The sequence below is a fragment of the Lycium barbarum genome, chromosome 8, assembly GCF_019175385.1.
Source record: "Lycium barbarum isolate Lr01 chromosome 8, ASM1917538v2, whole genome shotgun sequence".
Taxonomy (NCBI): Eukaryota; Viridiplantae; Streptophyta; class Magnoliopsida; order Solanales; family Solanaceae; genus Lycium; species Lycium barbarum.
This window is the reverse complement of record NC_083344.1, coordinates 93,913,106-93,977,878: the sequence shown is the minus strand read 5'-3', so window position 1 is coordinate 93,977,878 and position 64,773 is coordinate 93,913,106. Positions and strand designations below refer to the sequence as shown.

The 64,773-nt window shown below is 37.7% G+C and overlaps 1 protein-coding gene across 2 annotated transcripts; it reads right to left on the bottom strand.

Moving 5' to 3' along the window:
• Positions 1-12,064: 12,064 nt before the first annotated feature.
• LOC132606319 (probable inactive ATP-dependent zinc metalloprotease FTSHI 5, chloroplastic) lies at positions 12,065-43,390 on the bottom strand. Of its 2 annotated transcripts, XM_060319758.1 has the most exons (19): positions 42,372-43,387; positions 41,347-41,818; positions 40,296-40,496; positions 39,920-40,213; positions 39,553-39,822; positions 39,141-39,230; positions 38,928-39,059; positions 37,702-37,875; positions 37,069-37,190; positions 35,753-35,954; positions 35,094-35,222; positions 31,590-31,772; positions 24,129-24,248; positions 18,735-18,920; positions 18,564-18,638; positions 17,992-18,051; positions 15,281-15,388; positions 13,842-13,919; positions 12,065-12,570 (listed from the first exon to the last, which is right to left on the bottom strand). In XM_060319758.1, exons 1-19 carry the CDS (start codon positions 43,238-43,240, stop codon positions 12,499-12,501), a joined length of 3,837 nt encoding a protein of 1,278 aa, XP_060175741.1. In that variant the 5' UTR covers positions 43,241-43,387; the 3' UTR covers positions 12,065-12,498. The 2 variants fall into 2 exon arrangements, with proteins under 2 accessions (XP_060175741.1, XP_060175742.1); XM_060319759.1 differs by lacking the exons at positions 12,065-12,570; positions 13,842-13,919; positions 15,281-15,388; ... (2 more) ...; positions 18,735-18,920; positions 24,129-24,248 and adding an exon at positions 33,660-33,805 and having other exon boundaries at positions 31,641-31,772; positions 42,372-43,390.
• Between the last annotated feature and the right edge of the window lie 21,383 nt (positions 43,391-64,773).

The window sequence follows — 64,773 nt, the reverse complement described above, 5'->3', positions numbered from 1 at the left end:
TATCGCTTAATGTTTTAGTCAACGTCATTGTGAATTCTATGTTGGAAATGAATGTCTAATGACTCAAATTGATGTTGTAGTTGTTGTGAACTGATTTGGAGATCATTGTACATTTAATGTATTTTGTATATTGATGAAAATAGCATTGTTAGAATGTGAATTGTGGGTACAAATCATGATTCGAAAATGAAGGAAAGGTTATAGGGGTGTCTCGGGTTTAGGGGCTGAATTCGGCCAAGTTGGAGAAAAATTTGGATTGTTGGGAATGTTGTATGAATTGCTTAGAACGTCCTTAAATATTGTTGGTATGGGTTCGGGTTAGTATGTGAATGTATAAGCGTCGACGTTGGCTTGAATGCAAGTCATCAAAGTGAATTTATGTAAGTTGTTGAATGATGGAAAAGAAAGCTATTATTGTTGATGTTGCTAGGTTGGTTATTGTTGTTGTTGTTGATTATTTTGGCCGAGTTAAATTCTCGGGGTGGCCTATTTACAGGGGAAATGCTGTCCAAATTTCTGTAGAATTAAGGGCAAATTTGGAATTTAATGCCCAAAAAGTCTTTAGCTAATGTTTGGCATTTTATGGCTTGTTTGTAGACCTTGGGCAGCCCGAATCATAGGTTGGATTTAGCTTGAGTTTGGATCGTATTGGAGAGCGTTTGAGGTATGTAAAGTAATCCTCCTTCTTCGGCATGCCTTAGTTAAAATAGGCTATGATATAAGCCTCGAGGAAACTCTATTCTCACAATCCGAGCATGTTTATGAATCGCATTTGTTCTTGGGCATCCTTTCCTTGTCATGGCAAAACATTGATCCTTATGTTCTTGGAATCCATAATTTGTAAAGATTACATGAAAGCTGATTTTTGTTTTAAAGTTCATTCTTTAGCGATTTCAAAACTTCAAACGCCCATAATTTCCTCAGAAAAGCTCGGATTGCTTTGAAATTTTCGTAGGAGTTTGTATGATATAAAATGAGTATGTTTTTCATAGGCGGGCTCAGTTCGGGTCTATTCTCGTCCGTGGGTCCCGCGACGCCCTTTATGTAAATTCGACAACTTTGAATCAAAAAGCGATAATTATCATTCCGATTTCGAATATGACTATTTTACTTATCCTTCGGATTTATAATAATGATTTTATGCATATGATTCCTCACTACTCCGCTCGTGCCTACTATGATATCGTTCGCCGGTTCCCGGGCCGGTTCTGTTGTCGTGCGCTTTTTGATACATTCCGGTGTTATGCTGTGTTTATGGTTCACCGTGCTCCTCGCTCGAGGGCCGGGTTCCACTTATGTTTGGCGTTATGCTGTGTTTGGCGTTATGCTGTGTTGTGATGTGTGACGGGGATTCGGAGATTTGAAACTTTCTGGTGTTATGCTGTGTTGTGGCGCCATCGACAGGCGGGCGACCACATTTTCCAGTGCCCTATGCATAATTTATACTTTGGAAATAAACATTTTGATATGTATTATTTTCTATATATCTGATTCGATTATTATTCAGATTTATTTCTGTACCTTCTGCTTTGCATACTCAGTACATATTTCGTACTGACCCCCTTCTCCGGGGGCTGCGTTTCATGCCCGCAGGTACAGACGCACAGCCTGGTGATCCACCTGTTTAGGACACCCTTTCTGCTATTCGGAGTGCTCCTCTCTTTCCGGAGCTTATACTTTTGGTATATATATTTATTAGTGCATTTGTAGATATTCGTTCATGGGTACGGCGGGGCCCTGTCCCGTCATATGATTCTGTCGGTCTGTTTAGAGGTCTGTGGACATGTTTGTGGGTTAGGGTCTTTCTGTATGAATGTATGTACATGTCGTTTGGGCGATCCCATACGCCGAGGCGGCCGGTCCGCATATGTTGTTTGGGCGACCCTATACGCCGAGGCGGCCGGTCCGCATATGTTTATATATTGCTTGGTTAGCCCTGTGTGGCTTTCGTTGGTATTTTCTGCGTGCAGGGTATATTGGATAGTCCGTAAAACAAAGGAAACTCTGCCGAAATTTTTCTGGAAATTACCTAAATTTGAAATAAAGCCTTGTCGGCTTCCGCCATATACTAGAATGAGTTGATAGAATTTGAGATAATATTTAATAGATGGGTTCGGGTGCCCAGATCGGGCACTAGTCACGGCCTACGGGGTTGGGTCGTGACAACTAATTTATTTATGTGTGTTCTTTGTGTTCTAAAATTATATTCTAAAAGAAGTACATTATCTTCAACGAAATAGGTGAATGAGATAATAATAAGAGTTATATATTTTTGTATTTTAATTCTAAAAAGTAAATAAAAAAATATTTTTATTCAAAAATGAAAACTCTCACCGGAAAATATTGTATATAAGGGGGTTATCGTTCTCATTCAATATGTGGAGGGGTTATTGTTTCCCAACCCTTAAATATTAGGGGGTAAAGTGGGATTGACTCCTTTTTTTAGGTTGATTCATATCAAGAAAGTACTTTGTTTTTTTAATCATTTATCTGCCCTCTACTTTATCCGATGAGTGTGTATTCTTGTAATATTAAATATTTGTGTCAAAAGCAATAACTAAAATAAATAGAAATTCTTTGTCCCTAGAACTTGAACAATAGCGAATATCTCCCTTATGAATCAACTGTCAATCTTCAGAAAATGTTTAGCAGAAAGAAACAAAAGAAGCATAAACGATTCTCTGATTCTTATGCCAAAATCAAGATTTAATGCATAAATGATAAAATTCATATTAAAGAAGATAATTTGAGAGAGGGAGCTATTGAGTACATAGATACATTTCTGCATATGTGTATCCCTTTGTATATTCGCATATGTATTATACACGATCCCATCGCATACATGATCAGTTTGGGAGTTAGTTAAGCTCATGATTAGTTGTAGATTAGTTGTCAGCTATTAGTTAGTTAGCAGAGCTAGGATCCAGCTGTCAAGGTAGTTAGCATAGTCGGTTAGCACTGTATATATATATAACAGCATACTTGTATACGCAGAACACTTCTTCATTCTAATGAAATGAGATATTTTCTCTCTCAGTTTTCTTCTCTCTTGTTGTTTGCTTGCTCGTGAAGCTTAAGTTCACCATGAATGGTAAAGCTACACTGATTGACATTACAATTTAATCTCTCATTTTGACATGGTATCAGAGCAGGTATACAACTGATATACCATATCGATAGACACTTCTCTTATCTGCGTTTCTTTCAATTTTCTTTCAATTCCGCTGCTTATCAGAATTGTCTGTTCTTCTCATAATTTGAAGTTTTGTTGATAATTCTTCAATATATACTGTCAATTGGCTTATACGAACTTGCTTAAACCAATTTGTAATCAAAATTCAATAGAAAACACAATTTTGTTCAGTTGATATACGAGTTTACAAAAAGCAAATGGTGGAGATTGCGAATCAAAATGGAGAAGAAACATCTACTGGTGCTACCATAATCGATGCAACCAGTCCATTGTATATTCATCCATCTGATAGTCCAGGTATCTCCTTAGTTCTAACTCAATTGGAAGGAATGGGATATTGCTCATGGAGAAGAGCAATACTTGGATCACTCTCAGTTAAGAACAAAAACTAAGCCTCATAAATGGAGAATGTAAGAAACCTGATTCAAATTCCCTAAGTTATCGACAATGGGAGAGATGTGATGATATGGTGACTCAATGGATCCTAAACTCTCTAGTAAGGACATTGCAAACAGTGTAGAATATGTCTGTGATGTAATGGAACTGTAGAGGGAACTAGAGGACAGATATGATCAAACTAATGGGGGAAAATTGTTCCAAATTCAAAAGGAGATAAATGACTTGAATCAAGGAGTTTTGGAAATCACCACATACTATACAAAGATGAAGAAACTTTGGGAAGAGCTGAGTAACCTGAACTCCAAGGCTCAGTGTAGTTGTGCATATAGTTGTGGTGCTAAGGATAACATGCACAAGGCTGAGCAGGATAAGAGGTTAATCCAGTTCCTTATGGGACTAAATGAGGTTTATACCATGATTTGGGGAATCATATTGATGATGAATCCCTTGCCATCTATGGCACAGACCTTTGCTATACTAATTCAAGATATGAAGCAACGAGAGTTTAAACTTAGTAATCAGCTGTTTATGGAATCTAGCTCCTTGAATGTTAGTGTGGGTTCTTCAGGTGCAAGTTCCTCAGGAGAAAGCTCAAGCTCAGGTGGAAGGAATTTTAGAACCCACTATAGTGCTGCAAGTTCCTCATCAAACAACAGACCTAGGGTGTTTTGTGAACATTGTCGGAAACCAGGTCACACCAAAGACAGATGCTATAAGTTGCATGGATATCCACAGAATCCAAGCTATAATGCTCAGCACATGCACAAAAATTCTAAGGGTCCAAATCAATTCAACAATTATCAGTAAAGACATCAGAACATACTCAGTCAGAGGTTCATAAAGGGAAAGGGGATAGCAGCTAATGCAGTTGGTGACTTTGGTGCAAATGAAGGTGCAGAGTCTGAAAACCAGGTGCAGATGAACCAAGCACCAAGCATAACCAAGGAACAGTATGGCCAACTCATCAATATGATGCAGCAGTTTCACATCACTAATGCTAACAGTAAGTTGAAGTGCAGATGAACAATGCAGCAGTTAACTTTGTAGGTATTATGGCATTTACTTCTTTTATTGATTTTAGTAAACCATCATGTGGATGTTTCAAGAATAGATCTGACTTGTGGATACTAGATTCAGAAGCCACTCACCACATGACATTCAACAAGAATCAGATGACAAACCTTATTACCTTACCTTACCCTTTACTACTTAGACTTCCAAATTGTTATAGAGTAAAAGTCACAAAAATTGGAAGTGTCATAATTAGTACTCAGATCACACTATATAAAGTATTGTTTGTTCCTACCTTCAAGTACAATCTGATCTCCATTCATTCCTTATTGATGCATCTTAAATGTATTGCTTCATTCTCTGACAGTTCTTGTGTTTTGCAGTTCTCTGATAGTTCTTGTGTTTTGCAGGGCCTTTAAATAAAGAGCCCTCTGGAAATTGGTAAAGTCTTTGATGGTCTATACTTTCTTTTTTCAGACTGCATACAAAGGAATACTCCTGAAGATCACAATAAGACTCAGGTTTCTTTTTCGGTTTCTAGTCATTTATGTTGTAATAGCAAACTACAATGTCAAATTCATCCAACTCTTGTTCCTAGTCTTTCATCTCATGTTAGCAGGGTGCATTATCAAAGTCATTCCCACTCCTATCAACCCCAGTCATTTGTAATAAACTCCATTCACAATAATAAAGACAATGTTGTTGATAGTTTCTCTTCAGTTTCTCATAAGTTTGATGATAACTTGCTATGGCACAACAGACTTGGTCATGTTCCATTTACGAAAATGAGAAACATATCCTAAATACCAGTGGAGTTCTCTTCTAGACAGCCTTTCTTTTGTCCTATTTGCCCCATGGCAAGATAGACCAGATTTCCATTTCCTCTTAAAACACACAACACCACTAAATTTTTTGAAATCCTCCATGTTGACCTCTGGGGTCCGTATCAGACACCAACTCATGACAACTTTAAATACTTCGTCACCCTTGTAGATGACTTCAGTAGAACCATTTGGATACATTTACTTAGCTGTAAAACAATGCCCTACATGTCATTAAAGCTTTTATGAATATGGTTGAGAACCAATTCAAAACAACAATACAAACTCTCAGGTCTGATAATGGTCTAGAATTTAACAACAATCAGTCCACATTATTTTTTCAATCTAAAGGCATCATACATTAGAAATCCTGTCGCTACTGTCACGACCCGACTAGGGGGCCGCGACGAGCACCCGGTGCTAGCCCACTCGGGCACCACTTAGCTTACGCTTAGACTTGCATCTAGGTGAGCCACATCATTAATCATACATTTCTAAGCATCGACCATGCTAGTCCCATTGGACGACAACATCTTCAATCATCATAGGCATATATGCCACAACAATGTACATGGGCCGACGAGGCCAACAAAATGACATACAAAATATAGGCCGGCAAGGCCAGACATATCTAACCATATACACGTGACTACGAGCCTCTAAGAAGAGTAAAACATATCACATGAGCGGGACAGGACCCCGCTATGCCCATAATTATATACACAAAAGAATAAGTACCCAAAAGCTATGGCTCCGAAGGAAATGGAGCTCCGCTATGTAATCTCTGAATAAGCAGCTATGGATCAAGTCTGTCTCCCTCTGCACCTGCGGGCATGACGCAGCGTCCACAAACAAAAGGACGTCAGTACGAAGAATGTACTGAGTATGTAAGGCATGATCAACATCAATATAGAAGCATCATAGACAATATATGAAGTGGCATAGGAGGGAAGACAATAATATCATCATCATGACACTTACCTGTCTTTCATAGGAACTTCCCATTTCTCATGCGTATTTCATAATAGTGCTCGTATTCGTATACATGCCCCTATTCGCATTCATATAAATAGTCTTTTCACATTCATATTCATATTATATACATAGCCATACACTTATATACATACATAGCGTACCCGACCATAAGGTTCGGTGTTTCATACATACTTGGCCAACCAAGGCTCAATGTTATTTCTACCTGGCCCTACCAAGGCTTCAGGGTTATCCGTACCATCTGCAGATGTGTGCGCGCGTTACGTAATCATATACATACATATATATATAAATCCATATACATATATTCTACCCGGCATTATAAGCTCGAGGTTCATTACAGCCCTGTATAGGCACACATACGTATAATAGCCCATAGGCACCTTTAGCATCATTATTATTATCGTCATCATTACTATCCTCTTCATTATCGTTACATCTAGATCATGGGCCTACTCGTCATACGAGGAGCGTAGTGCAATCGTAGTATGTATCAAGGATCGTGAGCTTACAAGCTCGGAAAATTTATCAATTGAAGGCAACATACGCGTATAGAGGATTTAGAGAATTGGCCAAAGAACCATGCCTTATGAAAGAAGGGTTAGCCTTACATACCTTTTCGTCGGACTATTCTACACTTGCACGTCCCCTTCCAATGTTATCGTTTCTACCTTCATTAATATCATAACAATGGCCATTAGTCATTCACATTATCCACATTATCTAGATTTCTCAATTTGTTTCTAATTCACCCATGTTCAAGGTCATAATACCCAAATTCGTCCATTCGCCTAAAGTTTCTAGTTCATGATCTTAATACCATTTATAACATGCTCATATCACAACACAACTACATTCATGATTCAATTCAAACTATTCCTCAAAATGTCACTATTCATCATTCATAACCCATCTTACCATATTTTCTACAATCCATGTTTAATTCTCCAATACCTTAAACATCATGTAATAATCATGAATCTTACCTTAGAAGTTGTAGGAACAAGCTTTAGTTGATAATACCCCACTTTGAGCAAAACCCTAGTTTTTCTCCATGTGGATTTCTTGACTTGGATGACCTTTGATGATGTTCTTACTCTTGATTCACTTTGTTTTATGTTGTTGATGACTTATGATCCTTGAAAACTTGGATAATAAATGTAGAGAGAGGTTTTAGAGAGAAGGTGTGTAATGTGGAAATGAAATAAAACAAGTGTTGGTCCCTTTATTTAATGAATTGCAAAATATGTGTTGCGGTGAACAGTGGTCGTCCATGGAGGTTTACGGTCCGTATTCCAGTTTACGGACCGTCCCTCGTGGTCGTCTTCAACCCTAAGCAGAACCAGAAACTTTGGCTGCATGCATGGTGATTTACGACCATGGTTTACGGGCCGTAAATCACTTTACGGTCCGTCCACCAGGTCGTTTTTAACCATTTACTCGACTGGCAGAAAGTTGAAGTTTTTGCATGCCACTTTACGACTGCCAGTTTACGGACCGTATTCCATTATACGGTCCGTATTTTGCACTTTACGACCACTGGGCAGTTTTGCCAACTTTCAACTTTTCACATTTCTCGACTTTTCATTCTAATCATTCTCGTCCATATACGCACATTGCTCATGAAACATTATACACTCGCACTCCTCGCACACATCACTAGTTCGTTTACTTGCGTACCAATGAAAAATTTTTCGAGGTGTAACAGCTACACACCACAACAAAATGGCATTGTAGAAAGAAAACACAAGCACTTACTTGAGATAGCAAGGGCACTCATCTTCTAATCTAAACTCCCAGTTAAATGCTAGGTGAGTGCATCTTAATTGCAACCTACATTGTGAACAGACTTCCATCTGCACCCCTCAAGTCCAAATGCCCATTTGAGATCCTATAGAGCCAAAAACCTTTCTACTCACACCTTAGAAGCTTTGATTGCTTATGTTATCCAACTACTCCAAAGCCACACAGAACAAAATTTGATCCAAGAGCAACTCCACATGTGTTTGTAGGATATCCCTTTGGAACAAAAGGTTATAAAGTGTTTAGTCTGATAACCAAGAAAATGCAGATTTCAAGAGATGTAGTGTTTCATGAGAATATATTTCCTTTCTGTTTATCCACTCCATCTTCTTCCATTCATGCATCTCCCTCTCCTTTTGAGCATGATCTTTCTTCTACTCAGAGTCCTACTCATGGTCAATCCACTTATGACCAGTCTCCAGCTAGTCCTCATCCTACTACTCCCATTATGTCACCTATACATTCAGATACTCAACCTCATTCACCCATACAACCTCCCATCTCACCTCCTAGTTCAGTTACACATACACCTAACTCATCTTACCTTAATGATACCTTACTTGCACCCACTCTTAATCACTCTTTCTCCTACTCCACCAACTAGGCCATCCAACAGGACTCACAACTTACCAGCTCATCTTAAGGATTATGTTTACGCTCTGCCTAAACTCAAACCCACCTCCTGGTCATTCTCTACAAGCTTCAATTTTACACAAACATCATATTTCTCCTGATACTCTAGATTCCACAAGTCAGTATCAAAAGCTTTTCATATATTTTTGTGTGTGAAGAATAAAAAAATTATCCTGAAAATTCAATAAAAAAGGTTAGGAATATACAAAATCATGTTTATCGAAGCTTCTTTCACTAAATCAATAACACAGGTTACCTTTTCAGTGATAAATTCTTCTTTTCATGCTCCGCATTTATGCTCCATGATAATTTTGTCATGCAAAATATCAAAATCATAGTTCACACTTTATAGAGAAACATATTTTTCACTCAATTTCTGGAGGGTGTATATAAAAGTAATACCAATTGAAGATTTCTTGTGATATCCGGGTTCAAAAGCTTAACGGCGGTGATCGAAGTACACCTAAATGTTGTTCTTCATTGTCTAGAATAATGTGGCATGGGACGGGCTACTGCTGCTCTTTCTATTTTCCTCTTCTTTATATTTCTTTTTCTTTAGCAGATCGCTAGTAGTTACCGTATCAAAGAGTAACTGTTAGGGAAACTATAAGCCAGCAACTGATCACATTCTTTCTTCTTTCATTTCCTTGAATGTTTTGTATACTAATTGAGTAATGAATGCAGCAACTCACGTCCTTTGTTTTCATTTCCTTGAATGTTTTTTGCATTAACTGAGAAATGAATATAGCAATTCTCAAACTCTTTAAAATAAGATAAGTAGGAAAAATAAGAAGAAAATATCAAAAAAAAAAAAAAAAAAAAGAGGTCAAAGATAAATAGGAATGCTAGTCATAGAGGGTGTCACATCACCTTGTCTATGTATAACTTTATATTGTATATAGATTTCAACAAAAGCCAAAATGCGAAGATGAATTTGTTACTCTAGAAGTCTCCATAAGTGCATATATGTAACAAAATCTGTGGAAAGCCAGACTCTTATAATTATTTTGGTCAACCAAAATCATCCCAGTGTAAATTGTAACACAATTTGACTATACCAGCGCAGGATCTGGTGGGATAATTTGCATCGAGCCTTGGAAATGAAGAAATTTCCTACAAAAAGAGATTTACAACTTACCGGGTAGTTGAGTTAGCAACACCTTCTACGTTCAAGTAAACAAAATATATCATCAAAAGAAAGGTACAGTAAGTATTCTGCTACAGACCATTCTTGTAATAAACCGAAATTTGTAAACTAGTCTAAAGGTGATTTTTCAGTTTAATGACATTTTAACTTCGGATTGAATCACCTTTACTAGCTGAGCTAAGAAATTAACACAGCGAGCAACTAACCTGGAGGAAGCATTTACAGATGGAATATTAATATGGAGAAAGTACTAATTATTTTTTTTTTTTTTTTGGGAATATTGTTATAGTTTTATTGGTTTGTATGAGAAATAGGATTATTTGTATTTGGCGTAACTTGAACCACGAAATCTTGAGTTTTTATAGTCTAAATTGGGTAATTTAGATTTAAGATTATGGAACTAGCAAACTAATTCAAAATTTAATTTTGAACATAGGGTTAGAATAAATAATAGTAATAAAGATAACAAAAGTTAAATATAAGTACACCTAATTAATTGTGGAGTGTGGTCCCTCGGCTTTTAATTGTTACAAATTTTACTTGAGCAAATTGCTTGCTTAGTTTTAAAACACAAATATTGTCGACGAATGCCTAAAATTTAGTGGTGACCTCGAAAGTAACTCTTTGTGACGACTCCATAATAAGTTTTAGTGATGGGACTGTTTTTAGCGCCCATCAGGTCACCATGAAAGATCTCTTGTGACAATTTTTCGACTTTAATGCCCTAAAGTCTCATTTCCTGTAGTGTACTTCTAAATGGCAAAGCCTTCAATATTTGCTATGAGGAAATTTCTTCTTAACATCCTTGATTAATTGGCACATCAGGAATTAGTCACTATAGTTTTTCTATAAACAAAAAATCTCCTCTCCTTTGATCCCCTTTGTTGGAGCTATTGCTCCTTTGGTGACTCGATTCCATGACCCCGAGATTGTAGGTGAAGGGTGCTGACCATCTAAGCAACCCTTAATTCAAGTTTTTCCAGCTATTCCATTCCTTCTTAGGCCATGCTTCCACGACTTTGATTTTGTTGTAAGAATCACTGATTGAGACCACCATTAATTACAACATTCATTCCCGACAATTCCCTATAAATACCACTTATATTCTCAATCTACTTTCAAATGAAGCTAGTGAAACTTAATATTACGAAACCTGGCCTTTAACTAAACATGAATTCATTGAAGTGCTTATTTGTTATCTTACAATCAATTGCTTATTGCTCTCTTTCCTTCATTGTCTAGTCAAGAATTACTTCTTGAAGGCTTAGGTGCAACTTATTCGAGAGGGGAGAGCTCTTTTCTTGCCCCAAAACCACGATATGTTGCAACGTGTGATAAATATCCTAGGGTTTGTGCTGCTAAGGGCAGTCAAGGGCCAGATTGTTGCAAAAAGCCAATGTGTAAACGTCCTCAATGATAGATTGAATTGTGGGAAATGTGGTAACAAGTGAAAATACTCTGAGGTGCTGCCAAGGTTTGTGTGTGAACATATATGTTAACAAGAAGCACTGTGGCAAGTGCAATAATGCATGCAAAAAAGGAAGTTCATGCTCTTATTGAATGTGCAACTATGATTAGGTTATTAAACTTTCAGCGCATAGAAGTTAAATTTAATTAATTACATTTTGCCTTCATAGTAGGCTAGTAAAATGTGTTGGTTTCATGTAAGCGATTTTATTATTTGTCGTAAAGGAATGAGGTTATTTTAAGAATGCCATGTTAAAAATAATACATTTCACATATATTTAGGAACCCAACTTTCTTTCTGGATCGTTCTAAAACAATGTCAATTTTCTTGAAGGAATGGTTAAATACATTATACTCTCTCTATTTCAATTTATGTGGAGTCCGCAATCTAAGGTGCACTTTATTTAAGCCAACAGACGAAAGGGGCAATAGAAAATACAGAAAAAGGTCATATTTGCCCTTTGCCCCTGTACTCTTCAAAAAAAGTTATATTTACCCTTCGTTATATTTTTTTATATATATTTGCCTTACCCGATCATCACTGCAAGAGTTGCATCTCAAGTTTGTCAAACCGACATACAGGTTAAAAGATTGAAGTGAGGCAATTGCAGATCTCATTAGAAAATCAATGGGAATTTATCAGCTCAAGTAATTGTGTACAAACCATGGCAAAAAAATTATGACTACTAAAATACAAATTTCCTAGAACAAATTAGCAAAAGACATAATAAGCAAATATACAATCTCATCCCAGATGAGAAGGAAAAATGGATGCAACCACTTCTCAACCTGAACCTACAAACTGCCCATACCCCTCTTTACTCCAACTCCTTTTCTTACCCCTCATGAAGCAAAGCAAAAAGATAAATAAAATACAATAAAAAGAAAGAGAAAATAAATGATTAAAGAAAAAACAGAAGAGAACTACATCTTGACATCAATAAATATGCATGTGCTAAAATATCCAATCAGATTGGGGAACTGCAAGCATGAACTGATAGCCGGAAGGTGATACGTGTCGTTCCTCCAATTTAATTCGCAGCTGTTAAAAATTCCACCGAAGAAGCTTTTCCATTTTCTTGTAGGAAATTTTCTAGCACAGGCTGCACAGGTAAAAGTTGTATGTAAATTTGGCATACTCAAAAAAAGGGGATGGATTATAAGCATGCACATAGATGAAGGAAGTTCCAAGCTAAGTTTCTGAGACATCTAGATTTTATGCATACCAATCATATAAAAGCTCTTTAGGTTTGGTTTCTCACTGGGTGCAAGCTGAATTCATGATCAGCTCACAGGTATTAGAGAAATTGTGCGAACATATCCATCCATTAACAGACCAAACAATCACAAAAGCTTCAGCATGTTTCAGCGCTCAATTGATGTGTCAACTCTCAACCTTCAGCTCATCATTTGGCCTCGAAATTTGTAAATGAATTGTTTACCAATATTTTCTCATGCCTCAACTCTAAAGGCTCAGAGCTTATCATCGAGCACCAAGTAATGCTTTGTTGGTACCCAATATATCTCAAACTTATATTCTCCCAGCTCCCCCACTTTGGGAAGAAACAATGTACATGACTGTAAGTTTACACTGCAGTTTTCATATAAGCTGAAGATAAATGATATACAGAAAAGGGAAGCACAAATGCCGGCTGTCAGGTTAAAGAAGGAATGATTTTCTAGCATGGTAATCCAAATTGCAGAAAGAACAAAATTTCAGTTAGGATTAAAAGCCCTGGAGGAATCAGCTAAAGATACTTACCAGACTCTGAAAGTCTTGCACAATAATTATCAAGAATAATTTTGGCATTATTGGCAGTAACTTAGGCTTACTAAGTAGAAGATTTGTCTTTTCTCTTTGAATAAATTTCCCCCTAGGACTCGTGGAAATCCAGCAATATTTGTTGTATGCAGATCAGGAATGTCTTTAAGCTATTGTGTGTCACTATCTTTTATTTTATTAGGTTAACCTATGACTTAAGATCTTAAACTAGCTAGTTTGCCTTTATTACAATTGTGTTTCTGTCTCCTCTAGGTGTTATTTCACAGCAAAGTAAGCATCTGGATTGCTCTACGTACACTATACGATAATTCTTCCTTGAACTACTTCTCGGGTTTATTTAGTCCTTAATAGACATTGATTAGAAGCTTAGCAGAAAACCTAGCATCATTTAACTGTTTCTTCAAGCACATCTGATGGCAATTTCTTCCGTATTCATTTAGGAAATCTAGCCAAGTCCAAGGTTCTCTTTCTGTTAGTGGTTAGGTCAGCCCAAGGTAAACTCTGTGGAACTGTTATCATCTAAGAAATTGAAGAGTAGATGGTAGAATAAACTTATACATCACTTGTTCCCCGAGGATTGAGAATCAGTACCTCATTATCCGTTTTCGAAAGGAAGAATGGTTCTTGTTCACGCATCCCAGCATTATCTGCAATAATTCGCTCCAGATCCTGTAAGTTAAAGAAGAATAAAGACCATTAAGAAACATCATATAGAGAAAATCAGTAAGCAGAAAATGAACACTAAATTATGAGTCATGTAACAAGGTATGTTGAGGGTTGGTACTTGGGTACAGAAACACTCAGAATATCATTTTGAAAGACCAACGGGGTAATCCTATCCTAGTGGATACTAAAAAAATTAGTTAACAGGGAGAGAACACAAAATTATGAATAATGTATGAAGATATGTTGAAGACTTGAAGGTTAGTACAGCATCACTCAGAATGTCATAGTGAAAGGACAATGTAGTAATCCTACTCTCGCATAGCCAATGAAAATGAATGAGAGCTAGAACTCCTGTTAAACAATTGAGGAAGTAGTTTAGCAGGTAAATGTCTCCTCAATCTTGTAATATAGATAATTCCCAAGAATTTTTACACAGCTGCTGAATTTCAAATTTTCAATGCAGAAGAAAATTGTTTGGGGAAGTTACAATTTTCAATGTACTGCATTCTTGCTTTACCAGAGACTTATCATTCATCTTATACTTTAATATTATTGCCTCTTTCTGGAAACACTCCTTTTTCCGGTGATTGATCAGACATTCCAGTGGCTTTGTCCTATTGCGTTATACTTCTGACAATTTTTCCAGCAACTTTTTGGGTAATGCTCCGGAAACCTTTCCTTTACGCTATTCACCAATTCAAACTACACTAATTACATTACTATACTACTTTTTGGTGACTCGCATTAATTCCCTTATGAGCGTGCTACAAGAAGCATTTTCTTTAACTATGCAATCACTAGCAAAATTTTGGGTTAAAAATCCAGCGGCCCTTTATCTTTCCATGATTGTTCACTATTTCGTGACACTATTTGGCCGACTTGTCAACAATTTGGAGGGGCATAATTAAAGTTGACAGAATTACTGAAATATGTATATTTGTATAGAAACATTTTAGTGATTATATCATAGTAATTTGGAATTCCAAATCAAAGCTCCTAGCTAAGGAGTCCCTTGTATGTTGTTAACTACCAATTTCAATAAGAGATTTATCTTCTCTTCTTCCATTTCTACAGCCATTTATCCAGGAATTGTATGTTTAGGAATTATTAGCTAATGAATCAGGTCTGGCTTTACTTAATCACTGGGGACTCGCTTAGGTGCTGCCATTTGCTAAGGGCAAAGCAAAGATCACAAGAATTACATGAAAACCTTGTTCATGCAAAATAGAATGCCAAAGAAGTGCTATCCCAACAAAAAATCTTAAACTATTAAGACCCAGGGGAACCACGAAGAACTTCAGTTTATAAAGGACGAACTTTCAGAATGCAGAATTATTTTTGCAATTTCAAACGCACAAGCTTACCTTTCTTGTCAAGACTTCGTACTTGAGCAGCTCCTCCACAATCTTCTCTAGCACTTGTCGATTTGTCTGAAGCATGTCTTTTGCTTTATCATAAGCCATATAGTACATCTGTACCAAAAAATCAAGGCAGGATGATTATCGGGTTAAGGAAATTGCTGCTCTATGATTATACAAGCAACATCACTTTTAAGTAACTCTATCAGTAGGTTCTTTCCGAGTTTCATCAGTATAGGCATATTCACCTTCACAAACAAAAGGTTTCAAAATTCCAAATATCTTATTCAAGAACAATCAACTTTCAGGATGCTGGTAGCAGAAGTTTTTCTTTATTTCTGGCTGTTACACCAGCAAGGCTTTGTTCTATGTTGCAACCTGATAAGATCAATTCATTCACATGTAAGTCGTGTGCCTTCAATTCTGTTAGAATCTTGTAAATATTCTAGATTTCGTAAATATAGTATATACATCCGTTGGGATCAATTAGCTTGATTTACTTCCTGTAATTATGTATTTTGATTCTCTTTCCTTTCTTAGAACATGTAAAATTTAGCTTTTAAACCCCAATAGCTTGAGGGAATAATCTAGCCGTGTTTTTCTCTCAGTAACTCTTCCTTGTTCCATTTTCACATGGTATCACAGCCCTTGTGAGGTATTAGTCACTGTGTATCTTACTGGTGATGCCAGGAAGAAGGAAAAACATCATCACCATGTCATATACTCCAGCTACTGTCACTGCATCACTTTCCCTGAGGGTTGTACATCAACCAACACCACTAACGAGCTTGGAATCCTTCAGCGATGAGATCCCATAAAGCCCAGCCCCATCGGAGCTTCCACGCGCCTGCACGCACCGGGAAGTCTTTTAATATTCCCGTCGAGGTTACCTCATGCACAGGCACGTGAGAGATCTTTCGACTACTTTCTGACGAGATACTTTCACCTGTGGGTTTCACCTCTTCAATTTACCACCAGCTCTATTTCGAGAAGGCCAGAAACACTGTTCTGGCGAGAAATTTTCTGGTTTTTGGTTAATTTACCCATTGTTTCTGGCACTTGAGGTCATAACTTGGGAACATTATTCCCCTGATTTGATATTTTGGTGTTGAAACTCCTCTGATTTGTCGAAAATGTCGCCTGGCTCAGATGCTTTTGTTTCTAAAACTAAAGTTTCCAGTAACTCAAACCAAGTGATTACCACAAAACCATTGGTAGATAGTGCAACTTACTTATCTTGATCCTCTTCTGTTCAATTAAAATGCAGAAGACAAAGTGTTCAAGATCACTTAAACAAGCTAAGGGTATTGAAGAGAAGGTTCGAGGAGAATGAGAAAAAATTGATGCACAATTGTGTAGTCTAGAAGTCAAATGAGAAAAGATTGATGCTCAATTGTGTAGCCTCTTATTGAAGTCTGTTGATTCTAAATTGATGCCCTTGTTTTGTCCATTCTAGTTCTGCTTTTAAGTTTGAGAACAGGGTCGTGCTCTGTACACCAATGACATCTCTCGCTTTTATAATGTGATTTCTCAGTTGACGAAACCACCAAAACCGATCCTTCTTTCTAATATAAATAGCACAAACTATATGTAAATACATAATCATAGTAATTAATAAATAAACACAAATACATTTAGGCTATATTTTTACTCTTGCCTCTACGGTTGTAGACCTTAGTAGCTTGAGCAGGTCTAACATAGCCATAAACCTAGTAATACGCAGATAGATTCAAACATTTGGAAGAGTTGTGATCCACGATATATCATGACAGTTCTTAGCGGTAATCAAGCTGCACACCACGTCGCGATGAATGCAATATAAAGATGTTTTGAGAGAACCAAACATATCAAAATCAACTATCATTTTGTTAGAGAAGAAAAACATTGGCCGTAGATTTGTAAAACAAAGTGACCAACAACAACTCAGCCTACCCAAACAAGTTAGGGTCGGCTATATGAATCCTCAATGATCATGTTTCTCCATTTAAATTCATCTTAGGCCAAGTGGCCAACATTGTACAACATTCTACCTCTCAAGGTAGGGGTAAGGCCTGGGAACACTCTACCCTCCCCAAACCCCACTTTGTGGGGTTACACTGGGTATGTTGTTCTTGTTGCTAGGCCAACATTGTACAAGACAATTGTAAAACCAAATAAACAACTGGCGAAACCAAACGATCAACTGATAAAAATATTCTTCAAGTCACCTATAAGTTACCAGACTAGCTACATAAGCAACAAGCTAGATACATTCAACAGGCATGCAACCAAGGGAGAGTGTTGTGAGTGTTGTACTCGGTTAAACTTCTACCTAGATAAATGTGCAAACACAATAGTGTGAGTGTCTTACATAGACATTTATCCAAATACCTGAACTTAAACCTTTGTTTTCACGCATCCTCCACATCTTTTCTCTTATTTCTTATCAAAGATGTTAAGTAACCCTCCTGATAACAGGCCCAAGCACACTACGACTACTACATGTACAGTTTAGATAAAGTCAAGCCAGATGGTGGGAGCTATAAGAAGAGGCCAAAAAGACAGTTGTTCAACCACCTGCCTCTGGATATTTGGACTTGTTACAATGATTAGGTACTATTTGTGGCCCACAGTTCCATTGAAGCAAGAAAAATTTGTACATAGAATTCTCATATAACACGAAAATAATGTTTCATATCATATCAATTAAAAGGACTACTCAATAGGCAACTTCATACCTTTTCCACTTTTGCAGCCATCTCATATTCAAAATGGTTTCCCATACTCAAAGCCGTGACCTATTCAGAGCAGCAACGGGGAAAAGAAGACGATAAGACAAAAATATATAAACCGGGGGGGGGGGGGGGGGGGGGGGGGGGGGGAAAGCAAATTAGTCACGCACAAAGATATACAATGGCAGTCAGTTACTTTATGTTCGACAAATGTTTGTACAAGCACACATATCTATAAGAACTAAGTGTGAAACAACACCATTTGAGTTTCCATTTCCATATGCAAAGCATTTAGGCAAGATACTTCCATGGCAGAGATGTGGTTCACTCATTAACGTCGAGGTGAAATTATTTTCTGGTTTGGTTACCCCTAACTGTTTGCAGCCAAGGTTATCATAGCAAACAACTTGGTGTTGTTGGCAAGGTGACTTGTAAGATTTCATTAATATATTTAGGAAAGAGAAATGATTCATGAAAACTATGAAATATCTATAGTGAAGACACAAAGAGCAAATATATTTGAATAAAATAAAAGATCATGCGGTCAAGTATAAGATTGGGAAAATAAAGGTAAATACCGAATTGCCATGATGGTAAATTGTAGGACTATCATCAGGGCCCCAACCATATTGAATCACCATCCTAGTAGCTATCTGTCACAAAATACTATGAATTATTAGGTCCTAGTATCCACAGCAGCATACATGAGAGAATTACAGTTCAAGAGGGCCAGAAGAGTCTTGTACAACCTCTTGAGCCTGCTGCAGCTCTGAAGAAGATAGAATGTTTTCTTCCCCAAATGGAAGCAATAGCTGGGCCGCAACATAAGAACCAAAGCAAAAAACTAGTCTCTTTTCAAGATATGATCTTGATTCAACATTCCCACTGATAGAACCTTCATTTTTAGCCTTTGTGATCTTTGTACACCCAATTCCCTGAAATGAGCAGGCCAAAACTTTGTAAAAGTCAACATCTTCCAGAACAGACCAAGCACACAATCCAATGAGGCAATCTTACATGGATTGAAGTATGAATGTTAATTGTATGCACACCTATGAGAAATCACCAAAAAACATAGGGTAAAATCCATAAGGAGTTGGGGGGAGTGTCAGCGTACAACTCACCAAACCTTATGGCAGACGGATCAAACCACAGGGGCAGAAAAGGATTATTCCTTGAAAAGCTGCAGGGGTATTACGCGGATAGATCAACCCCCAGAAGAGGGTTTCAGTACTGAATATGCTCTCTCACAATACAACAACAACAACAACAACAACAACCCAGTGAAATCCCACAATGTGGGGTCTGGGGAGGGTAGAGTGTACGCAGACCTTACTCCTACCAAGGTAGGACGGTTGTTTCCGAAAGACACTCGGCTCAATAAAAAACATAAAAAGAGGTCAGATAAGGCTAAGAGATTCCAAGCGATTTGAAAATGAAGTAACGCAAGCGACACAGATATCATAGAATAATCAAAGCACAGGAAATAACAGATAATAGCATAAATCAGAGCACAAGAAATTATACTACGATAATGCGACTACTAATAAGACAGGATAATGAGACTATCTACTAGCCTTCTACCCTAATGTGGGTCCTCCAAACCCTCCTATCTAAGGTCATGTCCTCGGTAAGCTGTAACTGCGCCATGTCATGTCTAATTACCTCTCCCCAATACTTCTTTGGCCTACCCCTACCTCGTCTGAAACCATCCATGGCCAACCTCTCACACCTCCGCACTGGGGCATCTGTGTCTCTCCTCTTCACATGCCCAAACCATCTCAATCTCGCTTCTCGCATCTTGTCTTCCACCGAGGCCACTCCCACCTTGTCCCGAATATCCTCATTCCTAATCCTGTCACTCCTAGTGTGGCCACACATCCATCTCAACATTCTCATCTCAGCAACTTTCATCTTTTGAACGTGAGAAATCTTAACTGGCCAACACTCCGCCCCATACAACATAGTCGGTCTAACCACCACTTTGTAGAACTTGCCCTTAAGTTGTGATGGCACCTTCTTGTCACATAGCACTCCGGAAGCAAGCCTTCATTTCATCCACCCTGCCCCAATACGATGTGTGACATCATCGTCAATCTCCCCGTTGCCTTGCATAATAGACCCAAGATACTTGAAACTACTTTTCTTCTGGATGGCTTGGGTACCAAGCCTCACTTCCAAGCCAGCCTCTTGAGGTGCTTCACTAAACTTACACTCTAAGTACTCTGTGTTGGTCCTACTCAGCTTAAACCCTTTAGACTCCAGAGTTTGTCTCCAATCCTCCAGCTTAGCGTTAACTCCGCCACAAGTCTCGTCGATCAGGACTATGTCATCCGCGAAAAGCATACACCATGGCACCTCACCTTGAATTTGCCGCGTCAATCCATCCATCACCAAGGCAAATAAAAAAGGACTAAGAGCTGATCCTTGATGCAACCCCATCACAACTGGAAAGTGCTCTGAGTCTCCTCCTACTGTCCTTACCCTGGTTTTGGCTCCCTCATACATGTCCTTGATCACCCTAATGTACGCCACAGGTACACCTTTAGCCTCCAAGCATCTCCATAGGATCTCTCTTGGAACTTTGTCGTAAGCCTTTTCTAGGTCGATGAATACCATGTGTAAGTCCCTCTTCCTCTCCCTATACTGCTCCACCAGTCTCCTCACAAGATGGATGGCCTCTGTAGTTGAGCGTCCCGGCATGAATCCGTACTGATTCTCTGAAATAGACACGCCTTTCCTCACCCTCATCTCCACCACCCTTTCCCATACTTTCATAGTATGGCTTAGCAGCTTGATACCTCTATAGTTGTTGCAACTCTGGATATCTCCCTTGTTCTTGTATAGAGGGACCATTACACTCGACCTCCATTCTTCAAGCATCATTGCCGTCTTAAAAATGACATTAAACAACCTAGTCAGCCACTCCAAACCTGCCGGGCCCGCACTCTTCCAAAATTCCCCAGGAATCTCGTCAGGTCCGGTCGCTCTTCCCCTGCGCATCGTACGAACAGCACCCTTAACCTCCTCAACCTTAATACTCCTGCAATACCCAAAATCGTGACGCCTTCCTGTATGTTCTAAATCTCCCAACACAATGTCTCTGTCCCCTTCTTCATTTAAGAGTTTGGAGAAGTATGACTGTCATCGCCATCTAATGAGAGTCTCCTCTACCAATACTTTGCCATGCTCGTCATTGATGCACTTCACTTGAACCACATCACGTGCCTTTCTCTCCCTCGCCTTGGCTAGCCTGAACAATTTCTGATCCCCTCCTTTCTCTTCTAGTTCAGCATACAGGCGTTCAAAAGCTGCCGTTTTTGTCGTCGAAATGATAAAAAGAAAGTACATAAACGTTACGTTCCCATAATTTTTACATTCATCCTTTTTAGTTCATTAATCTATCACAACTCTCACTCTATATTCATCCAAACTAGTAAACCAATTATTGAAACTCACATGTATGGAAAACGTTGGATTAACAGGTGATTCCAAGACCAAGTACGAAAACCTCAAGTTATACTCCTTCCGCCCCGTTGATGTTGACAGTGTTTTGACTGTGCATGTAATTCAAGAATTAAAGAAAGACTTTTGAAATTTATGTTCTACGTAGTTCATAGACATTTATGTGGCTATAAATAATCTCATCAAGAGTAAAACGGAAAGTTTAAAGTTAAATTGTTCTCAATATAGAAAGGTGTCATTCTTTTTAGGACATACTCCCCCCGTTTCAATTTATGTGATGTAGCTTGATTGGCAAAGAGTTTTAAGGCGAAAAAAGACTTTTGAAACTTGTGGTCTTAAACAAGCCACAATATTTGTGTGGCTATAAGACATTTGAAACTTGTGATCTTAAACATTCCATAACATTTGTGTCAATATAAAAGCTTCTCATTACGGGTAGAATGGGTAAATGAAAAGTTTAAAGTTAAATTGTTTCCAAATATAGAAATGTGTCATTTTTTTAAAACAAACTTATAAGGAAAGTGCGTCACATATATTTAACCAGAGGGAGTAATAAAAAGGAGTGTGTGTGACATAAAATGGGCAGAGGGAGTATTATGTACCTTAAAGAAAAGCACAACATAAGAACATATTCACCCAACTAAAAGGCTCAAGGATTGCTTCTTGACGCAAAGGAGAAAATAAAAATAAAATAAAAAAATAAGAGAAATGTACAGAAGACTAGAAATCTCTATTCCCTTTTCCTTCTGTTTTTGGAGGCAGAAGTTAAGAGAATAAAATTCTCTGGAAGTGATACGGCAGCTAGGGGTGTAGGTATTAAGTAGTAAACAAATGAACGTACCATTTTTTTTCTTTTTTTGACAAAGTAAATAATTGTATTAAAGTTGGGAGAAGAAAACGCATGTATACAAGAAGTACACAAAAAAGCAGAGAACATACTCTTTGTAAGAGCTTAGCACTACTTCTAATGCACTATTCTGATGAAAGAAACCATCTTCAGGTAATGAAGAAATATTGCAGTAATTATTACATGTGTCAATGATATTTTTCTTATCACTAGAATCACCAGGTATTGATAATAGATACTCTCTCCATCCCATTCATGTGAAGGTGTTACTATTTGGGAATCAAAACACTTTTTCTTTGACTATAATTTTCTCAAACTATTTTGAATCATTAGGTGTGTTGACTTGTAGTACTTGTCGTGTAGTTTTCAAATATGTAATTTATTTTAAAATGTTCCAAAAGAAACAATTTGTAGAACAAACAATAAAAAGGTTGGCCACAATAACAGAAACTGAAAATCCTTATATTTGCCTTTAACAGTAATGAGTGCTGAACTGCTGATTGATAACTTACTTTCTTTTTGTGACACATAGGCCCCATTTGTCTACATTTAATGGAGGTCTTAATCTAAATCGTTCAGACCTCAGACATTAAGTGCTTTTTTTAATTTTAATTTAACCACTTAATGGGTCAAAATAAATCTAAATCATTCAGATCTTGAACATGGTCTTAATAATATTAAGAGGCTATTCAATTAAAGAGTTCTCCAAAAATGACTTTTCACCACCATTGTGTCCATAATCTCCACGGACTACCACTACACACTCACCACTGTCAGCCACCACCATTACCACCACCACCAACTTTCACCATCACAGATACCACTACTGCCTACCACTACCATCGCCGCCAGCCAATGGCTTCGACTTGGGTGCAGTGTCCGCTACGGGTGTGGATCCAGAGTTCGGATCCTTCATGATCCAGAGTTCGGGTCCTTCATGATCCAAAGTTTGAGATTTGGGGGGTACAGATCTAGGTACGTATACGGGTGTGGGTATTAGGCTAAAAATAATTCAAATATCTAAAAATAGAGTTATAAGTCTAATTATGAGACATTATGTGGAAAACTAACAATGTATCCCGAGGAGAAAATATTGATTAAGAGGAGAATCCCAGGAGATAAAAGGAAAATAACTTACACAGAAATTTCCATATAAAAGGTATTTCATTGTCTTCAATCTCACCTTACTTTTGTTTTGATTACAGAAATTATTGTATCTGTCCCGAATTTGTCCGTCGATTTTGGTCAAAGTACCCAAAATTGGTTGACCAAATCCGGTACGGATCCACACCCACACCCATGTCGTGTCGACACGGGTGCAGCACCGAAGGTGAAGAGTCCAAGCAACTTAGCTACCAGCAACCACCTCTAACAGCACAAACACCTCCAACCACCACACTAGCAGTCTTGCCGGACAATTACTACCACCAACAACCACCGCCATAAAACGTAATATTTTGTGGATATACTATCTAAATTATTTTATTTGAAATTTGTATTTATTAACTTTTTAATAAAGATAAATTGTAAACATTTAATATTGAGAAGACAGTCTTAATTATTCAGTATTCAAATTTAAAAAACATCTAAATGTTTAGATGTGCTCTTAATAAAAACAAACGCCACCTTAGTGTGACACTTACTCTGTAGAACCATTACTTCTCTCATAGGTTAATAACATCGGCTTAATAAGTTTCTCTTGCTTTCTCTTTTAATTTAAGGAAAAAAAATAAAGATATGCTTCATCAAAAAAAGGAAAAAAAATAAAGATATAACTACAATCACACTTATCATAACAAGCAGCTTCTAAAGAAGAAACAGAATAAAGTACCTCCCAAGAGAAAGGCTCAAGCCACAGATTATCCACAACATCGAAGTTTGGTAGAAGAAGAGCAATTAAACTTCGACCTGCAGCCCAAACAGCATGAGGAAACTTTGTTTCCATTGTCCACTACAAAAAAATTAAATGTACAGTCAATTCATGTTGTGTCATACATGAAGAGATAATAAAAATGTTTCCAGTATAGGCAGTTCTCGTTGACTATTGGCTAAAGATAACTCCGCTCTAGAAGTTCTAGAGTTGGTTAATCTTTTTCTCCAGTAGTTTAACAAAGTTGCTGAACTACTAACAGCAAGACTGAAGAATCCACTTGAACTCCCTGGCGAAAACTAGTCTGTTTCCAATTAAGGAGGTGCCAAACTTACAGACTCTTGCTCACATTTTAGGGTGTAAAGTGGAGAACTTGCCTACAGCTTATCTTGGCATGCCTCTAGGCAGCAACCACAAAGCAGAAGGAATTTGGGATGGGATAGTGGAGAAAACAGAAAAGAAACTTGCTAGGTGGAAGGCTCAATACTTATCTTTGGGAGGAAGGGTTACCCTGATCAATTCTGTTCTGGATTCTTTGCCTACTTATGTTATGTCTCTGTTTCCCTTACCAGCAAACATCCAGAAAAAATTAGACAGACTCAGAAGGGAATTTTTGTGGCAAGGGAATAAAGAGGGCAAAGGTTACAAATTAGTGAAATGGCAGGTTGCAATGCAGGGGAAAAAATGGGGTGGGCTGGGTATACGAAACTTGAGGTCTCAAAATAACAGCTTATTGATGAAATGGCTATGGAGATACAACACTGAGGAAAATGCATTGTGGAAGGAGGTTATCAAATGCAAGTTTGGTGAACTCAATCACTGGTGTACAAATGTATGCAATGGCACTTATGGAGTTGGAGTTTGGAAGACTATAAGAGCACTTTGGCCAAAGCTGGAAAGAAACATGAAGATGAAAGTAGGTGATGGGAATAGGTGATGGGAAAAAAACAAGGTTCTGGAAGGATGCTTGGAATGAGCAAGTCCCACTTATGGATACTTATCCAGACTTGTTCATTTTATGCAATAATCCAGAGGTGACAATAAATGAAATATGGAGTGTACAGGGATGGGACTTAACTTTCAGAAGATTTTTGAATGATTGGGAGATAGATAGGGTGGCTGATCTGTTGAGCAGGATTGGTAACTTCCAGGGTACCAACACTGATGCAGACACTTTGAGATGGAGACACAATAGTGATGGACAATTCTCAGTAAACAGACCTTACAGAAAGGAGGACATAGGGCAGAATGAGGAGCACCAAAGATTTTGGATAAAAATTTGGAAGTGTCCAGCACCAACCAAGGTGAAATGTTTCACTTGGTTGGTGGCAAAGAGGGCTTGTTTGACTCATGAAGTGTTGAAGAAAAAAGGAAACATCATAGTCTCCAGATGTTTTCTATGCAATGAAACTGATGAAACCAACAACCACCTCTTTCTTCACTGCAAATTCACAGCAGAACTATGGTCCCTATTATTCAACCCTATTATTCAACCTGACAGAGACAACATGGACTATGCCAGAGCACACTGCAGATCTACTAAGTTGTTGGATGAGAAGAGGAGGCAGCAAGAGTCAAAAGAAGTGGTGGAGGATGATCCCACATTGTATCTGCTGGACCATCTGGAAAGAAAGGAATGGGAGGTGTTTTAAAGATAGATCCAATTCCACTCAGAAAGTAAAATGGAATTGTATAGTATCTTTCTACTTTTGGTGTAAAGAAATAGGATTAGAGGAGATAGATCATTTTGTAGACTTATTAAAATCCCTGTAAGTATCTCTTTTCTATTTCTGTTTTTAGACTAACACTTTTGAAGGTCTCCAGCATATCCTTAGGAATACAAATTTACCAGTTTCTGAAAAAAAAAAAAAAAAACTCCCTGGTGCTTGAAATGCTTTTATTGATGAGAAGCAGATTCTTGATGCAGTTTTAAACTTTTAATTGCTAATGAGCTTAACTGCTTTGAGAGAATTGAAGGGAAGTGCTGGTACTACTATGCTGGCTAGACTTGGAAAAGGGTATGATCACACCCATGGAGAACATTAATTGGAAAATGGGTTCCACAAAAAATGGAGAAGCCGGATTAGTACTGCATATCTATTGTCAGATTCTCAATCCTCTTAAATAATCTACTAGATATCTTTGGAAGCTCTAGGGGTTTTGATAGTGATGATCCACTATCATTTCTGCCTTCCTCTTTATGATGGGAGGCAGACCGCTAGATAAAGCAGCACAGAGTGGATATCTAAAGGGGCTCCAACCAGAATATGTACAGGCTAGCAATAGCTCACCTCCTCAAATATGAAACCTTACTTTTTGTGTGATGCTGTTGAAAATGAACAGATAAAGAGTATATTGCTGGTAGCAAGCAGTCTTGAGGCTGGTTAACCTAAGAAGACTGACATCATCCAAGTGCGAAAGTGCAGTTTATCAATTGGTTAGCAAATCCAACAGGTTTAAGCTGAGTTGAGCCCCACCTATCTATTTTGATCTTCCTGTTGGGGCTGCCTCAAAGATGTTTAGGCTTGAAATCCATTGCTTCATAAGCTTAAGAATAAATGGACTTTCGGCAGAAAAAAGTATTAGTCTAAAGGAGATAAAACAGTTACTATTTTACAAGCACCTTATCTTGTTTTACCTACCTACTACATGTCCCTTTCTGTATTCTTGCTTCACTGGCAAAAGAATTAATCAGCTCTAGAGTTTCAGAAAGATGGAACCTAGAGGTTCAACAAGGAAAAATTTGGTTGCTTTAAAGGTGATCGACTAAGAAGGTTAAGATCATTTCTCAAATCTTTCTAAGTTTTGTATTCAGTATATACCCTGCAAAGTGCCTATGGAATTCATCAACAGGTGATTCAAGCAGTGTTCAACAACCTTTTCTTGATACTCATAATTCTATTGATGTAATGGAGAAACCCCAGTGCACAAAACAATAGAGGACCTAGAGAAAATCTGATTATATTCTATAGAGATGGAGGAGAAATGGGAATTAAAACGCATAGTGTTTGGTCTCTCATGTTGTTACAATGTCCATTATGACCGACCAAATCGAGGGAAAAAGACTTAATTGGTGTTTGAAGGAAAAGAGAATTCTGCATTTCTTTTCCTTTTTCTTTTTTTGATGACAAGAATTCTGCATTTCTTACTGAGATGACTAATTTTTTTTTTTTATAAGGAAACGAGATGACTAATGTTTTGTACATATTTTGGAGCGCAGACGATATTCCATCAAGTAGAGAGATTCACTAGCTCTTTTAGAGCTTCAATTAAATCACCTGTGAAAAACAGCGTCTGTTGATGTTCACAGATCAATAAGACAAGATCATGTGCATCGTAAAGAGCAGAAAATTGACAATCTTGCAATATAGAGGTGGAGAGTTCTCAAAGTCACATGTACCAGCACAGGAATCTCAGTTCTGTGTACCGTTAAAACTCTTTTTGGATACTGCTGGCTGCAGCAAACAGCTGCTCGTACTGGAAAGTGAAGGGATTGGCGACCAAGAGGGTAGCACTGGAGAAAATGAAATAGCCCCACATGTACTCATGCATGGGAATTATGGAGCGAGTGGAAGACTTCTCCTTCACCTTCCGAAAATTATCTCTTCCTTTACTTGTATTTCTAATTTTCATCAATTTCCCGTGATACTGCGTCCTTGTACAGACGATTCATTACAATTTACATATATGCTCGTTTTTAAGAGGCTTCTCTACTTGTTACATTCTAATCATCAGCTTACTTGATTAGAAGGAAACTGAGAATCCTACAAAAATAATTCCAGGAGAAATGCACTAATGATCTAGAAAGGACGAAAAGATAATGATGGAAAAAGTTGTCCTATTATGATCAAGGGAAAGGTTTCATTTTTGTTTCATTTCCTATTACATCAAGAGGAACAATCATCAATAACAAAAAATTTATGATCTAAAACTGCTATTACATATAAACCAAAAGGCAATAAATAGGAAGCGTAAGTATAACTTTACTACTAGATGGGGTCAAGAAAATACAGTAGGTGTATGCTCCAAATTGTGACATTGAAAGAGAAGAGGTTTGGTGGGAAATAGGTGCTGTCAGGGGTCTGATGGAAGGCCCATGGGCAATTTGTGGGGACTTCAATATTGTTAGATTCCCGACAGAGAAAAGAAATTGTAGGAGAAGGTCCATAGCTATGGTGGAATTCTCAGACTTCATAGAGGATATGAGTCTTATTGATCTTCAGCTAGAAGGAGGTCCTTATACTTGGTACAGAGGGGACAATCACACTAGTGCTTCAAGAATTGACAGAATCCTAATCTCTGAAGAGTGGGATGACAGTTTTAGCAATATTAAACAATCTCTCCTTCAGAGAGTGACATCTGATCATGTCCCTATTGTTCTGCAATGTGGAGATTGGGACCAACCAAAGTCATATTTCAAATTTGACAATTGGTGGTTGAATACTGATGGCTTTGAAAGGTAAACTAAGAGAGTGGAGCAAAAGCAGCCAAGGCAACCTGAAAGTACAAAAATCAGACCTGCTCAATCAATTCGCAGTACTGGACAGAGTACTAGAAGTAAGAATTCTAACTGAAGGGGAAATGGTGGAGAAGGCATCACTATTGCTGAAGTATGAAGATCTTCTAAAGAATGAAGAAGTGGCCTAGAGACAAAGGTCCAGGGCCATCTGGCTCAAAGAAGGAGACAAGAATATAAAGTTCTTTCACAAGACTGCCAATGCTCACAAAAGGTGCAACAACATTGATCACTTAATGATCCAGGAAGAATTAATCACAGAACCACAGAGAATCAAGAATGAGATAGTAGATTTCTACAAAACACTCTACACGGAGACTGAAGAATGGAGACCTGCAAGCAATTTTGGGAATTGTCCAACAATAACTGAGCAAGATAAGAATTTGCTACAAAGCAGATTCGATGAACAAGAAGTTTTAGGGTGTTTGAAAATGTGTGCTACGGACAAGGCACCAGGACCTGATGGCTTTACAATGGGATTCTTTATTAAATGTTGGGAGGTACTTAAACAAGACATCATGGGGATGTTTCACAACTTCCATTCCCATGGCCTATTTGAAAGGAGTTTCAATGCGACCTACATTGCCTTGATCCCTAAGAAGAATGATGCAAAGGAGCTGAGGGACTTCAGACCTATAAGCCTAATAGGCAGCATTTACAAGATTATTGCAAAAGTCTTGACTGAGAGGCTGAAAAAGGTGATGGAAAAACTGGTAGATTCTCAACAAATGGCATTCATAAAAGGAAGGCAAATAATGGATGCCATACTAATAGCCAATGAAGCAGTAGACTCAAGACAGAAACAGAAGAAGCCTGGCATCCTCTGCAAGCTAGACATTGAGAAAGCATTTGACCATGTGAATTGGAACTTCTTACTAAGCATGTTACAACAAATGGGATTTGGAGTACAATGGGTTAAATGGATGAAATTTTGCATATCGACTGTCAGATTCTCAGTCATCATCAATGGTTCTCCAGAAGGATTCTTCTCTGCTCAGAGAGGTCTCAGGCAGGGTGATCCCTTGTCACCTTTTCTTTTCATAATTGCCATGGAAGGTTTAAACAACATGGTCAAAACAGCCAAACTTAATGGGTGGATTAAAGGCTTTGAGGTAGCTATGAATGGACACAACATTCAGGAGATTACGCATCTTCAATATGCTGATGACACCTTAATTTTTTGTGATACAGAAGTGCAACAACTGAGAATTTTGAGAATTATACTGGTCCTTTTTGAAGGCATTTCTGGGCTGCATATTAATTGGAGAAAGAGTCATCTCTTCCCAATTAATGAAGTAACAAACATGGAGGATTTAGCACTGATCTTGGGGGGAGAAGTGGGGACTCTTCCTACTACTTATCTTGGCATGCCACTGGGGGCCAAGTCAAAATCTACTGGCATATGGAACAATGTCCTGGAGAAATGTGAAAAGAAACTCTCAAGATGGAAGTGTCAATATTTGTCAATGGGAGGAAAGCTCACTCTGATTAACTCTGTATTAGACTCTCTACCAACCTATATGATGTCCCTTTTTCCCATTCCGGTGGGGGTCATTGAAAGATTGGACAGCATAAGAAGGAACTTCCTGTGGCAAGGTAAAAAAGAAAAAAAAGCCTATCACTTGGTCAAGTGGGAAGAGGTAATTCTCAGCAAGGCTCAAGGTGGATTGGGAATTAGAAATTTGAAGAATCACAGCAAAGCCCTTAAGTTGAAATGGTTATGGAGGTACTCTCAAGACCCTCAATTCTTATGGAGCAAGGTAATCAAAGCCAAATATGAAGTAGAAGACAACTGGATGACTAAACCAGTGAACTCAACTTATGGAGTTAGTCTTTGGAGGTCTATAAGGGTACTATGGCCCGCTCTGAAGAGTCAAGTTTCAATCAGAGTGCTAAATGGTAACAGGACATCCTTCTGGAATGATAATTGGCTGGGGAATGGAGCTTTGAAGGATCTATTCTCTAACATATATGCTTTAGCTCATCACCAACAGAGATCTATAGCTGAAATGTGGTCACCTCAAGGTTGGGAATTGATACTCAGAAGAGACCTGAATGATTGGGAGATAAGTAGAATGGTTGAGTTCTACAAACAACTGGTTGATTTCACAGGAACTCAAAACGGGGATGACACATTGAGATGGCAGGGACATAGTAGTGGAAAATTCAGTGTTAATGTAGCCTATAAAATGATAAACCAACCAACACCTCAAGTCACCAACTGGCCCTGGAAGCATATTTGGAAGACCAAGATACCATGCAAGGTTGCATGCTTCTCATGGTTACTGGCAAAGGAAGCTGTGCTCCCACATGAAAATTTAAAGAAGAGGAACTGGACTATGTGCTCAAGATGTTTTCTCTGTGAAAAAGAAGTAGAGACAATTGGTCACTTATTTTTGCACTGCAGGATAACTGATCAGCTATGGAAGATCTTCATTAATCTCAGAGGCATAGCCTGGACAATGCCTAGAAAGATTACAGAAGCTCTTTAGTTGGGAGGCAGCTGGAGCTGGAGCAAATGACATAAACAGATGGAAGATGGTCCCTGCTTGCATTTGGTGGGCAATTTGGAAAGAAAGGAACTCTAGATGCTTTGAGAACAGCAGCAACACAATGCAGGAGATCAAACTTAACTGTATTAAGCTTTTTTCTTTTTGGTGTAACCAGATCTACGATACTATATCTATCCTAGACTCATTAGGTTCCTGTTAGAACTGTAGACTGGTTTTGCTCTCTTCTGCTCACTTGTAAATATGGTTTCAGTACAACCCATGTACTGTTCTGTGTCTAATACATACAACATGTTACCTTCTCAAAAAAAAAGAAAATACAGTAGCGTACAGGATGTCTAATCATTCATTAAATAATGCATACTGACAATGGAAATCAAAAATGAGAATGCTTACATCGAGAGGAGGATTTAGCAATTCAATTCCATTACTTATTTGACCATAAGGCTCCATTAGATCAACAACATTTTCTAAATCTTCTTTCGTCAATGTCAATCCAAGATGATTCACCAGCATTCGGCTAAATTGCTTTACAGCTTTGGTCTTCCTTAACCATTTCGGGACAAGGCTGCTGAATGTCTGCAGAACAGCAAACCAATTATCCTTTTGAGAAAAATGGCTAGTTCTTTTTGTACAAAGAGAATCTCAGCAGATCTCAGCAGTGACGCTTAAACATTGAGAGATGTTATGGAGTATAAAAAAATGGCTAGTTCTTTTTGTACATAGAGAATCTTAGCAGTGACGCTTAAACATTGAGAGATGTTATGGAGTATACACATAACAATAGAAGAAAACAAATGTATTGAAATCAGCCCAAGGTAGCTGAACATGGTAAAACTCTACTTCTTACAAAGAAACTTCATCAAGTTCAGCTTCCGAATCCTTTGCAAATATCTCAATGTGTCAAATCTCAATGTCTTGATTTCATCATCATAAGATTGGTTTTAAGAGATCCAGGAACTGTTTTAAAAAAAGTGTTGGTTTTTAAGAGATTTGTTCCCATGAAGTTCAGGACTTTGATGTATATCATCACTAGAATGATGATGTCATGGATGTGCCCTTTGATCATGTTCTTAAAGTTCTCAGAATCTACAAATTCATGTCCAGTCTAGAAATGAGCAACAAGATATATGGTCATCTCATTTTCTCCCTTTTCTATTTTCTCTTGGTAGACATGAGACTACTAGGCAGCTGGAGCCAATTCTAATGACAGGCTTTATAGCTTAGATAAGTGAGAATGTTACTACCACAACCTTTATAGACACCATCTGATATTCATTCCAAGATGTAAAAAGCCTAATTACTCTTCACACTTTTAGAATAAATATTCACTGGAGATAATGTCTCAACAAGAAGTTCAAGCCCCACTATATTTGCAGCATTCTTCATAGTATGTGCAAAGAGCTGAGCTACTCATGCAAGTGAACAACGGATAACAGTATAGATGAAGAGCGAATCTCACATTATGGGGAGTGAACATTAAAACAAAAAGTGAGGCTTGTCTAGCGGAATGTGTGCTAAAATATGGAGGCGATGCTCCATAACCATATCCTAAATGTCATGGTTACCAGAAAACGTTAGGGTAGATTGCATATTTTAGTAGATCAGTCAAATAGCTGCAACATTTGTAAATTTTGCCAGTCAAAATTATTCAAGAGTACACATAATGTCGTGAGTTAGAAACGATAGGCAACTGCAACCTATGCAACGCACACCCTGAAGCAAGATGGGAGCCATTACTTTTTCGAGCAATGAATCAAAGCGTAATGTGTTTCTATACAGCCTCGGATATACTGGTCCTCTAAACTATGTATTTCATGTTATTAGGATAGAAAACAGATGCTCAAAATTTGTCAAGTTTATTCTCTTTTACTGGTTAGACTCGGACAAACAATAAGTGTATGCATTTTGTTACGGAGTTCCAATCGAATGAAATATTTGCATAATTCCAACAATCATCTTTCATGACTTAACTACCATACCCGATATACACTCACAGCTTATTTCAGGATACTATTAGCTATCTCATATTAGAAAGTTCTTTCACTACGTGCTATTTTTATTTCATGTCAAAATATATTTACTTCCTCAAAATGGAAAATCATGTTCTCTCTACTTCTGGATCCCTTCACACTAAAATGATAGCTTAATTATCTGAAGATCCAATAAAAATGGCAGAACCAACACTTCTGGATTCAGCCGGTTCACTAATAAAAATGGGTCAGACTGCTAACAACTACTCCTCGTTTCAGTTTATGTGAACCCATTTGATTGGGCACGGAGTCTAAGAAAGAAGAGAAGACTTTTAAACTTGTGGTGTTAAATGAGTCACATACACTTTGTGTGGCTATAAATCATTGCATAAAGGTAAATTGTTTCCTCATAGAAAGGGGTCATTCTTTTTGGCACGGACTAATAAGGAAATAGGTTCACATAAATTAAAACGGAGGGAGTATAGAAACTGACCGGCCAGAACACTTTAAACCGAAGCGGAATGAGAAAGGCCGGCGACAGGCTTTGAATGCTGCAACCACTGGAGAACTCCATGAGAGAGCTGCCTGAAGCTCGAGAAAGCAGGAAACTTCGAAAAAACATGAAAGGGAGACAAAACCCTAGAGAAAGGACGAACAACTTTGTGTCATTTCTGAAGCCACAGACCTTTAAGTTGCCTGAAGCTCAAAATAAAACTTCGAAAAAACAAGAAATTGAAAGGGAAAGAAGGTCAACGAACCCCTAGGGGAAGGTTGTAAGACCCTGGATTTTTCTTCCTTGAGGCTACAACCTAGGCGGCAAGCTCCTAATGTGTTTGCTGGCAACTTAGAGCTTCAAGGACAGCCTTTTTGCGATCAAGTAAAACTATTTTCATTCATAAACATGGCCAAGAAACTGGCTGCATATGAGGGGTATATCAAAAGGTCAAGAATTTACAGAATATGATTCTCTACAAACTCCACCCAACTTTCTATACAACAAGGAACTCTATGGGTGCACCAAAAGAAAATAAGGGATTGGAGGTTACTCCGCAATTAAGAAAAACTCGGTTCTATTCCCTTGAAAGCTCTCCTATTTCTCTCTCTCTCTCTCTCTCTCTCTCTCCAGACAACCCACATTAATGCAAGTGGAACCAAATTCCAAGCCCTGCGTCTTCTCCTCCTCCTCCCGCTCCTCCAACTGAACATCAAGTCTTTCACTGTTTTTGGCATTACCCATGGGGTTCCAAACCTTTAGTAGCAAGCCAGGTGAAAAAGCACACCTTCCTCGGCACCTTCTGAATCCATATAGCATTACATGGAAAAGCATTCTCCTCCCTAGTCAAAAGTTTCTCATAAAAAGACTTAAAAGAGAACACTCCATTATTCCCCAATCTCCACCACCATGCATCTTGATTCTCATCCGGAGTGACTTGCCTATGTAAAAGAGAGAGAGAGAGAGTTTTTGTTGATAAATAGTGGGTGCACTGAGGGAGGGGTCATTACAGGGCTTGAGACTGTCAGGGACTTGTTAAAATTGATCAAGGAAGAAAAGAATGGGAGAAGAACTGCAGAGGACAATACTACTCAATAGGAATGGGTATCTCGTATAAACGTTGTCCTACATAAGTATGGTAAGGAGTAACTAGCGAACTTAATATGCCCTTGTTACATAAGGAGTAATTTACAATCTGTATCGCCATGCAAAGAAAACTATGTCAAACAAAATGCCATGGAGGGATTATGGGAGAAGTTATACTAAAACATGCAGCGGACTAACATTTGACTCTCCAAAGTGAAAAAGATAAATCCTAATTATAGAAGCATAACAAACAATAGTGAAAGAGGAAATGTGCACAGACACATATGCTGAAAGGAGCTTGAAGTACATGCTGATACAGTGTAGCATTTTAGCATCGGCAGTAATTACCGCAAACCAGCTGCAGTAGGTCATAAGCTCATCTATGTCCAGGAATTTGCTTCTAAAGGCACTACCTTCCAAGGCCACGGGCACAAGTTTTAGTTCACTTGGCCGCAAAAGAGCTGTTTTCTCTGCAACCTGTTAGGCAAAAGTAGCAGTTTGTAGAAAGATCAGTACTAAATTTGACAAAGCTCTTCTGCGCTGCAAAAACATATAACAACAATAATTTCTAAAACAGTTGAGAACAGCAGAAAGCTAAGCATAACCAACATAAGATTTGCAAAGAAACACTAAATTGTGACACTGTAATATGTAATAAAAGATTATGAAGAACTATCAATGTAGGTTTAAATTGTTGCTGCTGGCACATTTCTACGAAATCTTAAATCATTTCTAGTTCAGGTAATCAGGAATCCAAGTCAACAGAACTTAGTATACACGAGAAATTAATCATCCCCATGCATGATCTAGGTTGATTATCTTTCCCCATAAGATCAATAAACTTTTCAAATTAGTAAAGTGATGTCTAAGAACTGCTTTCAGAGTTAAGTAGCCTGAGCTTCTCTTCAGTTCAATAAACTTGAAGAGCTATATGAACCTCTGACAAAAATGAGAACTGGTGAGCTCAAGAAGAGTTGAGTCTGCAGATGAGAGACCAAATATCGCACCTTGCTCCAATCTACAAATTCTATAAGCTCTTCATCTATAGTTCCTTTTGCAGCTATCCTAAGTATCTTTTCTCTTTCTGCTTGAGTAGGCCGCTGAAGACGGAATATCCTATCCATCCGACCAGGACGCTGCAAGGCCTCATCGATTTGCTTGAGATTTCTAGTAGTAGCCATCAAGACCACCCCTTCCTGTTTTTCAAACCTGCCACATAAGATGGTATGAAAGAACAGTAAGAAACTAAACACGAAGATGCAATTATTTCAGTCAACTTAGATTATGCTTTGACCAATAACAAGTTCTCCCTCTGTCCCAATATATATGACACTCTTTCCTTGTTAGTTAGTCCCAAAAAAAATGATACCTTTCTATATTTAGCAAAAATTTAACTTTAAAATTTCCATTTTACCCTTAATGAATGATCTATAGCCAAAAAAAATCTTGACTTGTTTTAGACCACAAGATTCGAAAGTCTTTCTTTCTTTCTTAAACTGCGTGCCCATTCAAACACCGTCATATAAATTGGGATGGAGGGAGTAAAAATGTCCCCAAGTATGTCCTAGTTACAGTTCATAATATGCGAAAATCCTTTAGAAGAACAAGATCCAGCACAAAACTGAGGTCCTTGCTTGCAACATTAACATTTTGGATATGTTTTATCTAAAAACTATTACTCCCGCCGTCCCAATTTATGTGGGGGCGTTTGACTGAGCACGGAGCGTAAGAAATAAGGGAAGAGTTTTGACATTTGTGGTCTAAAACAAGCCATAGGTATCTCATTAAGGGTAAAATGAGAAGTTTAAGGCTAGTTTATTTCTAAATAAGGAAGAATGACATTCTTTTTGTGGGGCGGACTACAAAAGAAAGTATGACACTTAATTTTGGACAGAGAGTACTACCATAAAAGAGGAGATCAAAATTTATTTGTTCTAAGCAAAATCAAGTGTTACAAATTTATTTCCTGCTGGTATAAACAATGTCATTCCTTAAATCACTGTTAAAGAAATGGAACTTGGACCTAACTCAACTCCACAAGCTAGCTCAGGAGGTGAGGATTGTCCAAGACCATATACGGATACAGATTTTGCCTCCCCACACTGATGTGGGACTTAAACACTCCACCTCATCCCAGATCCTCATATCAGCCTACCTTCTCCTTTTCCACATCAAAAGCAGACACAACTATTATAGAAGATGAGTTGGGTAACTCAACAATAGCTATACAAGGCCATTTGCCTGATGAAATGATTTACATAAAGATGATGCTTGTCTGTTCTGCAATATCTAAACTTGTTACAAAGCATGAGAACACACTTACCCGTCAAGTTCCACCAAAAGTTGATTGATGAAGGCTTCATGATCCTGCTTTTTAGTGTGGATAAATTTCCCTCTGACTCCAGCAAAGAGGTCAAAATCCTCCACGAATATGATTACAGGAGCCTGAACAGGATAATGAAGTAAGCAGATATAACTACAGAAAACAGCTCTCAAGACTGCACCATATGTATTCCTTGACATGACACTCTATGCTACTCCTCGAGTGTTGTTGACTTCTCCTCAAATTATTTGTGAAAGACTCGGTCAGCCAAGAAAAAATCATAATATTAAGCCACAAGAAAATTTAACAGGTAAGTGTTTGCAAACTTTCTTATGTCACTCTTGCATAAGTTAATTATGAGTTGCAGTCCAAGATAAGCAAGTCCTACTGGTTTCCTTTCCACAAAAACATGTGCGCAAACAAACCAATCAACTTTTGTCAGTTTGTGCAAAGAGAAAGGTGTCTTTATCCATTATCCGTGCTGTATCAGCAGCCAATTCCAACAAGACCCTTTTCTTTTCTGTTTTTTACTTTAAATCTTAGAATAAGGACAAGAAGATGCAGATGGACATCACAACAAGGTATTGGAATTGTAAGGAGAGGCAATACAATACACAACGAAACCAGACTGACCAGATCACGTGCTGTTTGAAACAGTTCTCTAACATTCGATGCACTTTGTCCAACCCACAAACCAGCCTCTAACTGCTGGGCTTTAACTTCAACAAGAGGCACCTTAGCTTCTGCTGCAATTGCCAGAGCTAGGGTTGTCTTTCCAGTTCCTCTCTCCCCCACAATAAGAACTCCCTGTCATATCACACATGATATCGAACTTAGTGCAAGCATGAAGCATCATTTAGCTCTTAACATATGTTGTGGATACGCACCTATACTCACCCACGCACACACAAACAGTGCTGCACTGTTTGTTTTTCTTTTTTTTTTCTTTTTTTTTTTTTTGATTGGGATGATGAGCTGGTAATTATATCAACACATTCCACGATGTATATGGTGTAATGGTGGTAACCTTTTACAAGAACAAATTGTTAATCGTACAGTAGATTGGCCATATATTACAAAGAATGTTCATTATGGTACCAACAATGTTCGCTTTACTGATTTCATGGAAGGTTATTAACATAGGACATGACTGCGCACGCATTGCATTATGACTATATGTTGTTAACCAAGCCTTTCCAAGTTGGTGCGGTTTATACTTCTTTCACCATTAGGCAGATGCTGAATCTAGTTGCACCAGTATCAGAAATAAAGCTCATCTAAAGATAAAACTAACACAATAAATGAGAACTTAAACGGATCAACTGGAGTCTAGAGGTGATATATTGGAGATCTAGATCAATTTGCAGCTAACCTGATATCAAGCTAGCACAACAACTTTGACTCTGCAAATAGAAAGCCACTGAACTTAACTGAATACACAAATTGACTTCAAGATACAGCAAGAACCCCTCTTGTAGGACCAGAGAGATTATGATTATTGTTGAGTGGGCCATAACCTTCATTTTAAGCATCAGAATGCATTACACCAGAAAATTGTTTCTCCATCAACATCATTCTTTCTCACAGTTCCATCATTTATTGGACTTGGCTCGGCATAAGATACTTGAACAAGCAAGCATATGACTGAATTCTTCATAGAAAGCGAAGGCCCTTAATATATTAATCTATGCATGTATAACTGTCAAGTTGTAGGTACATACTGGAAGTGTCTTTTTAATTAGGCCCAAAGATACATAAATGCAGTAGTAAGGAAGTAAACCTCTTGAGAAAAAGCAAATACACCCCTATCTTAACCTAAGAAATTCTGCTTCAATCAAACATCTCTTGCAGTAACATACCCGAGGGGCACGAGCTCCCATTTCTTGAAAAGCACGAGGGTTTTGCAGAAATGCCACGACCTCATTAATTTCTTCTCTCATAGATTCAATGCTTGCAAAGTCCTTCAAACGTATAGGGGGATTCTTCACCCTCTGTGAAACAGAGCAAAAGAATTGATCACCAAAAGTAAATATACCGAGGCATTATCATGGTTAAAGAACAAAAGCGCAAACCTTCATCTGATCAAAAGCAGTACTGATTGGATCAACACCAGCCTTCTTCTTTTGCTTTATTCTCCTCGTCCTAAATCTAAAATATGCTCTCTGCAGCAAAGTATAACAATTATTATGCATAAACTTGACTTACTTGAAATCATTGCAAGAAGTAACAATTACTTATAAGCTGTTATCTAGCCATGATTCATGCACAACATAAAAGTCGACCACATTCAATCCTTCAAGGAAATGATCCTTGGACAAAATTGCCCTGAATTGTAAAACCTTTTGCAGAAAAGCGAAGATATGAGCTAGACTAGACTACCATTGATCAAGACATTCTTGATATACTGGTTTATGAGCTAGACTCCCAGAAACATACAATTGTCCAGACACTAGACATATAACTGAGTCAAGGAGGTAACTATACCACTCTCTGCAGCTTCCGTAAGTTGGGATTCCTCCTTAAAGGTCCATAACCAAGAAGTCGTGGAATTTTTCTCCTCATAAAGTGTATCACATGATACAATACATAGCCATATGCTGCAGCTCTAATCAAAAACCAGAGATACCACTGCAATCCATCTCTTTTTCTTGATCTGAAACTCTGTTCAGCCTCAGATTGCCACTTCAAGTACCACGTTGAGGCAACAGATTGATCGAAATATTCTGGCCAAGCCATACCCAGCCGCATCCTCACCTACACCACAACAGCAAGAGACTGCTCTGAAAACACAGTTAAAAACGAGGAAGATTAAACAATAAACCAGGGTCAAGTCGCAGGCTATGATAAATACCCCATAAGGGATGACAAATTCCACAGTAGGGAAAACAATCATCATCATAACGTCATCATTTATGTTTCTGACTTTCTCAAAAATCCAGTCTCTTCCGCGTGAAACAATTTTAAGAGACCACAATCCATTTAGACATTGATGACTGAGTCTTGTGACCAAGAGAAACTGCTGACGGAAGTCCAGCTCTGAGAAAGGAATCCACATCAGCTGAACCACAGTTGGGATACCTGAAGTAAGCATTCTCAGGTACAAGGCATCAAAACCTCCAAAATCTTCATAAATCAATTCATATTCCTGAAATAAAAATGACAAGATTAAAAATCAATGATACATTTACATCAGAAAGAGAAATCACTGTGCAGATAGAGCATCACACCTTGATATCAACAAAATATTCTTTGTCATCCCCCTTCAACATAACATACATGGCAGCCCAGTCATGTCTGATTCTAGCACTCTCGAGAAGCTTCTTGGAAACAGCATAAGGAACAGCCACAGGATCCATCTCCCACCTATTTCTTTCTTCATTATACCATGATTTTGCCACCACTCTATCCCGATCCAGGAGGATTCTTTCCTATAATAAGATTTTGGAAGTCATTATAAAACAGATCCCACCATCGATAGGGGATGGTATCTTGCACTGTGAAAAGCAATGGCATCAATATAGGCAAATATAGTTCTCAAATAGAACCAAAAGATTAGGGAAGCAAACTTCCAGCTATAAATCACAAAATAACTAATGACATCAATTACAACTTGCAAAACCCTATATTGATCTCGAGGCTCAAAAGCTCCACAAAAAACCAGAAAATCTATTTCATTCTCCAATTAAGAGAAGTCCAGAACTTGGCTTCCCTTTTCCCCTTTTGAGAAGTCACAGGATAGAGTACCTTTAATTAATACGACCAATCTGGTAATGGAATTTGTTGGGACAAAGATAGCAGGAGCCAGCAACTTGTAATTGCCTGTAAGGTAATACCTGGACCACCTTTTAGCTCAAAAATTCTATGATTAACTACTACCTCTTTCCATAACCCCCAGCACTAAAAATATCACGAGCAGGTCATTCAAAATGCTTGAAATGTAATAGCAAGTAGGTTGCTAAATCCAACCTGTTATCCTACATAACAGGCACCTATTTATCCATGAGACCACAACCCCACAATCTATAATGTGCAAACCCCTAACTCAATGCAGAGTCTTTAACTTCTAGATCACAAAATTGATGGCCTAAACAGATACAAAGTAGCTCTTACTACAAAGGAAAAGAGAACCTATAGTGATGAGCAACAAGGGAATTCCTAGATGATCAATTTAATGAGAAATGATCAAACTGCCGATAGTAATAGAAAGGTAAAAGTAGAAGTGGATGATTGCACTAACTAGCATAAGCAGGAAGAACTAAACAATTCAGCAAAAGCTACCTGTTTTTCAGCCAGATATTTTTTACCATGCTCAACATTCTCCAGCAAATCCCTCTTGAGGTCTGCTTTAGCCTCCTCACGCCATTTCTTCCAACCATGATGTAAACGGAGGCTAACGGCCTTTGGGACTACAACCTCCTTTTTTCCAAACATCCACTTTAATTCAATCTCAGGAAAACCCTTGACAACATCATCCACTGGTGTGTTTACAACAAAACGTTTTTCATCGCCATATCTCTTCATTTTTTTCTTAATACGACTCTCGAGATTTCGTTGCATCTCTCTGGAGTCCTTAAGTGCTTGTTCTATTCGCTGACCGAACACCATAGAGTCTTGATCAAAAAGGAGTATATTGTCTTCATCTTCCAAAACATTGGGTAGAACTATCTGCTCCAACAAATTTCTTTGAGCAGTTTGCAGTTCTTCTTTTATCTCAGATCTAGAAAGCTTGGTGAGAGAACTTTTGGGCACACTGCAGACACACACAAGTATATAGAGCAACGTAAATGATCGGGAAAATATAGTTCACAAACAATATCCAATAGCAAGTTTTGTTACAATTAGTATTAAACAAAACTAATCTCATCTAAGAACAAAAGGGTATCTACATCCTACAAGAATAACATGCTAAATGTCAATTATCTAGTCACCAGCATAAAGTAGATTAGCTGACCAAGGAACAAGTACAATTAGCGATGGAACTAAATTCTAGGTAATCTAACAGTGAACTAAGCATTAAAATGTCTAGATAACGTATTCCTGGAAAATACCAAAGCAATTTACGAGGTTAAATCCTAAAAAGAAAAGACAAACAATCAGTTCACAACAGAGCCAAATGTTTTAGGTTCCAACTATGTTAGCACGTGCAAGGGGGCAGTTCTGTCCCAAAGTAATAAAGCTCAATGCCAAATTCATGTCAATATCGGGTTGTTTAGATTCACAGGAGCACAGCTGTTTTGCTACCATTACACTATTATACATCAAAAAAACATGTATTCACTACTTAAACTCTGATATTGCCTTACCTCTCGAGGCTTTGCAGCCTCATTTTCCTCAAAAACTCCTTAACCAAGATTTCACACTCCCTCTCAATAGCTGCAAGTTCCCTCACACCAATACTCAATGCAAGTGTTTCTCTCCTCATAATCTCATCATCTATCTCCCCGATCCTCTCCCACACCCCGTTATACTCCTCATCACACCGTCTCACTTCCTCGTCCAATTTCGCAACTTTTTCCTTCACTTCTCCATCTTTCTCCTTACCCTTACCCTTCTTCAATAAACTCTCCTCCTCCTCCTTAATCTTCAACACTACATCAATTAACTCCTCCGAACGCTTAACTAACGCCTTCTTTTCGCCCCTTAACACTCTTAATTCCGAATAAAGACCCTTCATAATCTCTTCTTGCAACTCATTCCGCTTCAAGTTCACATCTTTTAGCTTTTCCTCCACATACTCCACATCCTCTTTACCACATTTCACCTTTTCTATCGCCTTAATCAACTCCGATACCGTATCCAACAATCTCTTAGTACAATGTGAGTATAAATGTTCCTTCACTTTACCTTTCTTTCCTTTCTTTATCACCTCAACCACCACGGGCGGCGGGGCAGCAATAGCAGCAGGGAATTGAAACCCCAAAAAGGGGCAAAACCCAAAGGCAATAGAGAATAATGTGTACACTATAGGCTTTAAAATGGGATTTTGGCGATTATAACTAAGTAGGGTTGTGTCTTTTTTGGTGATACAACATTTTAGGTGTCTAAATGGGGCTGAAGTAATGGGAATTTGGAGAGGAAAATTGGGTTTATGTGGTTTTGTGGAATGGTTATGGGGATTCAAGAATGGATTTTGAAGAGTGAAGAATGAAGTAGAAGTAGTGGAAGCATACATAATTAATTGGATTATGGTGTGTTAAGTAGTCATGAAATTGGTGAGAATGTTGAAGAGCAAGATAAGAACTATGTTTGGGGTTTTAACCGAAAACCCAGAAAAAAAAAAGCCGGCGACAGAGCAAAGGTGTAAGCCCAGAGAAAAGCCAACGTTGAGATATATATATATAGAGAGATGATGAAAGCCCGTGCCTAAACACAAGAAATAGGAGTCCGGAATCAAAATGCCCAAAAAAAACATTTTGAACCAAAATACTCCAACAATAAAAAAGTGTTACCAAACTATCTTTAGCACAGTAATTTACTGCGTTTAAGCAATTAACGGGGACGGCTCTATTAACTACTATAGCACAGTAATTTACTGCGCTATAGTGTCCCTCCTTTTTTTTCGGCCCTTTTGGTTAACCCTTCTTTCATTATACTTTTTAACGTATTTTGACCATAGATTAATCATGCTTCGGGACCCCAAAACTTCAATATTTTATATAGAACCCTACTTATTTTTGTGCGATTAATAAGGTAGGATCAATACATCAAGGATACACAAAAGTTCGGATGGCCGTTTTAGTGGTTGAAAAGTGTTCGAACGCCATTTTCGTTTGAAGGCTCGGTGACATTAGCTTGAAGTTCTTTACGAATACTTAAACTTGTTTATTAATAATTAATTAAAAGTTAGTCACAATGGCAGCATTCATACAAAAAAAAACTTAATTAAATTGCATCATTCATAACCTTGAGTAGATGAAAATACTTAACATACTAATATTCTTCAAAATAACAGCATAATCATAAATTAAACTTAAAACTAAAATTACAACATTCTTAATCATCATCAGAGTACAAGTCCTCAATATCGTCCTCAGAAAAATATTGGCGGTTTCTTAAGACACATCTTTTTTCAGTAGCAGTTAGTTCTCTACCGGTTGATGATGCTTGTTCTTTGGCCAACTTTAGCATGTAAAATCTACATCGTCTTGCCAGCATTCTGTTGTTTTATTTTCTAATCCTTTGCACGGCAAGCTCGCAAGTTTCTGGACCTACTTGAGGCATGGTTAAGGAGTACCTTGTTGGGATTGGAGCGTTAAGATTTTCCAAGTCACGAACAAGACGTTCTGATTCGGCAAGCCGATGTGACCATTCTCGGCGTAAACCCCAATAATATTCCTGCGGATCTGAATATTTCACACTGCAGAAATCATCATTACGCTCTATAAGAATGTGGGGATTTAGCTCATCTAGTTTGAAATCACTGGTATCGCTCGAAAAACTGCTATGATTTGAACTCTCATCATCACTGCTATTTGGTTCTTTTGGAAGGAGTAAAGACCAAGCTGAGTTTCTACTACTCGACATTGAATATGGTGTAGTCTAATAACAAAAGAAAGGGCTACTTATATAGTTGCAAACCCCCAAGTACCCTCGGGGGGAGGGGGAGGGTCTTTATGACCCTACCTACTTACCTTATTGTAAGAAAAATATTAATCTTCATCGGACATTTCACAGTCCGAATCCCACTTGGATCTAAATCTTGTGCTACCATGTATACCATATTCTACCCTATGGTATCGTATTTGCATCCGATTGTTCTCTTCGCGAAAACGATTAAGAGCCAAATTAAACTCTTGTGGAGTTCCGCGAGGTATTGACATAGCACGTTTTTTTGGGCGTTTAAGCCCTACTGACGCTAACTTGTGCTCCAGTGATGCAGCCTTCCTAACACGCCAATCTCACTCCTCTCTCATTTTATTATTGTATTCTCGATTGAATCTATCGTTAGGGTTATTTGAGTAATGAAAATCATCATCATCTAGTTCTCAGGTTCTACCCATTGCTTCAAATATGTTTGCTGGAGTGAACGATATAACACGACTAATATCTCTAAATTGGTCAAAAAATGACATAGTAACTCAATTTTGTGTGGAATGTTGTGTGGTTGGTAACAACTATTTGTCAAATTACGTTATATAAAGTTTGATTCGAATCACGACGTTTTTCTGTTTGACAGTTGAGGTGATGATGTGGGGCAGGGGTATAGTGCAGTAAAATAGTGTGTTATACTAGTATAACACATTAAATTACTGCATTATACTGTCATAACGCGCTATTTTACTGCGTTGTGACAGAATAACGCAGTAATTTACTGCGCAATTCTGCTGGCACCTGACATAACGCAGTTATTTCATGCGTTATGCAACACTCCGTTCTTAATTTGATTTGACGTAACACTGCAAGACACTGTAATTGCATGCATGCGTTGGTTCTATATTCAAACTTCAAAGCCTATTAATACCGAGTTCGTATAAGGCAAAAAAAGCAAAAAATTCGAAGTTTCATCTAGTTTTTGCATTTTGTATTCCTCCTAAATTATTCAAAATATGGCAGATGTTCCAAGAATTAGAGTTTCTTTATTCTGGGACGGACAAATTATATTCGAGGAAAATAATTTGCGCTATGATTCTTCCCCAAAATACCATGTTAAGTTTCCACTTGACTTAAAATTTTCAAAACTACTCCAAGCCTTGTATAATAGACTACAAGTTAGTAGAAGTGATTTTGATCTAAATATAATTGGAAAATATCCAATGTCATTTACGTCGTAAGGTGTAACTAGTTATGGACAGTGGTACATTCAAGACGATGATTCTTTGACTGATTATTTGAAGGCGCCTTATGATTATAGGCAATGCATAACTTTAAACGTCCTTGAAATGTATATAGAGAAGGTCCCCATTAATCGACTTGAATTCATGGCTAGGACTCCTCAGGAAGCCCGAAATAGACCTCGTCAGAAAGCCCCGTCTATAATTCAGGCCGAAGTCACTCAAGCAGAACCTACTTATCAACACAATTACCCTGACATGAGTACCTATGAAAGCATTTTGACTAGCCAAATGCCTTTGGATAGTTTAAGTCAGCAATTTGACGGGCAGTAGTAAATGTTCAGTTTTTACATTATTGTTATTATTATTATTATTATTATTATTATTATTATTATTATTATTATTATTATTATTATTATTATTATTATTATGTGTAGTGGCACTTGAATGCTACTAATGATGTCGATTATATTATTTAGGGGTTATACACCTGATATGGATCATATCGGACGGTCTCCTCAATCGGGATGGATGAATCAGGTTGGAGCATCCTCAGCCTATCCAACAACTCAAAGCGATGGTCCTTCCTCAAGTTTTGGTGTAGTTAATTACTATCGGTACGTTTATTTTTTTTTTAACATCAATAGTGTTATTTGATGTGTAGTAGTTAAAACACCCTAATTTCTTATGTAGGGAGAATGTGGTGGTTGCACCAAATTATAGGCAAAGGCCTGCTATGGATGGTCCAGATTATCTGAATTATATAGTGACATCATCCAGCGATAGTGAGGAAATACCTAATGCGGAGGAAAGTGACGATGAGCAAAGTGACGATGAGATTGAGGTTGGAACTAATCTCAACATCAAGTAGAACTGTTGCAAGACATGATGAACAGTCCGGCACACGAGGAGGAACTGAATTCACAACAACCATTTGAACAGCAAGAGTCGACTCCGGTTCAGCCGCAAAGCCAATTTCAATAGCAAAAGTCGACCCCGATTCAGTGGCATTCCGATTAGATCCCCTATCTTGATCATCTTCAAGATCGCCCAGATGCCTTTGTCTTTACTAGGGATGATGATCATATTCGGCGAAGTTTGTGGAAAGAGCCAGTGGATCTTTTAAAACAAAAGGCTCATATTGAAAAAGGGATGATTTTCAGCTCGAAAAAATCATTGCAAAGGGCTGTTAAGATTTATTGCATCCAGGGGATGAGGGAGTTTAAAGTTGACGATTCCACATGAAAACTTTGGCGATTGGTTTGCAAGCGAAAATATCAAGGCTGCGAATGGATGCTCCGTGGTAAGGAAACTGCTGAAAAGATGTGGACTATTTCAAAGTTCTACACAAAGCACACTTGTGATATGGGTGACCTCCCAGATGATCATTGCAATCTAGATACTAATTTGATTGCGCGTGTATTAGTTGGCGACATTAGAGAAAACCCAAGGTATCCCCTTCGCCTAAGTTTATTTTATTTTTGGTGTTAATATAATGTTCCTCGTTGTTATATGCTGATATTTCAACTTTTTCAGGTTCCCTATTAAAGATTGTATTAGAGCCGTCCTGAAAGTATATAGCAAAACTGTTACTAGGAGGAAGGCGTATCTTGGGCGTAAGCGTGCACATGAGATAGTCTTCGACAATGGGATGGCTCTTTCAAGACGTTGCCGAGATAGATGGCGGCTCTACAACACTTCAATCATGGTACTGTTGTTGAATGGAAGCTCAAATCGAAGCCTGGTGTGCCCGGTATATTTTTGATTTTGTGTTTTGGGCCTTCAAACCATGCATTGATGGTTTTGCTCATTGTCGGCCTGTAATATCAATAGATGGAACACATGTGTACGGGAAGTATGACATAAAGCTGCTAATAGCAGTTGGAATGGATGCAAATGGAGCTATATTCCCTCTAGCTTTTGCAATTGTAGCTAATGAGAGCATTAGTACGTGGGGTATGTTTTTGGACTACTTAAGGCAACACGTTATTAAGGATCGCATGGGAATATGTGTGATATCAGACAGACATGCTGGCATATTGCACAATATGTTCAATTTGCAGGGGTGGCAGCCACTCTTTGCCTACCATCGTTATTGTTTAAGGCATTTGAAGGCAAACTTCCAAAAGGCATACCAAATCCCAGCACTTTGCAATTGGATGTGGGCGGCTGCAACAGAGCATCAGGAGAAAAAGTTTAACTTGCAGATGGAGATTATTAGGCGGGCGAATGAGGAAGCCTTCTACTGGTTGAATGCAATTGATAAAGACAAATGGACATTACACCAGGATGAAGGTAGGCGATAAGGTATGTTGACAACAAACAGCTCTGAGTCATTCAATGGCTTGTTGAAATCTGCATGGGGACTACCCGTCACCGCAATGGAGAGAATGACATTTAAGCAAGTTGTGGAGCGGTTCGTCAGTAGATCAAAAGAGGCCAAAGCACATGCAACAACAGGTCTAAGATGGATGCCAAAACCGTCAAAACTGTTCGAGTACCACAAATATAAGGCTTAGAAACATGACCGGATGGAATACAACTCTGCAAAGCGCATATTTGAACTCACAAAAAGTGTGCACCAAGGTAAAGGAGGTAACGTCCACACCATTTGTGAGATTCCAAGAACATGCACATGCGGCAAGTGGTAATCATATCACATGCCATGTTTTCATGCCTTCAAGTGTTTTATCTCAATGGGAAAGAACGTCTCCCCGTACATGGCTGAGGAATATGCAGTTGAAAATTATGCAAGAACGTATGCTGGAAGGTTCTACCCACTTGGTAGTGAGAGTTATTGGCCACCGGATCCATTTTCAATGGTTGCAAATAAAGCATTTATCCGTAAATTCAAAAAGAATGCATACTCGCGTATTCATAATGAAATGGATGTTCCACCGGGGAGATACACTCGAAAATGCTCATTTTGCAATTATGTTGGTCATGATAAGCGCAAGTGTCCCTTACGGCATGGTGGTCAAACTACATCTCGCGGTGGAAGTACCTCTCGTAGTGGAGGAAACTTTCGTGGTGGAAGTACCTCTAGCGGTGGTGGCACATCTCGCGGCGGTGGCGGAAGATCAACTCAAGGGGATTAATTGATGAATGTTTTTTAAGTTTTTTTCTTACTTTGATGATTGTATTTTAAAAAGTTTGAGTTTCTTATTAATGAACAAGTTTAAGTATTTTCATCTACTCAAGGTTATGAATGATGCAATTTAATTAAGTTTTTTTTTTGTATGAATGCTGCCATTTTGACTAACTTTTAATTAATTGTTAATGAACAAGTTCAAGTATTCGTAAAGAACTTCAAGCTAATGTCACCGAGCCTTCAAACGAAAATGGCGTTCGAGCACTTTTCAACCACTAAAACGGCCATTCTAACTTTTGTGTATCCTTGATGTATTGATCCTACCTTATTAATCGCACAAAAATAAGTAGGGTTCTATATAAAATATTGACACTATAGCGTTAAAATACGTTAAAAAGTGTAATGGGAAGAAGGGTTAACCAAAAGGGCCCGAAAAAAAAAGAGGGACACTATAGCGCAGTAAATTACTGCGCTATAGTAGTTAACGGAGCCGTCCCCGTTGACTGCTTTAGCGCAGTAAATTACTGCGCTAAAGGTAGTTTGGTAACATTTTTTTTTGTTGGGGTATTTTGGTTCAAAATGTTTTTTTTTGGGGCATTTTGGTTCCGGACTCCAAGAAATAGTAACACATTTTTCTTTTTAGTCTATTTAAAAAGAATGATATATTTTTATGTTTAGAAATTATTTAACTTGAAACTTTTTCTTTTACAATGAAATGATTTAAATTCACATAAATATCTATAACTTATTTTAGACCACAAGTTTCAAAGATCTTTTCTTTCTTTTTTAAACTTCGTGTCTAGTCAAACTATGTCACATAAATTATGACAGAGAGAGTATCTTTTAGTAATATAATTATGGAATGTTTATTATAGAAAATATTATAATTCAATTAATTGAAAATATCAATAAATTATTTTACTTAGTCCGCTTCTCCCATATATGACTTTCCTGATTTGGTTCTCCAATTGAAAGATCTGAAATCCTACCGAGTTTCATGCATCATCTTTTTCTACTCAACAACACTGAAAAGCGCTTTCATGTGTTAGCATCTGTTGTAATCTTAAATTTTTAAGTATAGACCAACTTCATCATTTTAAGAAAATATGTGTATATGTTTCTTGACCGTTTATATTTCGTCTTCTTGAAGTTATTCCTCATTATTTGTGTGAGACGTATGTGTCTAAACTTATACCCAAATGTATAAGTTTTAAATCTTTTGGTTTTATGACTTCTTTAGCGGTTTTTGTGTTCAATTTAAATCGTTATTTCTTTTTTCCTGAATTTCTCTTCTTTAAATTTTCTCTGAGCGTACCTTTACCATTTTCTGAACTTATTATCATTATTTAAATGTCTCTTTATTTTTTTTTACAATTTTCTCCTACTTCTTCACCTGGACCCCACCTTATTTTTTTCAATTGTCTCATAATTTTGTTACGCCTCAGAAATTTCGGATCTGTTGCCTTGTGGATAGGCTAATGCGAGCTTAAGATGATTATGAAATCCTTACGAGATTAAGGGAATTATTAGATAGCTTAAAGCTCATGTTATAAGATTTTGAAGTCATGTGAATATGTCAAGTTTAGTTTGTTGAAGGAAGTGAAATGTAAGTCGCGTTCGAAAAGGTTTCCGCTATGATTGAGCTAATGATTATTTAGAAATATCTTGAGGGGCTGCTATAGGGCCTATTGTATGATTAATGGAGTGTTATATAAGTGCCAAGAAGGTTCCACGAGGATTGGAAGTCAAACGAGTCGACGAGAATGAAATTCGGAAAATCCCAGTTGTACAACCATTTGTACGGACCGTATAAATTATACGGCCCGTATAATGGTCCGTAGATTCCTTCCAGAGAAGGGTGTCCCCTGGTGATATTATACGGACCGTATAAATTATACGGCCCGTATAATTGGCCGTATAATCGGGTTGGGTCAGATTTTTATTTTATATACAAGGCCGACCCTTGCTCATTTTTCATTTCCCACATTTCTTCCAAGCTCTCCAAAGCTCCAAAACCCTTCTCCAAACATATTTCACCCAAACCCAAGAGATTACAAAGATTAAATACCAAGAATCAAAGTGCTCATGTGTTAGAAGGCTTCCTAGGGTTGGTAGATTTCAATATTTACTTGGGCAGTGTAGCTAGGGTTTTTGCACAAGTTGATAGCTTCTCCAAAGCTTGTTTCTATGGGATAAAAATGTTAGTTTTCATGCTTATTTCATGTTATTAAGAATGCTTGGTTGTAGCAAAACTTCGGTAGAAGAAGGAAGTAGAAAAATGAAGTCTAAATGTAGCTTTTATGATGTTTTTGAGTAGTAAGCTAACTTAGGTTGTTATTCTTAGTATGAGATGGATACAATCTTATTATGGAAGGTAAAAATGGTGATGAGGAAGCATTGTATGAAAATGTGCAAAAGTTGATATGAAGTTGCTAGTATGAGTTGAATATGAGAGTGAATATTGAAGGCTTAACGTAATGTGGTTACTTGACTATGATATTGTGGATGTTATTGTGGATGTTTGGGAGTTGTATAGTAATATAGTGGAAGTCGATAAAATAAGGGAAATGCTGCCCAATTTTCATTAGATCATGAATTATTCTAGTTTGAATTTGAGAGTGTCATTAGGGCTTAACTATGGTATGAATCCTTCTAAATGTAGATTGTTCAAGCTTCAACGGTGAACGTTAAATAGTTAAGAAGACGACGAGGTATGCAAGGCTAACCCTTCTTTCATTAAGGCATAGTTCCTTTACTACATATATATCCTTTCATGAGTTCCATAATGTCTTCCAAATGACTCTATCTCTAAGATTACCAAAGCTCATGATTCCCGATATTTTCACGATATTAGTACCCCCTTCATATGATAGTTGATCCTCTAAGGATAGATGTAACGAAAACGATGATAGCAATGATGTTGATGATACTTATGGACTTTTATGTATATGTGTCTAAGTATGTATGACTATTATGTAACATCGAGCTTATATGGTCGGGTATGATACCTATCACACGCGCACCTCTGCAGTTGGGTACGGATAACACTGAGCCTTGGTAGGGCCAGGTATGCATAATCACCGAGCCTTGTCATGGTCGGGTATATGAATCACCGAACCTTTGTGGTCTGGTACGGTATAAATACAAATATGAATATGGCTATGTATGTATATTTACATGAGTAAGCATTAGAAATGGAAGGTCCCTATGAAAGATGAGTAAGTAAATATGATGATGGCCACTAGAGTTATAAATGGTTCTCTTACCTCCTGATTCTTCTATCTTATGCTATTTCTTGTGCTATTTCTTATGCTCCTACTATAATGTTGATTATTTTTTACATACTCAGTACATTATTCGTACTGACGTCCTTTTATTTGTGGACGCTGCGTCGTGCCCGCAGGTGGACAGGGAGACAGGCTTGGTCCATAGATTTCTTATTCAGAGACTGCATAGAGGAGCTCCATTTCATCCGGAGCCATAGCTTTTAGGTATTATTCTTTTGTGTATATACATGTGGGCATGGCGGGGTCCTGTCCCGCCTATATGATGTTACATACTCTTCTTAGAGGCTCGTAGACAGTTGTGTATGGCTAGATGTCTTGTAGCCTTGTCGGCTCATATTTTGTATATTATTTTGTTAGCCTAGTCGGCTTGTGTATACGGATATGGGCATTGTTATTGATGGTGATATAAATGTGTCGTTGCTCGAGGTGATTAGTATTGCTGATGTATAGAAATCATGAGTAGGCCATGTGGCTCACCTAGATATGAATATGAATGTACGATAGGAGATGCCCGGATGGGGTAGCACCGGGTGGCCGTCATGGCCCTCTGGTTGGGTCGTGACAAAAGTGGTATCAGAGCAGTTCCGTCCTAGGGTCTGTCTACGAGCTGTGTCCAGTAGAATCTTGTTTATGGATGTGTTGCGCGCCACACTTATAAACAGAAGGCTGCGGGCATTTTTTAGGAATGAATGACCTTCTTTCTTCATAAGATCGTGCGATAGAGCCATGATATAAGGATTTCTCTTTCCTTAACCATGTATTATGTATTTCAGAAATGCCTGTAAAGAGAAAAGCTACGACAGCCCAAAAGGGCAAGACAGTGGCAGAAAAGCGGGTCGAAAGAGTACTGCCAACGGTTGTAGAGGAGGGTGAGTCCCAGAATGCGGCTTCATCCCAGTCCTATCCCTCGGTGCCTATTTCTGAGGAGCATGAGGAAGCCTCATCCCCAGCTCCAGCGCCCCCAGCTCCTCCACTAGATGCTTCAGGCCAAGATGTAAAAGAGGTCATTCAATTTCTTACTTAGTTGGTTGCCGCTCAGACTCAGCGGCAAGGTACATGGCAAGGTGATAGGGCTGTTAGTGCAAGGGCCCGTGATTTTATTAGCTTGAACCCTCCGGAATTTTTTCGGGTCAAAGCCGGATAAGGACCCTAAAAAATTTATTGATGGGATGTTGAGGACACTCCGGCTAATGCATGCTTTAGACATTGAATCGGTGGAGTTAGCGTCTTATAGATTGCGGGATGTCACGGTTCATTAGTACACGGTTTGGATGGCGTCACGGGGAGTCAATGCACCTCCCCTGGTATGGCAAGAATTTGTGGATGCCTTCCTCCGACAGTACTTGCCTCCAGAGGTTCGGCGGGCTAGAGCCAATAAGTTCTTGAATCTTAGGCAAGAGAGTATGAGTGCCTTAGAGTATAGCCTCTGCTTCAATTCTTTGGCTAGGTATGCTCCGGCTATGGTAGCGGATATGGGTGACCGAGTGCACCGTGAGAAGCCTAGGGCCAGATTTGATGGATAGATGCTTGACTGCGTCTTTTCAGGACAACATAGGTATTTCACGCATTCAAGCCCATGCTCAGAATTTGGAGGAAAGTCAACAACAACAAAGAAGTGAGCGTGAGCATGATAGAGGGTTTAGCAAGAGGGCTAGATCTTCGGGTCCGACGAGTGAGTTTAGAGGCGGGCAAAGACAGCAATTTTCTAGGCATTCAGGCCATTCTATGACTAGTGCGCCTCCACAGTTGACAGGCCAGAGATTTGATAGATCTACATATTCCGGGCCGAGTTAGAGTTTCAAGGCTTCAGGTTTTCAGTCCAGAGGTGATTCGGGTCAGGCAAGGCCACCCGTGCCATGATGTTCCCGATGCGGGAAGTTACATTGGGGCCAGTGTTAACTAGGTTCAGAGGTTTGCTATACATGCGGTCGGCCAGGCCATATCATGCGTGATTGCCCCTCAGTTGCTGGCAGGGGTAGAGTCCAGCGTTCAGGATCCGCAGTCGGGTCTTCATCATCTATACACCCTATGGGCCAGGGTCACATGTGCTAGTCAGCCATGGTAGAGGTAGAGGGAGAGCCCCCAATTCTAGTGGTCCCAGCACCGTTTTTATGCTTTGGCTGGACGCTAGGATCTTGAGTCCTCCCCCGATGTCATCACAGGTATATTATTGGTATTCTCTCATGATGTATATGCTTTGATAGATCCAGGCTCCACATTGTCATATGTTACTCCATATATTGCAGGTCGGTTTAGGGTCAAACCGGAGTCGATCAAACCTTTTGAGGTATCTACACCCGTTGGTGAACCGGTAATAGCTAGTCGAGTATATAGAAATTGTGTAGTTGTGATTTGTGACCGTCGTACTATGGTGGATTTACATTAGTTAAAAATGGTGGACTTTGATGTTATCATGGACACGGATTGGTTGGCTTCTTGCTATGCCAATGTTGATTGTAGAATGAAAATGGTTCGCTTCCAGTTTTCGGGAGAACCAGTTTTAGAATGGAAAGTAAATACTGCGTCCCCGAAAGGTAGGTTTATTTCTTATCTAAAGGCAAGGAAAATGATCACAAAAGGTTGTATTTACCGTTTAGTTCGGGTTCAAGATGTAGAAGCTGAACCGCCAACTCTTCAATCTGTCCTTGTGGTGAATGAGTTTCCGGATGTATTCCCGGAAGAGCTTCCAGGCCTCCCTCCGGAGCGGGAGATTGATTTCGCTATAGATGTGCTACCGGATACCGAGCCCATATATATTCCTCCTTACATAATGGATCCCGCAGAGTTGAAAGAGTTGAAGGAGCAATTGAAGGACTTGCCTGAGAAAGGTTTTATTAGGCCTAGTTCTTCCCCGTTGGGAGCACCCGTGTTGTTTGTGCGAAAGAAAGATGGCTCTTTGCGAACGTACATTGACTATCGGCAACTGAATAAGGTGACGATCAAGAATAAATATCCGCTTCCAAGGATTGACGACTTATTTGATCAATTGCAGGGTGCCAAATGGTTTTCAAAAATAGATTTGAGATCCGAGTATCATCAGGTGAGAGTTAGGGAGAAGGATATTCCTAAGATGGCTTTCAGAACAAGATATGGCCCTTTTGAGTTCTGGGTAATGTCATTTGGGCTAACTAATGCGCCGACAGTATTTATGGATTTGATGAATAGTGTGTTCAGGCCTTTCTTAGATTTGTTTGTGATTGTGTTCATCGACGATATCCTGGTATATTATAGGTCCGAGGCAGAACATACAGATTATTTGCGTACTGTTCTCGGAGTTCTTCAAACTCGAGAGTTATTTGCCAATTTTCTACGTGTGAGTTTTGGTTAAACTCAGTGACCTTTTTGGGGCATATTATTTCAGTCGATGGTATTCGGGTAGATACCCAAAAGATTGCGGCCGTGAAGACTTGGCCAAGGCCCACAACATCTACGAAGTTCGTAGTTTTCTGGGCTTAGCAGGTTATTACAGGAGGTTTGTAGAAGGATTTTCTTCTATTTCTACACCACTCACGAAGCTGACCCATAAATCCGCTAAGTTTCAATGGACAGATGCTTGTGAACGTAGCGTCCAAGAGCTAAAGGATAGATTAACTTCTGCCCCAGTCCTGACACTTCTAGAGGGATCAGAAGGTTATGTTGTTTATTGTGATGCTTCAAGAGTTGGCCTAGGCTGTGTGTTGATGCAAAATGGTAAGGTGATTGCGTACGCTTCAAGGCAATTACGAAAACATGAGAAGAATTATCCGACCCATGATTTTGAATTGGCTGCAGTGATTCATGCATTGAAGATGTGGAGACATTATTTGTATGGCGTCCACATTGATATTTTTATACAGATCATAAGAGCCTTCAGTATATCTTCAAGCAGAAAGAATTGAATTTACGGCAATGACGGTGGTTGGAATTGTTGAAAGACTATGATGTCAACATCCTGTATCATCCCGGGAAAGCAAATGTTGTGGCTGATGCTCTTAGCCGTAGATCCATGGGAAGTTTATGCGATGTTCAGCCAGAGAAAAGAGAGATAGCTCGTGAGCTCCAGCAGTTAGCTAACGTAGGAGTTCGAGTAGTGGACTCAGGTAGTATGAGAGCTATCGTTCAAATTTCAGCAGTCTCGTCGCTAGTGGTGGAAGTGAAAGAGCGACAATATGAATATCCCATGCTAATTCATTACAAAAATACACTCCCTCAGAAGAAGAAGTCATTCTTTGAGATTTCGGGAGATGGAGTTCTCCGATGTTGAGACAGGTTGTGTGTTCCCGATGTCACAGGGTTACGTCAACGGATTTTGAAAGAAGCCCATTGTTCCCGTTATTCCGTTCATCCCGGAGCAACGAAAATGTATCATGGTCTTAAATCTATATATTGATGGAATGAGATGAAGAAAGATATAGCAAAATTCGTAGCTTAATGTCCTAACTGTCAGCAAGTAAAAATTGAGCACCAAAAGCCGGGCGGATTGTTGCAAGCTATAGAAATTCCAACTTGGAAATGGGAAGTAATTAACATGGACTTCATTACAGGCTTACCCCGTTCCCGACGTAAGTATGATTCTATATAGGCGATTGTGGATAGACTCACTAAGTGAGTTCATTTCTTACCAGTCAGAACTACATATATAGCAGAAGATTATACAAAGCTTTATGTTAAAGAGATAGTGCGACTTCACGGTGTTCCAGTATCTATTATCTCCGATATAGGGACTCAATTTACTGCTAATTTTTGGAAATCTTTCCAAGAAGGTTTGGGGACTCAAGTGAGTCTTAGCACAACATTTCACCCACAGACGGTTAGGCAAGCTGAACGTACCATTCAGACCCTTGAGGATATGCTACGGGCATGTATATTGGATTTTGGAGGTATTGGTATGATCACTTACCACTTATTGAATTTTCTTATAACAACAGTTACCATTCTAGCATCCAAGTGGCCCCGTACGAGGCTTTTACGGGCGCAAGTGCAGATCTCTAGTTGAGTGGTTCGAAGTAGGAGAGACAAAATTGATAGGGCCAGAGTTGGTCCAGCAAGGTATAGAGAAAGTCAAGCTTATACAGGATCGATTATTAACAGCTCAGAGTCGTCAGAAATCCTATGCAGATAATCGTCGAAGAGACTTAGAGTTCTAAGTGAAAGATTGAGTATTTATGAAGGTGTCGCCAATGAAGGGCGTCATGAGATTTGGAAAGAAGGGCAAGCTTAGCCCTCGGTACATTGGACCTTATGAGATTATACGTAAGGTAGGCCATGTGGCTCACCTAGATGTGAATATGAATGTACGGTAGGAGGTGTCCGGATGGGGTAGTACTGGGTGGCCATCATGGCCCTCTGGTTGGGTTTCTTCACGTGAACCCCACCTTAATTTTTTTTTTATAATTTTAACTATTAACTATATTAGAAGAGTGGGTGGTTGACGACCAAACTCACTCTTCTAATATAGTAGAAACTAGATAGATAAGCGTAGCCCGTGCAGAGCCCGGCCCAACATTTTTTATCCTCGGATATTGCATTTTGATTCGTATAAATAGGATATTTTTGTGCCACAATTTTAGGATTTGAATGAGAAAAAAAAGTTAGGTTTTGACTCATTTTACGAAAATAGTTCGTATGTCACAATATGATAGTAATTCCCCGCGGATCATCATAACTTCTGATGAATGAGCAAAAACTTGCCTTTCCAAAAGTCCTTGAGGATTGTCCGGACTTTAGTACAAATTATGTCATAAATTTAAAAAGATTCACAATTATAATTAAAAAAAAATGACTCACAAGTTTTGATGTATATCAGAATACAAATGGTTGGGCAAAAACTTGCCTCATATATGCAAGCAAAATTCTGACGGATCGTCATAAGTTCTGATGGATTGGAAAACCTTTCCCTATATGCGGGATTTTTATTATCAAACTTGTCTTTCACTAAACCAAATAACTATGAGTATTCAAACGTAATAAAGCACATTTTTTCAAATATTATAAAGTTCAAGAAATGAATAATTTTATATTTCAAGATTCATTTATTGCAGCAAGATCGAAGGTAGCAACGCGATGTGGAAATTAAATTATGTAAAAACAGTGAACGAATGTTAAGAATTCCTTAATTTGGTTTTGATATATTTTGATAATAACCTGTTTCGAAAAGAATATTTGTCATGACAAACAATTATTTGCTAGAACTCTTGAGATCCAACTTCGTTTTATTAAGGTTAGAAGGAACACCTAGGTCATCGATACTAATTCATTGTTAGTTTCAAACTATGTAATTCTGAATAAAAGAATCTATAATTATAGCAGTATGCAATTTATTAAGAAAAGTAATAATAATCATAATTTAATGTCAAAACAATTGAATCTAACAAACCTATGCTCTAAAAAACGAAAATAAAAGCACTACGCGTCATTAGTACACGGAACGAATGATGAAACAGGAAATTAAGTCCGTCGAAAATCAGAATTATTTCCCAGCGATTGTGTTTTTAGCTTGAACATACCCTTTGAGAAAGATAATTTTAAGAAAATAATTATTACTTTTTTTATGATATAAATGATTATATATTTTGGACTAAATCTAAAAATTAAAAATATCCAATAATATAACCGGGAGGAGGCGGTAATGTATACGTACAGTGAAAACAAATTTAAACTATGAACAGGTTCATAAATATGATTATATGAGCGATGGGCAAGTTAATTGGAAAAAGTTATCGGCCATAGTCATAATAATAATTGACCCCACTTGAAATCAATGCGGCTATATAAAGGGCTAAAAAGTCAGCATAGTCAAAAACTAATAAAACATGTACAACAATCAACTTATTTGGAGTAATTACATAAATATGAAATTACCTAAATACTCTAAAAATTTATCCCTCTTCTATAATAGTATAAAGTATAAATATAAAAAATATAAATGTGGGTCGCAGTTGCTTTTGCTATTTCACGTTCAAGCCTTTCTTGGTTCCCTATTATGTGGACCGCATCTTTTAATTTTAGTTGACCATTGAGGGAGTTCATGGTTGACGACGATCGTGGCATGAACTCCCTCTTCTATAAAGTATATATAAATATTTGTGTGCTTTTTTTTCCCTACATTTGTATTCCATCCGTCCCATATTAGCAGTCCACATTGTTATAAATATGCGTTACAAAATATTTATATATTTATAAAATTAAAATAAAACTAATTAAATTTTTCCTACTTTGCCCTTAACATTAATTGTGTTTTTAAGTAACCAAAATTAATTAGAGTGTCATTAATTGAAGAGAGATAAGAGTAATGTTGTAAAAATATACTTTTATTTATGAGTTCTTAAAGGCGTGGGAAAGTGGATAAGTAATATGGGACGGAGAGAATATAATACTCTCGCTGTTTCAATTTATGTGATACTCCCTCCATTCATTTTTACTTGTCAACTGTGAACTTTGCACAGCCTTAAGAAATAATAAATTAAGTGCGTATTTTAACATGATAATCATATTAATTGGTGTATGAGTATTTAATGGATTTGAAAAATGATTTGGAATGAGTAATTAATGCTAAGGGTAAAATAGAAAAAAATAAATAAAAAATCTTGATAAGCGACAATGGAGAAATAAAAATGAAATCTATTTTTAGAATAGTGGACAAGTAAAAGTGAACGGATGGAGTATATTTTTTTTTTTAGTTTATCTGAAAACGAATGATACATTTCTATATTTAAAAATAATTTAATTTAAAACTTTCTCTTTTACCCTTAATGAAATGATTTATAACCACACAAATATTTATGGCTTGTTTTAGACCATGAGTTTCAAAAGCCTTTTTTTCTTTCTTAAATTCTATGCCTAGTAAAATTATATCACATAAATTGATACGGAGTAAGTATGTGTGTGTGTATATATATATATATATATAGATATATATATGTCACACATCGTATTGGAGCGGGATGGATGAAATGGAAGCTCGCATCGGGGGTGTTGTGCGATAAGAAGGTGCCACCTATTCTAAAGGGAAAGTTCTACAAAGCGGTGGTTAGATCGACTATGTTGTATGGGATGGAATGTTGGCCAGTTAAGAAATTTCATGTCTAGAAGATGAAGGTAGCTGAGATGCGGATGCTGAAATGGATGTGTGGGCATACCAGGAGAGATAGGATTCAGAATGAAGTGATTCGGGATAAGGCGGGTGTGGCCCCTGTGGTGGATAAGATGTGGGAAGGGAGGTTGAGGTGGTTCGGCCATGTGCAGCGGAGATGCGCTGATGCGCCAGTGAGGAGGTGTGAGAGGATGGCAGTGATGAGCCTAAAGAGAGGGAGGGGTAGGCCAAAGAAGGCCTGGGGAGAGGTGATTCGGCAGGACATGGCTCTACTTCCACTTACCGAGGACATGACCTGTGATAGGAGGGTGGAGGTCGAGTATCAAGGTGGAGGGTTAGTGGGGGGCCGCGAGGTTTCCTTTCTCGTATTAGGAGTATTTTTACCCTGTTTCTATGTGTTAGGTCTTGTCTCTCTTTGCTGTTTATCATGACTTCCTTGCTCTTGCTATTTCTCATTTTCGCATTGTTTTGATTTGCTTGTCCGTATCTGACTCTTTTTCCTTGTTTTCCTTGTTTTCTTTTGAGCCGAGGGTCTTTCGGAAAGAGCCTCCCTACCTTCCAAGGTGGGGTAAGGTCTGCGTACACTTTACCTTCCCCAGACCCAACATTGTGGGATTCAACTGGGTATGTTGTTGTTGTTATTACTATTAATAAAGGAGAGTAGAGGAGCTTCCGGCCAACGTGAATTGACCGAAAAGCCCTCACTCTGAATGATATTTTCCGTATTACCTGTGGATCCGATTTTCTTTTCTATTCATTTTGCTTTTTCCGTGTTTAGTGAACATTTGTTTTGTCTACACTATAACAAATTCTAAGCAGCCGTTTGGATAAGATTTGAAATCATGAAATAAAATCATGAGATGAAATCATATTTGGACATGTAATATGGATTTCTTAAGTTGTATTTTTTCTTAAAGACATAAAAACCCCACAATTGTGAAAACCATAAAAAAATTTCCAATTCTTATACAATTTTGCCAAATGAGCAAGTCATAGTTCATAACAAAATTAATACGCTACTAGAAGGCCTTTCTAAAACATAGAACATCAATTGATAAATTTTAGTTAAATGGAAAATTGAACATGAGTTATAATGTAACTACTCTTTAATATAATCCTCCAAAATGGTTGGTAAGAGTAACTTGTTATAAATATAATACCAACTTGTAGATCTTTTAATTTTTGATATAAATGGCTGGAAAACATGATTGGTAAACATATCTACCAACTTAAGGATCTTTTTTTACAAAATAAAAAAAAAAGGGTCAACTTTTACATTGAGAAAATCTGAAATCATGATTTGAAATCCCAAATCATGCCTTTTTGGATGATTTGGGATTTCATCTCATGAGATGAAATCGCATGTCCAAACGCTGACTTAATCTCATGAGATGAAATCGCATGTCCAAAAGCGTACTAATATATAATATAAAAATGCTTAGATTAGTTTTAAAGTTTAACAGAAACTGATGCATTAAGTTTTTTATTAAAATTGTGATAGTGAAATTATAAATTAAGGACAAAATGATTATTTTGCACTATATCTATCCCATCGTATATGGCACAATTGCCATAAGGAGATTTTAACAAGAATTTCATTATGAATTTTAAATTTATTTTATTAATTTTCATCAGAGAAATTATGGAATTTGAAGTTTGAAATTCAAAATAAAAATTAAATAACTTGACCCAACAAGAAGCGATAGTACTTTTATAACTTAATGTTGAATTTAATTATTTGTCACACAAATTATTCATCATTTAGTCTTAAACGCATTTATTAATAATTAATATCTAGATATTTTATTATTTATAATTACCTATTGTAGCCGAGAAATGACATGATTAATTTATTTTATTACTATTAACTATTTTCGAATTATGTTTAGGGTCAGTAAATATTGATCATAGTACATGAATCATTTTTAACATCATTCACTTTTTCTTTAATTTTTTCTTAGATAGGCAAAAAAAGATTAAGTTAAAGTTTCAAATAGTGTATACTATAGAATAATATAATTTTGTTCGTGTTGGGTCCGGACTTTGCCCTGGCTATCGTCACTAGTATTAAGATAGAAATTAGAAATGTTTGCATGTCAATTTTATGGAATTAAATTCCTACTAATGGACATTTTGGACTTTCCACAAATAATGAGACGTGTCTCAGCCCAAAAGTTCAATAGCCACAGCATCGGTGCATGAACTAACATGCTCATTACTCCCTCTGTCCCAATTTTATATGACGGTTTGACCTATTTGGAGAGTTAAATATATCTTCATCTGCTTTAAAAAAAATTGTTTACTTAGCCTTTTGCACGCTACTTAAGAAAATATTATTTTCTAGAAGAAAAATTAGGTAATTTATTTATATTACCCCTAATTAAATAGCTATTGAAATTGATCACTCAACACTTAATAATGATAAATTTGAAAAAATAAGGTTAAATTTTCTTGATTTTGTTAAGCGTATACTCATTTTGGACCAAAAAAATATGTTAAGTGGGCCCTCATATAAATTGGGACCCTCATTTGCTAAGTGAAAAATCTTATTATAAAATACTCAAAGAATCTATGTTTGAAATTGAATCAAACAAATAGTTATTTGACTTCCCAAATAATTCAACCCTCGTATAAATTGAAACAAAGGGAATATATATATATATTTTTTGTGTTCCCATAATAGAATGGGTATGAGTATATAAAGTGATAGCAAGAGCATGACAATGTATTTATATTTTTGTGATCTTGTAATTTTAATTTGACCTAGGGTTCTAAATTGGAGAAATGAGGTATTATATTTTGTGTTTGTTTCTTTCTTATCTCTCTAAATTTTGGAAGAACTAAAATAAGTTTCTCATCTCGAATTTTGGAAATAATAGGATAAAAGAAAATTGTGAAATAACTTGAGTATTATGGCGTTCATGATTTTAGTTCTTCAGCATCAGTAGAGGAGATATGCGGAGTCTATTATCTCGAGATTTCAAAATTCCTTCTTCATGTTCAACTTTCAAAAATTAAACTTTTTAGCTTTTCTTAGTGATTATTTCTATTTTCGTTTATTAAATTTAGTTTCATCCGTTTGTACTTCAGATTTCTCTAAATGAATCTATTAAATAATCTCTTTTAGTTTTATGTTCTAATTTTTTTTTTTGGCTTAAGTCATAAACAGATCCTCAAACTTGTTCGTGAAATTCACGTGGACCCTCCAATTGAGCCCCGTGTCATCTGAACCCTCCAAGAAGATCTTTACTGTGTCACTTGAACACAAAATTAATATGCAGTCAAACACAAAACGTGTATGCCATTCACACGCCAAAACAACAAATAAAATGGAGACATGTGGACTTAACTTAACAAATTAAAAAAAAAAGTTCATATAAATATTTTCTTTCGTATTTATTTATTTTTCAAAAAAACAAATCCCCTTTCTTCTTCCTCTTCCACGTTTGAGCCACCCTACCACCACCACAAATCTACGATTTTCATTCATACACTTGATTAGGTATTCATAAAATCAGATTTGCTAGCTATTGAATCTAAAAAAAGAGAGAAGAAGTATGGGTAATTGGAGTTAAAATGATTGGTTGCCGTCCATCCATGATTTCCGTCGGAAATTTTCCGATCACCTCCCAAACACTATCAACTACATCTCAACAATGACTCCACTTAAACTCAAACTAAAATAGAAACCCACTAATCTTATTTAAAACGAAGAGATAATAATATAGTTAGAATGTAAATTAATATACATATGGGTGCAATCTCTCTCTTTCACAGTCAATGTCGGAATGGTCGCCGATGTCGATTAACTTCCACTAACCTACATATTATGCTCAGTATCTATTAACTAAGCTCAAATTCTTAAGAAGAAAAAGAAATGGATGGGGGTGAGAGGAAGACAGATGGCTGGAGGAAGAATAAGAAGGGGTAAAGGGTTGGGTGGTGGCTGAGGGGAGGGGATGCGTGTAGAATTGGGTTTTCCTTTTTTTTTTTAAAGGAATTTTTTACTTTCTTAATTATTTATTTAAGTCACAAATTTCCAAACTGAAAAAGAAAAGAAAATTAATATTTTTATTGCTTCGCGCACTCAAAAGCAAGTGTATGCACGTAGCTCAATAAATTGTGTCTAAATGGTACAGTAAAGATCTTCTTAGAGGGTTCAGATAGTATGGGGCTCAATTGGAGGGAGACTTAAGCCTCTTTTTTAGAGATTAAGATGTATCTTCTTTCTTCCATTTGATAATTGTTACACTAGATGTAGTTTTGATTCTTTTGAGCTAATGAGCTATATGCGGAGCAACAGACTTCTAGAAGCTTACAAAAATTAGATAAAGTGTCTATGGAAGATGTATATGAACTCCCCTTTGGATGTCGCATATTTCTTATACTCAAAGTAGAGAATTTGAGACAAACTGAAGTATTTGATTTAGAAACTACTTTTTGAAAAGAAAAATCGACGTTTAAAATCATACTGAACTTTCAATG

Bases quoted from the DNA above. Each gene is read 5' to 3' on its own strand.
- LOC132606319 (XM_060319758.1), bottom strand. From the start codon at position 43,240: ATGTATGCTTCCACTACTTCTACTTCATTCTTCACTCTTCAAAATCCA. The intron at 41,819-42,371 runs GTAAGGCAATAT...GTGTGTCTGCAG, and splicing joins AGGCTGCAAAGCCTCGAGAG to TGTGCCCAAAAGTTCTCTCA. The intron at 39,823-39,919 runs GTATTTATCATA...GTTGTGGTGTAG, and splicing joins AATTTGTCATCCCTTATGGG to GTGAGGATGCGGCTGGGTAT.